Source organism: Triticum aestivum, chromosome 6B (assembly GCF_018294505.1).
Source record: "Triticum aestivum cultivar Chinese Spring chromosome 6B, IWGSC CS RefSeq v2.1, whole genome shotgun sequence".
In the NCBI taxonomy this organism is placed as follows: Eukaryota; Viridiplantae; Streptophyta; class Magnoliopsida; order Poales; family Poaceae; genus Triticum; species Triticum aestivum.
In genome coordinates this window covers 406,712,721-406,784,809 of record NC_057810.1, presented here as the reverse complement: position 1 = coordinate 406,784,809, position 72,089 = coordinate 406,712,721, and the positions used below count along the sequence as shown (strand labels likewise).

General features: G+C 46.7%; 1 protein-coding gene across 3 annotated transcripts; it reads left to right on the top strand.

Moving 5' to 3' along the window:
- Positions 1-24,365: 24,365 nt before the first annotated feature.
- LOC123137287 (ran-binding protein M homolog) lies at positions 24,366-57,355 on the top strand. Of its 3 annotated transcripts, none has more exons than XM_044556984.1 (11): positions 24,366-24,653; positions 24,806-25,197; positions 25,814-25,960; positions 26,337-26,423; positions 27,945-27,990; positions 28,358-28,434; positions 28,784-28,937; positions 56,025-56,093; positions 56,295-56,354; positions 56,486-56,572; positions 56,708-57,355. In XM_044556984.1, exons 2-11 carry the CDS (start codon positions 24,821-24,823, stop codon positions 56,984-56,986), a joined length of 1,383 nt encoding a protein of 460 aa, XP_044412919.1. In that variant the 5' UTR covers positions 24,366-24,653; positions 24,806-24,820; the 3' UTR covers positions 56,987-57,355. The 3 variants fall into 3 exon arrangements, with proteins under 3 accessions (XP_044412919.1, XP_044412920.1, XP_044412918.1); XM_044556983.1 differs by having other exon boundaries at positions 24,438-24,653; positions 24,809-25,197; XM_044556985.1 differs by lacking the exon at positions 56,295-56,354 and having other exon boundaries at positions 24,436-24,653; positions 24,809-25,197.
- The last annotated feature ends 14,734 nt before the right edge of the window (positions 57,356-72,089 follow it).

The following is a 72,089-nucleotide window of genomic DNA, read 5'->3' as shown; positions in this document are numbered from 1 at the left end:
AACGATCCTCTCATCGGGAGAGGGTCAATCTCCATCAACATCTTCACCAGCACCAACTCCTCTCAAACCCCTAGTTCATCTCTTGTATCCAATCTTGTATCAAAACCACAAATTGGTACCTGTGGGTTGCTAGTAGTGTTGATTACTTCTTGTAGTTGATGCTAATTGGTTTACTTGGTGGAAGATCATATGTTCAGATCCTTTATGCATATTATTACTCCTCTGATTATGAACATGAATATGCTTTGTGAGTAGTTACGTTTGTTCCTGAGGACATGGGTGAAGTCTTGCTATTAGTAGTCATGTGAATTTCGTATTCGTTCGATATTTTGATGAGATGTATGTTGTCTTTTCCTCCAGTGGTGTTATGTGAACGTCGACTACATGACACTTCACCATTATTTGGGCTTAGAGGAAGGCATGGGGAAGTAATAAGTAGATGATGGGTTGCTAGAGTGACAGAAGCTTAAACCCTAGTTTATGTGTTGCTTCATTAGGGGCTGATATGGATCCATATGTTTAATGTTGTGGTTAGGTTTACCTTAATACTTCTTTTGTAGTTGCGGACGCTTGCAATAGGGGTTAATGTAGGACCTTCAAGTATGTCTAGAGGGGGGTGATTAGACTACTTGACCAATAAAAACTTAACCTTTTCCCAATTTTAGAGTTTGGCAGATTTTAACTATTTTAGGACAAGTCAAGCAATCATCACACTATTCAAGCAAGCATGCAAAGAGTATATAGGCAGCGGAAAGTAAAGCATGCAACTTGCAAGAAAGTAAAGGGGAGGGTTTGGAGGATTCAAACGCAATTGGAGACACGGATGTTTTTGGCGTGGTTCCGATAGGTGGTGCTATCGTACATCCACGTTGATGGAGACTTCAACCCACGAAGGGTAACGGTTGCGCGAGTCCACGGAGGGCTCCACCCATGAAGGGTCCACAAAGAAGCAACCTTGTCTATCCCACCATGGCCCTCGCCCATGAAGGACTTGCCTCACTAGCGGTAGATCTTCATGAAGTAGGCGATCTCCTTGCCCTTACAAACTCCTTGGTTCAACTCCACAATCTTGTCGGAGGCTCCCAAGTGACACCTAGCCAATCTAGGAGACACCACTCTCCAAGAAGTAACAAATGGTGTGTTGATGATGAACTCCTTACTCTTGTGCTTCAAATGATAGTCTCCCCAACACTCAACTCTCTCTCATAGGTTTTGGATCTGGTGGAAAGAAGATTTGAGTGGAAAGCAACTTGGGAAGGCTAGAGATCAAGATTCATATGGTAGGAATGGAATATCTTGGTCTCAACACATGAGTAGGTGGTTCTCTCTTAGAAATGGTAAGTTGGAAGTGTAGGTTCGTTTTGATGGCTCTCTCCACAAATGAAGAGGAGGTGGAGGGGTATATATAGCCTCCACACAAAATCTAACCATTACATACAATTTACCAAACTCGGTGGGACCGAATTGTTAAACTCGGTCAGACCGATTTAGTAAACCTAGTGACCGTTAGGGTTTTCGGTGGGACTGACATGCATCTCGGTGAGACCGATTCGGTTAGGGTTAGGGCATAACGTAATCTCGGTAAGACCGATTACACAAACTCGGTGAGACCGATTTGGTAATAAGCTTTCCAGAGAGTTGGTCAGGTAAACTCGGTGGGACCGATTTGCTCTTTTCGGTGAGACCGAAATGTTACAAAAAGGAAACAGAGAGTTTACATTGCAATCTCGGTGGGACCGATCGCTCACTTCGGTTAGACCGAAACGTTACGAAGGGAAACAGAGAGATTACAACCCCATCTCGGTGAGACCGAGATCCCTATCGGTAGGACCGATTTGCTTAGGGTTTGTGGCAGTGGCTATGACTTTTAGAATCGGTGGCGCCGGATAGAAAGAATCGGTGTGACCGATTTTAGCTTTGGGTGTAGGTCATTTGTGGATGTGGGAAAGTAGTTGAGGGTTTTGGAGCATATCACTAAGCACATGAAGCAAGAGGCTCATTAAGCAACACCTCATCCCTCCTTGATAGTATTGGCTTTTCCTGTAGACTCAATGTGATCTTGGATCACTAAAATATAAAATGAAGAGTCTTGAGATTTTGAGCTTGAGCCAATCCTTTGTCCTTAGTATTTTGAGGGATCCACTTTCATCATCCATGCCATGTCATTCATTGAGCTTTCCTGAAATAATACTCCTGGAATAGCATTAGCTCAATGAGCTATATGCTGTTATGAATTACCAAAACCACCTAGGGATAGTTGCACTTTCAATCTCCCCCTTTTTGGTAATTGATGACAACATATAGATCAAAGTTTCGACAAATGATAATAAGATTGAATAACATCGTCTCTTTGAGAAGTATGTGATAAGCAAGAGCTCCCCCTAAATTTGTGCATAGTTTAAGATTTGCTTTGGACTGCAAATGCACAATGAATTAGGCTCATGGGTTACTCTTCCATGTCACATACATCTTGGTGGAGCGCTCAAAATAATAAATATTGAATACATGCACTCATCACCAAGCATTGTGAATGATCACATAAGATAGATAAGCATGCATAAGTGTAGCTTATGATCAAACACATGATCATCAATGTCTCACAAGCATAGTATCTCAACCAAAAGCAAACAAAGTTTAAAAAACACCAAATAAAAGCAAGAGAGAACAAAAGCAACACTCTCTCTCAAAGCCCTATGATCTATACATTTTTATCCCCCTTTGGCAACAAGTTACCAAAAAGTTCATAGAAAATGCATAGTGCTAGATCGACTCTCAGGCTTGATCTTCTGGTGGAGGTGTCCTGATGACTCCTTGGACGAAGGCTTCAGTTGAAGTAGAGGGTGCTGGAGTGGATGCTGGAGCTGGTTGCACTGGAACTGAAGGGGCAGTGACTGGTGTTGAAGTTGTTGCTCTAGTGTCTGTCACTGGCACTGCAACGGACCTCTGGGCTCTGGGCACTCTAGCAAAGACATTAGTTGTTGTCTTGCCCTGCTTCTCCGGCAAGTCCTCCTGCAGCTGCTCTACAACCGACTAAATCTCAGTTACTTTGACATCAAGGTCATGGAATTTGAGTTCCATGATTCTCTCAAGGCTCTCCTGATTCTGAGTGAGGGTGGCCAGTCCCTTCTCAATCCTCAGTGTAGATGCTATCAAGTAACCAAGCTGCTCCTGTTTGGTTTTCAAGAAATATTCAGATGCCTCCTCTTGAGTTGGCATCTTGGCAGCCTTCTCCTTCTTTGCCTTCTCCTTCTTCTCCTGAGCTTGAACTGATTGTGGATCATTCTCATTCATGACAACCTCATTGTCCTCAAAGTATGGATAAAGTGGAAAGTGTTCCTTATCCAACTGATATTTCCCTGTGCCCATTTTTGAGTTGATCAATTCCTGAATCTGAGGTGCATATCCACAGCTCCTCTTCTGATCTGCTGCAATCCTCTTAATTGTTTCAATCATCAGGCTCATGACTTTGAACTTTTGTGGCACATCAAACACATGCAACATGTTGATGGCATGCCCTCTGATCATGTTATGGTCACCAGACTTGGGCAACAAGGTATGCCTCAGAATCCAATTAATGGTTGGCAACCCTGACAGCAGAAAGTGAACTGATCCAAACTTATGAGTCTCTACTGCCTTGTCTGAAATTTCCTTGTACATGTGAGCCATGGAATTGTGATCCATCTTCTTCTTTGCATAGATATCTAGGCCATCCTCATTTTCCTTGGGGGCATTTATCAGACTTGCCCATTCTTCAACAGTGGATTGGTACCTTGTACCTTCAGACATCCAAACAATTCTTCCATCTGGGTAGAAGTGTGTTGTGGAGTAGAATTGCATGATAAGTTCATCATTCCAGTGGGTGAACTTCTGTCCAACGAAATTAGCAACTCCACAAGCAACAAAGCTTTCTTGCACTCCAGGATAGTGCTCTTCATTGTCTTTGATGTAGGTCCAGTCGACCCACCTCATGTCACAAACTATAGGCTTCTTGTCCAACAGAATTGTTTCATAGAAGTCCTGCTGTTCCTTTGTGTGGAACATGTAGTCAACAACAGTTCTTCTTCTTGATGCATATGGATCTTCCATCCTCCACAGTCTCAGCCCTGAATCTTTCCTGATCCTCATGTCCTCAGCCACAGGATGGGCATCATTGTGGTCTGGTATCTTGGGCTTGAGCTTTCTTAGGACCTGTCCTTCTTCATCCTCTTCTTCAGCAACATTTGGCACTGGGGCCTTGTTCTTCTTAGCAGCTGGAATACTCCTATTATTCCTCTTTGGAACTTGCTTGGCCTTGGAGGAAGCTTTGGGTGCTTCCTTGGGCTTAGATGTTGCAGCCCCTGATCTGATTGCATCTTCCATAAGCCTTGGTGCCTTAGGTGCTGGTGCAGCAACCTCTTCCTCTTCTTTAGAATCTCTTCTCATGGAGGGCTTTCCAAGGACCTTGGTAGTTGTGGTTCTTGCTCTTTTCTTCTTCTTGTCCTGACCACCTTTATCCTCTGATTCAATTGTGAACTTCATAGTCTCACCAGTGGGAACTTTCTGAGGTTTGGAAGAAGTGACTTTCTTCTCAGGTGCCTCTTTGGGTTCTGTCTGGGCTGGCACTTGAGTGGACTTTCTGGCCTTTGGCATTGGTGTCCTCTTGGCAGGAACTTTCTTCTTCAGACCTGGCTTTGTGCTATGTGCAGAGCCATATTCCTTCTTGAGCACCACTTTCTTGGAAGTGGCCTCATCTTCCTCAGCTTTATAATCTTCATCTTCTGAGTCTGAAGTCCTCTTCCTCCTTTGCCTAGTAGCAGCCTTAGGCAAATTGCTAGGAGTACTTCTGCTCCCATCATCTGTAGTTGAGGGACTAGTGCCCTTACTCAAATCCATCTGCTCTTCTGACCTGTTCTGACTGTCACTCTGGTCTGACATGCTGCAAAAAACTGATTGATGACCCTGTGAAGAGTTATAGATGAGATAGAATAGATGAGCATCACAAAATGCAGAGATTTTTGCAAAAGAATGATTCAAAAGTTCAGTTTTAGTTTTCCACAGAAAGCATTTCAGATCAACCGATTTTCAAACTTGGTGATACCGAAGCAGTTTTTGGAACCTAAACTGATGATCTCGGTTGGACCGAGTCACAGTTCGGTGGCACCGAGACTGCTAGGGTTTCACAGAATTCTCAAATCGGTCGCACCGATTAGTAATTCTCGGTCAGACCGAGAGTCACTAGTGCAATGGCATAAGCCAAATCGGTGAGACCGAGTTTTTCAACTCGGTGGGTCCGAGATGGTTTCGGCGGAAACCTAACCCTAAAAATTTGAATCTCATCTAATCTCCAGACTACTTTGACTGGATAGAAGTGTTTCAATCGTGGCAAGATTCATTAAGAGTACAATGTGCTTGGAATCTGACGTGGATAGCACAAAGATTGAGTCCATACCCTAACTTGGCGGTGGACTCGCTACGACGACAACGGCGGGGGCGAATTCCGTTGACGGTGGCGGAGACCAGCGACAGGAGGCTGCTGGCGATGAGGAGACGATCCGGAGACCTTTGATGGCAGAGCAAGCTATTGCGCGGGCGAAGGGTTTCGGAGAAATTTCCAAAAGTTTTACCCGTGGCTATATATAGCCCGACCCTGTCGGTGTGACCGAGTGGAACAACTCGGTGGCACCGAGATGCATAACTGTGTACAGTTACAACAACTCGGTGTGACCGAAAAGTTCAAATCGGTTGCACCGAGATTGAAAACTCAGATCAACTTAGTGATCTCGGTAGGACCGAAATGGAGGAATCGGTCAGACCGAGAGTCACAAAGAGGTTTTGGAGGTTTAAGTCTATGACGAATCAGAGACTCCGAGTGCTCCTCACACAGAGTGGTTCGAATCTGACTTGATCAAATTTTGTGATGTAGCATGAATAGAGTTTGAGACGAGAAAAGCATAGATAGCTGAAGAAGGTTCTTAGGCATTCTTGTCCATCCACTTGGCAACAAGAAAAGAGAGCAAACAATCAAAACAACAAGTGGATGTTCTTGAATGAGTAAAATATGCACCAACATGCTCACACAATAAGATGGCAAATGAAATATGCGGCAAAGCATGCACAACCAATTCTAGCATCTATCAAACAATTGGCGATGACTAGGTCATCTATATATGAGTATATTGACTTAGGAGTCAAATGAGAACATTTGATCATAGGTCATACTCATCGTTTAAGCTCAAGTGGGGTTACCACTTTTACATAATGCATTGATGTGTTCACACCATTAGAGTTGCTTTGACTCAATTATTAGAGTTAAGCTCCCCCAAGATGTGAGATCCCCCCTTAGAGGGATGAACTAACCTGTAGCGACCCGACCTCAGACGGTCAAGCCTCTGTGTTACTGTGCCATCCCTGGATCAGTATGCTGGCACACACAGTACATCAATGTATATATCAAAGTGCAATCACATGTATAAATAACGTAAAATGATATATACCTCATAATACTCAGCGGAAACAATCAAACGGGTGTGGAGTCCCATCAACGCCATCGGCAGGTTGAGTGTAGACCGTAACCCTGTATCGTAATTCTTACTCGTCGAGGAAATATCTGCAACATGATACGTTGCAGCCGTGTAGGTCAGTACATTGAATGTACCGGCAAGATCACAATAAAAAGAACAGATGATAAAACTATACTATATGCAGTATGGCTTTGTGGCTCTGTATCTGAATTTTGTTTGCGTAAAAAAGCTGATTTGTTTTCCCTACATCAAAGGAATAAATGAGGTCTGTACTATGGAGTTTTCTATCATGACATGGTTCCGCCAACCGATGTCTCATAGCCCAAAATCATCATAAGTTGCCCACAATTAAGTTATCAGTCCGGTGTTGAGAGTTCCGAGATAGATCCAAGTCCAGATGCTCAAATTGTCCGTAACCGGGGACACGGCTAATCGATTAGGTTTAAACCCTCTGCAGAGGTTTGTACACTTTACCCGCAAGATTCGATCCCTCTCTTTACGTTCTCGCACTTCAGGGTGTTTGAGAACAAGATGACCGAAACATGGTCTTCCAAAGAGTTCCTCTGACCACTGTCCGGTACCCATCCGTCCTACCGTAGTTCTACATCTGCTAGTACCGTCCCAGCCAGAGTCACAACTAAGGTCAACCAAGCCAGAGCCCATAATGACTTGCGGTTGCACAGGTAAGCTTCCGGGCGTGAAGTATTCTTCCGTCTCTTTGAGTCTGGGTGAAGCTTTCCGCAAGATGTCATGGCGCTTCTCCATGCATCCCGGCCAACCACTGGGTTCTCCAGGGTGCCCGTCAACCGTCCTTCACCCAGTAGTGTGTATTGAAATCCTGTCTCGAGTCTTGAAGTCTTGAGGTCTTGAAGAGGCAGTCCTTGCAGATTCCATCATGGAGTTGTCGTCATTGACGTAGAATCCTCCCTTCTCACATCACTCCCGAGCACTCATACCAAACCCCGTCTACTATAGCGTAGCATTAAAATAAATAACGTCCCGGGCTTGGTAACAGGGTGATGGGTTCCTACCTCATGCATACTACTCAACTACAAGAATTTCAATAACACTACTGAGGGGTGGTTGCAATGGTGCCACTAAATGCAATAAAACATAGGTAAGAAAAGCATGGTCAAAGTGAACTTGCCTGGTTGACGATCTTCGAAAAAAAACTAGGGTTTCGTAGTAGCAATCTTCGCACTCCGGAAATTCTACCGAGGCAAACAATAACTATAATAAGCACATAGCAATAGGATCACATAACACAACATAACAAAAGTAACATAACACAACAAACAACCAAAACTCAAATCCAAAAGAAAAACTCAAATAAAGGCCACTCAAAGTTTTCCCTACTTCAAACAATAACAAAAATAGTTTTATATAATAAAAATTTCTTAATATAACCTAATCATGGTTTTAGGTTAACTTAATAGAAAAGGTTTCACTAAGCAACTAGGAGCAAAAAGAATTAATTAAAAAGCTATTATAAAACTCATTTTAGGCCTAATCCAATTTCTATTAAAAAAAATAATTTAAAACTTTTATTAGTTATAAATAAAAGTTCATCTACTAGAATGACAGAAACTAACCTAGAATAACTAATCACAAGTTAAAAATAAATTAATTTACTAATTAATTAATTAGGAAAACAGGAACTAGTTAATTAATTAGGATTAATAGGATTCTGTCTAAAACTAATTATTTATTAATCCTAAAATACCCAAGTTAATTTCTAGGGTTTGGCAATGTCAAAATAAAGTGATGACAAAAAGAATCATGCAAAAATAATTTTTTGTTAACTAAAGTTATAGCAGATTTACTATTCTGACTAAAACTAAAATAAAGCAATTTTAATTATTTTTGACATAGCTAAATATATATTTTACAGAAACTACATAAAATTTGCAATCCAACAAAAAAAGAATCACTCAAAAATATTAAACAGAATAAAAGATATACATTTTTGAAAACAGAAACTATTCGGCTAAAACAGAAAATCAAAATAAAAAGAAAAAGGCCTAATGGGCCTATACTGTGCCCTGTGCGTTAGATAGCCTAAACGGGCCCTAGGTTTAAACTAAACGAACCGGGCCTAAAATAAAAACCTAAACAAAAAAAACTAAACCGATCGGAACCGGCCGGTTTTCTAAATAAAACCTAACCCTTCGGGGTTCTAATCCTAGCCCTAGATCTAGGATCGGACGGTGGGGGGGTGATGCCGGTGACTTACCGGACTCCGGCGACGGCGGCGGCGGCGGCGAAAGTGCGTCGGGGCGTCTGGGCGTCGGGGAGCTCCGGCGACTCATCGGGAAGATGCGCACGAGGTCGGGGAGGGGTTCGGTGGTGTTGGGGGGGGTCGGGGTGGACCAGGGGGTCGACGGCGGCAACAATGGCGGCGGGGAGGGCTCGGGTCTCCGGCGACGTCGAGCGGGAGAAAGAGGGGGTGCAGCGAGCTCTCAGGGGGGGAAATGGGGTGCGGGGGCTCGGCTCTTTATAGCCAGGGCCTCGGCTTCGCTTCGGAAGGGCATCGGGGGCGGTCGGGGGATCCCGGATCCTTCGGGATCCGGTCGATCTCCGGCGAGGTCGGTGGCGTGGGCGAGGGGGGAAGGAGAGGGGCGGGGCCCACGGGTCAGCGAGAGGGAGAGAGGGGCGAGGGGGTCGGGTGGCCGATGCCAACGGGTTTCGGCGAGCGGGCGAGGGGGAAAGGCGAGCTGGGCTGGCTCGGCTGGCGCTGGGCTGGCCAGTTGGGCCGGCTCGGCTGGGCCTGGCGCGGGGCTAAGGAGGGGGCGGCGCGGGCTGGGCCTGGGGTGGCCTGGCTGGCGCCCCTGGGGGGTTTTCTTTTATTTATTTGTTTTTGAATTAGGGAGAGGGAAAAATATATTAAATATATATTTTTTATATAGGACATATATATATCAAAATGATCAGGGGAATATTCCCTACAATTTGAACATTTTTCCAAGGGCAAAACTCAAACCTTAAAAAAAACATTTTCTAAAAAAATCCCAAATAAAAATCAAATTTGAATTCAAACTTTTTGGCAAGGTTTTTCATCTGACATTTTTGGAGTGTCATGTTTACTCCTCTCATACTTTTTCTCAAGTATTTGTCAGGCATAGTTTTGAAATAAATTTCAACTGCCAATTTGAATTCAAATTCCCACAATTCAAAAATCTTCTGAAACACTTCAAATGCCACTCAATTTCAAACAATATGCATAGATGCTTAGCTATAATTGTAAAACATTCCAAATGGGAAATTTGGGATGTTACAAACCAACCACACTTAAAATGAATCTCGTCCTCGAGATTCGAAGAGGCTAGAAAGAAAAGGTTAGGGTTTGGAGGCCTTCTAGCGAATCCATTGATTGGTATGGTCTAGTGCGCTACCACACTTAGAAGCATGGTTATGTTCCGACAAACTCATGCACTTCATCCTTAGGGTTGGCGGTGTCGGTCTTCTCATATCTTCGGTATGAATCCTTTACTGATACTCTTCCGGTAGGGGCATAGCCCTTTCCACAATATCATGTGTCATTTCGTCATGGTAAGGTTCTTCCGAGACTGGGTCTTCATATCTGACGGGTCTGTCGCCAATACTAAACAACTATCGAAAACCGCATGGTGGTCGACAATTTATGGTTTCTCCTGCAGAAAACGGGTCTGGGTTGAACCTCACCGTATAACCTACGGTTGGCAAAAGCTGCCTTGTACAAGGGAAAAAATGCTTATACCATTCTAAGGTTCAACAAGGTTTTGATCGTCGTCTCTCTACTATAGGTAAGTCACTCAGATTTACCATCCCATATAGCAAAGCGAATAATAAGAGTAAGTCGGTATGGTGATCAATCCATTCCGCACCCCGATCATTACCCTGTATAAGGTTTAGCGAATCTCGTATTTCTAACACTCGGGCATTCTCGCAAGCGTTGCAGAATTTCTCTTGTCGACGAACCAAGTTCGGAAAATCCATTGATTCTGCAGGCCAAACAAACATCTATCGTTCCTTAACAACTCTCAGGTTTTGCGTAAACTCCTATAGAATCGTCGGTTGATCAAATCGTAGTCTATTCCCAAAATTTCTTTCTCCAGTGGGTACTTGATCCTTATTAATTCTTGGGCCTGTGGGTTATGGCCCACTTCAACACTTGTACCACTTTCACTCATCCTTGGAGTTACAATTGCTCCATTTTCCAACATTACACCACTTTAAATCCAATAACATTTCATTTCTTAATACCATCATATCAAAGATAAAACTTCAACTCATTTTTTTTCCAAACTCCAACCTGTGGGACACATTTCCATTTCCATTGGTCTAGTGTTCTTCATAGGGTACTATCACCCTTAAAATGAAATTCACAAATCCATCCATAGACCATATTTCTCATATCCTCGAAAATGGTCAAAATCCGTGTTCATAGAGTAACAACTCATACAATTAAACATATGAAAACATGTCACCTTAACTTTATTGATTTCATGAATCCATTACAAACTCTGAGCACCCATTACATAACTCAACTTATTGTAATCATGAAAAGAAAAATTGGTTTCTACCACTCTTATTATCCATATCAAAATTCCAACTACTCAACTCCAGCTGCCTTCTTGTAGGAACATTTAGTAGCATAATGTCCTGCTTCCTTGCAATGAAAACACATAACTTTCGATAAGTCTTTGGGCTTCTTGGAGATGGTGCCTGCTCCTTGAGTTCCTTGCTTCCTTTCAAGACAATGATTGGCATAATGCCCGACGTCCTTACATTCAAAACAGGTAATATGACTCTTGTCCCTCTTTGCAAAAATTGGGTTGTTCTGAGGGTGTCTTTGTTTTTTTCTCTACCGGGGTTTCTTCGTTCTGATCAAACCTTTTATTCCCTGTGGATCAAACTCTATTGCTTCCGTCGGGAAGTATCCCAGATACTCTTTTCTTTCCTTGGCGCAATACTGTGAAAAATGTCCTTCTTCTCCACATGAATAGCAGGCATTGGAGTAAAATCTGTTGAGGCCTTCTCCATCAGGGTCTTCAACACATTCCTTCATCACAGGTTCTTTCATAACTTCTCGGAGGGCTTCTTTCGTTCCTTCTTCCTGCTCCTGAATAGTTTGTTGCACCATGGGGTAAATGTGACACTGAGTCGGGTAGTGGGTGGTTCCTTCACACAAGAAACAAGTCACCTGACTAGTTGGGCATTCCTCAGCTGGGTGTTTCTCCTCACAATGAGGGCATCCATCCTTGTGTTCCTCCTGGGTGTGTCCTATTTCTCCGCAAATCTTGCAGGCACAAGGTTTATTTCTTGGTGTATCATGGTGCTTCCGGGTAAGACGTGATCTCAACAGGGTCTTCTTGAATTCCTCCCAAGTTCTTGCTCCATTAAATCCTTGTATGGCTTGATGCATTTTCCACCAGGTTGCAGCACTTTCTGTAAAGCACTGAAGAGCGTATTGAACCTCATACTTCCTTGGAATCAAATTGCTTCCGAAGTGATTTTCCATGTTCTGAATCCATAGCTCTGCCTCCGGCTGAGTCTTCGGTTCAGAGAATATCAGTCCAACTTCATTCATCATCTATGGGGTTCAAGGGTTTTAGGGTGAGATGAGAGAGAGGTGGGGAGGGATATACACACAATACAAACAATAATTTTTGAAGAAACAAGTTTTATTTTGGGGCTGTCGGAAAACATCAAACAAGTGACAGCTCACAAATCATCGCTTCCAACGTAGGTGTATAACAGGGGCTTGGTCTTCTAAAGGTCTAATAATTCTTCAGATCCTTTCAAGTCTTCGGAGTCTTCAACTGTTCTAGCTTCTAATACATGGTGAATTACTCTGAAGAGGTCATCAGTTCTCCGATATCAAATCCTTCTTGGAGCGTCTTCAGTTGATCTTCCGTGTGGTCAAAAGGGAAAGGTGTATATTCTAACTATCTGAGGTCAGAGGGACTATTTGATAAAATCAGAAAAGACGAGAAGTAAAGGATCCTTTTGAAAATAAAGTTTTAGAGATTTCCTGTCCTAGGGCTTTTCCGGTTTCTAGGGTCACGTCCTACAGTCAACATGTGATCTGATACCATCTCTGTAGCGACCCGACCTTAGACGGTCAAGCCTCTGTGTTACTGTGCCATCCCTGGATCAGTATGCTGGCACACACAGTACATCAATGTATATATCAAAGTGCAATCACATGTATAAATAACGTAAAATGATATATACCTCATAATACTCAGCGGAAACAATCAAACGGGTGTGGAGTCCCATCAACGCCATCGGCAGGTTGAGTGTAGACCGTAACCCTGTATCGTAATTCTTACTCGTCGAGGAAATATCTGCAACATGATACGTTGCAGCCGTGTAGGTCAGTACATTGAATGTACCGGCAAGATCACAATAAAAGAACAGATGATAAAAACTATACTATATGCAGTATGGCTTTGTGGCTCTGTATCTGAATTTTGTTTGCGTAAAAAAGCTGATTTGTTTTCCCTACATCAAAGGAATAAATGAGGTCTGTACTATGGAGTTTTCTATCATGACATGGTTCCGCCAACCGATGTCTCATAGCCCAAAATCATCATAAGTTGCCCACAATTAAGTTATCAGTCCGGTGTTGAGAGTTCCGAGATAGATCCAAGTCCAGATGCTCAAATTGTCCGTAACCGGGGACACGGCTAATCGATTAGGTTTAAACCCTCTGCAGAGGTTTGTACACTTTACCCGCAAGATTCGATCCCTCTCTTTACGTTCTCGCACTTCAGGGTGTTTGAGAACAAGATGACCGAAACATGGTCTTCCAAAGAGTTCCTCTGACCACTGTCCGGTACCCATCCGTCCTACCGTAGTTCTACATCTGCTAGTACCGTCCCAGCCAGAGTCACAACTAAGGTCAACCAAGCCAGAGCCCATAATGACTTGCGGTTGCACAGGTAAGCTTCCGGGCGTGAAGTATTCTTCCGTCTCTTTGAGTCTAGGTGAAGCTTTCCGCAAGATGTCATGGCGCTTCTCCATGCATCCCGGCCAACCACTGGGTTCTCCAGGGTGCCCGTCAACCGTCCTTCACCCAGTAGTGTGTATTGAAATCCTGTCTCGAGTCTTGAAGTCTTGAGGTCTTGAAGAGGCAGTCCTTGCAGATTCCATCATGGAGTTGTCGTCATTGACGTAGAATCCTCCCTTCTCACATCACTCCCGAGCACTCATACCAAACCCCGTCTACTATAGCGTAGCATTAAAATAAATAACGTCCCGGGCTTGGTAACAGGGTGATGGGTTCCTAGCTCATGCATACTACTCAACTACAAGAATTTCAATAACACTACTGAAGGGTGGTTGCAATGGTGCCACTAAATGCAATAAAACATAGGTAAGAAAAGCATGGTCAAAGTGAACTTGCCTGGTTGACGATCTTCGAAAAAAAACTAGGGTTTCATAGTAGCAATCTTCGCACTCCGGAAATTCTACCGAGGCAAACAATAACTATAATAAGCACATAGCAATAGGATCACATAACACAACATAACAAAAGTAACATAACACAACAAACAACCAAAACTCAAATCCAAAAGAAAAACTCAAATAAAGGCCACTCAAAGTTTTCCCTACTTCAAACAATAACAAAAATAGTTTTATATAATAAAAATTTCTTAATATAACCTAATCATGGTTTTAGGTTAACTTAACAAAAAAGGTTTCACTAAGCAACTAGGAGCAAAAAGAATTAATTAAAAAGCTATTATAAAACTCATTTTAGGCCTAATCCAATTTCTATTAAAAAAATAATTTAAAACTTTTATTAGTTATAAATAAAAGTTCATCTACTAGAATGACAGAAACTAACCTAGAATAACTAATCACAAGTTAAAAATAAATTAATTTACTAATTAATTAATTAGGAAAACAGGAACTAGTTAATTAATTAGGATTAATAGGATTCTGTCTAAAACTAATTATTTATTAATCCTAAAATACCCAAGTTAATTTCTAGGGTTTGGCAATGTCAAAATAAAGTGATGACAAAAAGAATCATGCAAAAATAATTTTTTGTTAACTAAAGTTATAGCAGATTTACTATTCTGACTAAAACTAAAATAAAGCAATTTTAATTATTTTTGACATAGCTAAATATATATTTTACAGAAACTACATAAAATTTGCAATCCAACAAAAAAAGAATCACTCAAAAATATTAAACAGAATAAAAGATATACATTTTTGAAAACAGAAACTATTCGGCTAAAACAGAAAATCAAAATAAAAAGAAAAAGGCCTAATGGGCCTATACTGTGCCCTGTGCGTTAGATAGCCTAAACGGGCCCTAGGTTTAAACTAAACGAACCGGGCCTAAAATAAAAACCTAAACAAAAAAACTAAACCGATCGGAACCGGCCGGTTTTCTAAATAAAACCTAACCCTTCGGGGTTCTAATCCTAGCCCTAGATCTAGGATCGGACGGTGGGGGGGTGATGCCGGTGACTTACCGGACTCCGGCGACGGCGGCGGCGGCGGCGAAAGTGCGTCGGGGCGTCTGGGCGTCGGGGAGCTCCGGCGACTCATCGGGAAGATGCGCACGAGGTCGGGGAGGGGTTCGGTGGTGTTGGGGGGGGGTCGGGGTGGACCAGGGGGTCGACGGCGGCAACAATGGCGGCGGGGAGGGCTCGGGTCTCCGGCGACGTCGAGCGGGAGAAAGAGGGGGTGCAGCGAGCTCTCAGGGGGGGAAATGGGGTGCGGGGGCTCGGCTCTTTATAGCCAGGGCCTCGGCTTCGCTTCGGAAGGGCATCGGGGGCGGTCGGGGGATCCCGGATCCTTCGGGATCCGGTCGATCTCCGGCGAGGTCGGTGGCGTGGGTGAGGGGGGAAGGAGAGGGGCGGGGCCCACGGGTCAGCGAGAGGGAGAGAGGGGCGAGGGGGTCGGGTGGCCGATGCCAACGGGTTTCGGCGAGCGGGCGAGGGGGAAAGGCGAGCTGGGCTGGCTCGGCTGGCGCTGGGCTGGCCAGTTGGGCCGGCTCGGCTGGGCCTGGCGCGGGGCTGAGGAGGGGGCGGCGCGGGCTGGGCCTGGGGTGGCCTGGCTGGCGCCCCTGGGGGGTTTTCTTTTATTTATTTGTTTTTGAATTAGGGAGAGGGAAAAATATATTAAATATTTTTTTTTTATATAGGACATATATATATCAAAATGATCAGGGGAATATTCCCTACAATTTGAACATTTTTCCAGGGGCAAAACTCAAACCTTAAAAAAAACATTTTCTAAAAAAATCCCAAATAAAAATCAAATTTGAATTCAAACTTTTTGGCAAGGTTTTTCATCTGACATTTTTGGAGTGTCATGTTTACTCCTCTCATACTTTTTCTCAAGTATTTGTCAGGCATAGTTTTGAAATAAATTTCAACTGCCAATTTGAATTCAAATTCCCACAATTCAAAAATCTTCTGAAACACTTCAAATGCCACTCAATTTCAAACAATATGCATAGATGCTTAGCTATAATTGTAAAACATTCCAAATGGGAAATTTGGGATGTTACATAACCTTGGGTTTCGTTGATGATGACTTCATGTAGGTGTTGAAGATGTGGATGCTCAATGTTGGTGTAGATCATTTGGAGCAATCCTTTGGAGTGAGTTGCACTTTCAACTTACCTACATGGGTTAGTCCCACAAGGAACAAACAAGAATATCCATAGACATAGAGTGATGCACACACAAGATGATGTCCATGAACTCATTAGGTTACCTTGTCCCTTGCCTTACCAACATGAGGGTTTGTGACTCTTTGAACTAGTGCAAGATATGGAAGTTGATTGCACTGGTTCTTGCCAAAATGATACTCCCTCCGTTCTAAAATAGATGACCCAACTTTATACTAACTTTAGTACAAAGTTGGGTCATCTATTTTGGAACGGAGGGAGTATGAGTGAAGAATGTTGGCGGAGTCACCCTCAAGAACTCTCTAGTTCTTCTTCTCCGGGATCCACATCATCTTGATGGGAATCCTTGGAGTTGTAGTTGTACTTGATGAAGTAGAACTTGACGTAGTCTTGGGGACCCACTTGAACGAGGCTTTAGGTGCTTCTTCAAATGCATCAATCTCTTCTTGAAGCTTGTCTTTGCCTTTGTTCTTGTGGTCTTGTGGTGGAAGATCACCTTGAGCTTGTGTTCCCTTGAAAGAAGTAGGATCATACTTCTCTTGTTGAGGAACAAACTTCGTCTTGGGGTATTGATCTTATTCCCACTCAACTCCATTGGCATTGAACCTTCGTTCAAAACCAACACCTTGATTCTTCCGGTGCCTTCCTTGCTTGCGTACAATTTCCTCGAATTGCTTACTCCCGGCAAGGCTCTTGTAAACACCTTTCTCTATAATTCCCTTCAATAAGCTATTTTCTTGCTCAAGTGTAACTTGGCTAAGAGAATCATTAGTGAAATCAAGAGAACTACTAGAAGCAACAATATTAGATTTGACATTATTATTGTTACTACTAGAAGAAGTATCTTTCTTGTACTTGTTACTTGACTTGACTTGAGGCATGTAAGTGGATAAGAGTAAATGCTTGGCAATGTAAGAAGAACTTTTCTTGCGAAGATCATCATTGATTGCCTTTAAGAACTCACGCTCTTGCTCAAGATTGAGCTTTTCAAAGCGTAACTTCTCATGAGCCCTTAAAAGTTCTCGATGATCTTCGTAGATAGTTTCATGAGCTAACTTAAGAGTGTTTAGTTCTTTAGTTAGAAGCTCAATCTTCTCCTTATCATTGTCATTCGTTTTATCTTGATTAGCATGATTAATTGACGTTTCATCATAGTATTCATCACTAGAGTTGTCAACAAGTAAATCATCATCCACAAGCAAGTCATCTTCATCACTATTGAAATCAACATACTCAGGGTGTGTTAACTTTGGACCTTTGGCCATGAAGCATCTTCCAACACCTTCATTTGGTGAATCAAATATGTCGTAGGAGTTGGTTGACACAAGTGCTAGACCGGCAACACCTTCATCTTGAGTGTATTCGGAGTCGGAGTGATAGCTTCTCTCGGAGTGATTGTCGGAGTCGGAGCCAGATACCCATTCACCAACATGAGCTTGATGTCTTCGTTTTGTGTAGCTCCTTGATGACTTGTCCTTCCTTTCCGAATCCTTGCTTCTCCGTGAGGGTCTTCGTTCATAACGATCATCTCTACTACTCCTCTCTCTTGGTGGTGATTCTTCTCTTTTGCTCCTTCTTCTTGGAGAATCTTCTCTTCTTTTGTAGGGTGCCGTACACTCATTGGAATAGTGTCCGGGTCTCCCACAATTGTAGCAATTGCGCTCTCGACTAGAAGATCTCTTATCATTGTAAGACCTTGACTTAGAGCTTCTTTCTTTGCTTCTACTCTTGTAGAATTTGTTGAAGTTCTTCACCATTAAGCTCAATTCTTCGTTGAAGGCTTGTTTCTCGCTTGATGATGTGGGGGCTTCACTTGAGGCTTTGTAAGCACCACTTGACTTGTTGTGAAGTTCCTCCTTATCCTTGAGTGACATCTCATGAGCAACAATTCTTCCAATGACTTCCGTTGGCTTGAGATCTTTGTAGTTTGGCATCATTTGAATCAATGTGTAGATGGTATCATACTTTCCATCCAATGCTCTTAAGATCTTCTTGATGATGAATTTGTCGGTCATCTCTTCACTCCCTAAGCCGGCAATCTCATTTGTGATAAGAGCAAGCCTAGAGTACATTTCAGCGACACCTCCACCATCCTTCATTTTGAACTTGTCAAGCTAACTTTCGAGCACATCCAACTTGGATTCTTTGACGGACTCGGTACCTTCATGCATATCAATCAAAGTATCCCAAATTTCCTTTGCATTCTCAAGATGGTTGATTTTGTTGAATTCTTCGGGGCACAATCCGTTGAAGATGATATCACAAGCTTGAGCGTTGTATTGCAGCATCTTCAATTCTTCTGCATTAGCTTCAGGGTTCGGTTCTCTCCCATCAAAGAATTCACCTTGCAAGCCAATAGAAATAATTGCCCAAACGGCGGGGTTATGTCCAGGAATATGCATTTTCATCTTATGCTTCCAACTAGCAAAATTAGTACCATCAAAGTAAGGACCTCTACGGTGATAATTTCCCTCGCTAGACGCCATACTCTCCTAGGTTGTGAAACCAAGGCTAGGACCACCAAAAGCTATGGAAATCAAAGCAAATAAAGACCAAGGCTCTGATACCACTTGTAGGACCTTGAAGTATGTCTAGAGGGGGGGTGATTAGACTACTTGACCAATAAAAACTTAACCTTTTCCCAATTTTAGAGTTTGGCAGATTTTAACTATTTTAGGACAAGTCAAGCAATCATCACACTATTCAAGCAAGCATGCAAAGAGTATATAGGCAGCGGAAAGTAAAACATGCAACTTGCAAGAAAGTAAAGGGGAGGGTTTGGAGGATTCAAACGCAACTGGAGATACGGATGTTTTTGGCGTGGTTCCGATAGGTGGTGCTATCGTACATCCACGTTGATGGAGACTTCAACCCACGAAGGGTAACGGTTGCGCGGGTCCACGGAGGGCTCCACCCACGAAGGGTCCACGAAGAAGCAACCTTGTCTATCCCACCATGGCCATCGCCCACGAAGGACTTGCCTCACTAGCGGTAGATCTTCACGAAGTAGGCAATCTCCTTGCCCTTACAAACTCCTTGGTTCAACTCCACAATCTTGTCGGAGGCTCCCAAGTGACACCTAGCCAATCTAGGAGACGCCACTCTGCAAGAAGTAACAAATGGTGTGTTGATGATGAACTCCTTGCTCTTGTGCTTCAAATGATAGTCTCCCCAACACTCAACTCTCTCTCATAGGTTTTGGATCTGGTGGAAAGAAGATTTGAGTGGAAAGCAACTTGGGAAGGCTAGAGATCAAGATTCATATGGTAGGAATGGAATATCTTGGTCTGAACACATGAGTAGGTGGTTCTCTCTTAGAAATGGTAAGTTGGAAGTGTAGGTTCGTTCTGATGGCTCTCTCCACGAATGAAGAGGAGGTGGAGGGGTATATATAGCCTCCACACAAAATATAACCGTTACACACAATTTACCAAACTCGATGGGACCGAATTGTTAAACTCGGTTAGACCGATTTAGTAAACCTAGTGACCGTTAGGATTTTCGGTGGGACTGACATGCATCTCGGTGAGACCGATTCGGTTAGGGTTAGGGCATAACGTAATCTCGGTAAGACCAATTACACAAACTCGGTGAGACCGATTTGGTAATAAGCTTTCCAGAGAGTTGGTCAGGTAAACTCGGTGGGACCGATTTGCTCTTTTCGGTGAGACCAAAATGTTACAAAAAGGAAACAGAGAGTTTACATTGCAATCTCAGTGGGACCGATCGCTCACTTCGGTTAGACCGAAACGTTACGAAGGGAAACAGAGAGATTACAATCCCATCTCGGTGAGACCGAGATCCCTATCGGTAGGACCGATTTGCTTAGGGTTTGTGGCAGTGGCTATGACTTTTAGAATCGGTGGCGCCGGATAGAAAGAATCGGTGTGACCGATTTTGGCTTTAGGTGTAGGTCATTTGTGGATGTGGGAAAGTATTGAGGGTTTTGGAGCATATCACTAAGCACATGAAGCAAGAGGCTCATTAAGCAACACCTCATCCCTCCTTGATAGTATTGGCTTTTCCTATAGACTCAATGCGATCTTGGATCACTAAAATATAAAATGAAGAGTCTTGAGCTTTTGAGCTTGAGCCAATCCTTTGTCCTTAGTATTTTGAGGGATCCACTTTCATCATCCATGCCATGCCATTCATTGAGCTTTCCTGAAATAATAGTCTTGGAATAGCATTAGCTCAATGAGCTATATGTTGTTATGAATTACCAAAACCACCTAGGGATAGTTGCACTTTCAGTTAATCATAAGTAGGATGCTTGTCCAAGTTAGGGCAGTACCCATGTACCGGTCCACCCACGTATCAAATTATCAAAGTACCGAACGCGAATCATATGAACGTGATGAAAACTAGCTTGACGATAATTCCCAATGTGTCCTCGGGAGCTCCTTTCTCATTATTAGAAATTGTCAAGGCTTATCCTTTGCTACATACAGGATTGGGCCACCTTGCTGCACTTTATTTACTTTATTTACTTGTTACTCGTTACTATTTATCTTATCACAAAACTATCTATCACCTACATTTTCAGTGCTTGCAGAGAAAACCTTACTGAAAACCGCTTATCATTTCCTTCTGCTCCTCGTTGGGTTCGACACTCTTACTTATTGAAAGGACTATGATTGATCCCCTACACTTATGGGTCATCAACCTCACTCTCTGTCTCCCACCCCACCTAACTCTCGCTCTCTCTCCGACCGCACCCCGCCGCCGCTGCCGCCCCGACCCCCCTCCGCCCGCCACCACTAACGCCCCGCCGCTAATTAAGGCCCACCGGCCCCATGCCCCGTCATTCCATCACGCTGCCCTGGCCCGCCTTCGCCGGCACCGCTGTCGTTGTTAGTAAAATTATTGACTGCATTTTCATTCAACATATATTTTACATAATTCAACATAATTTAAACGAAAAATAAAAAAGAAATTAGTCGTCGTCGCTAGCCGCCAGCAGGTCGATCACGACGACGCCTTCGCTATCACCGCCGTCGTCGCTACTGCCGTCATCCCAATCGACGGGGCTGTCGTCCTCCTCCACCATCGCTGTCGGCGCCGCCTCATTGTCCTCTGCCGGTGCCGCCTCCTCGTCCTTCGCCGGCGCCGCCTCCTCATCCTCCGCCGGCGCCATCGCGGCCTCCTCTGCAGCCATGGCCTCGGCAGCTTGGATTGTGGCAGAGCGTCACCCTCTAGTACCAAATTACCCCGTACAAAACAGACAATTGCACCTTCCTAGCTCTCTACACGTTACCACATACTAAGCTTATCTCAGATGATTAGGTTAGGGTATTTCCAAGGGCAACCCGTAAAAAGCCTTCCGCATCCGTCAGCGGATAGGGGGACCAGTCCACGAGCACATATGCGGGAGGTCGACATCCAATTGTAGCCTCATACATCCGGCCTTTCGGATTTATTTCCCAGTCCACACGATCAAGTAGCCGCATGCAAAGGGTAGAGAAGTTCAAATAGTCGCATGCAACACTAGTTCAAATTAAAAAAAATTCAAATGTTTACATTCCAACATTGTTGCCCCCTTTCACCGCCTATTGATGCTTATGAGGACATGACTACCTTGGACACAACCAAAAATATTGCATACATGCATATTTGTGAGGTGATTTCTAATGCAAACTATGCAATAATATATTTATGTTATCCAAGACAAAAATACTTCATAGACTAATTGCAGGTGTATGGGGAATTTGTACAATCCACATACGAAGATAAGGCAAAAAGAGAAGTTCAGGTGTTGTTCAAAAAGTCCTCTCACGTTACTTTTGGGCCAAGAGAAAATAGAGTCCAAGTCCCACACGCTCTAGACTCAGATTTGGACTGCACAGACATACCTGACTCAAAAAAACCAAGATCTCTTTCATCCAGACTCTGAATTGGGTGATTCTTTTTTTGCTGGAAAGTAGATTTCGTGCACTTTCCAACCCAATTGGATTCACCTTTAAATTCGTCCGAAGTCTTGAGATATTGACGAAACAATCTGACATTGTAGCAGAATCCGAGTCAAACTACAAGTCCAAAAGTGTTGCATCACCTCCACTTGGGCCCATGAGCCTTGTACGACCTAAGGTTAATTTCGGTTGCCTTGGGACGTCCTCCCACCTCCTTGGCCGCCACCCCTTGCTCCTATATAAGTAGATCAATCTAGTAGCTTTTTCCTTGCGATTTGTTTAGTTAAAAGTTAGCTATTGCAACTTTGTGTACTTCATTTGTGTCCAACGACCAGATCAAGACCGCTTCCGGATCCCCACTTTATCAATACTTCATATATATTTGCAATATTCAGATTGCATTATCATATTCTTGTTTGTTCTTCGATTGCATGCAGGAATAGACCTTCGTGGTCAGGCTGATCATGCAACCAGCATCTTCAGTAACATGAGGAGATTGGTTTAGTGATTGCTAAGGCACAACGCCATTGCACATTTGTAGTCAGATCGTCAAAGTTGACTCCACCAAATCGATAGCTATCATCTCATCAAAAGATAGGGACACCCTCGCCTCTATGAAATGCTCAATCAAATCTTCCTCGAGCTGCTCGTGAGTTGGTCAATGCCGAATTTGTTGATGCATTTGAATAAACTCCTCAAATATGGCCGGATTCTGGTCCGAAAGTTGGATATGATCACCCATGTTCTCAAGTTCCATAGCTGCAGCAGCATCATCAGCCTCATCCTCAATGATCATGTTGTGCATGATCACACAATATGTCATCACCTCCCACAAGGTCTTTAGATCCCATTGTATCCACGAACAACTTCAAAACGGGCCTGAAGATCTCCAAATGCCCTCTCGACATCCTTTCTAGCTACTTGTATTTGGGCAAAATGAGCCTTTTTTCTAACCAACTGGGTTTGAGATGGTACTGACAAAGGTAGCCCATGGAGGATAGATACCACCAACCAGATAGTAGCACATGTTGTACTCATGTCCATTGACAGTACAGTGGCAAGGAGGAGCTTGTCCTTCAGTTAGCCTCGCAAACAACAACGATCATTGCAGCACATTGATGTCATTGTGAGACTCGGGCATGCCAAAGCAAGTGTGCCAAATCCAAAGATCCTGTGATGCAACTGCTTCAAGAATGATGGTGGGCTTCTTAACATGACCCCGATATTGCCCTTGTAAAGCCTCCGGGCAATTCTTTCATTTCCAATGCATGCAGTCAAGAGATCCAAGCAAACCTGGCCATCCTCTTGCTTCTGAGATTGCCAGGAGCCTCTCGGTGTCTGCCACAGTTGGTTCTCTCAGGTACTGAGGTCCGAACACCTCGACCACAACAGTTAAAAACCTGACCATGGTATCTCCGCATGTGCTCTCAGATATCTGTAGGTACTCGTTCCATGAATTAGTGGTCGTGCCATATGCAAGCATCCAGAGTGCGGCTGAGCACTTCTGGTGTCCTTCTTTAGGATGAAGTAGTTATCGTAGGACCGGGCGCCATGGTACAAACGATCGAAGACAGTCTTGCGCATCCGAAAACGCCGACGAAAATGTTCAGCGAATAGTGCATCGAGGGTAAAGTAGTCGGCCATCAGTGTCATGCATGCGCGCCCTGTTGCGGTTGAGTACTCGATGACCCTTGATCGAACCCTTGAAATTGAGAACAAGCTCCCCCGCACGCTCCGCGTCTTCAAGGACCGCCCGCATCATCGCCGTCTCATCGGAGTACTCCTCCTCGTCCGACGAGCCGTCAAAGGACTCAACATACTGCTTGTATATGTACTCCAAATCGGAATTCATTGCTACAAACAAGAAGGGACAACCGTTTTCAGTTCCGGCGATTCATCGAACAGTTGCCGGGCATGATAGATGATGGTACCTGGCGGGGCGCTCGAAGGACAGGGGGTTGAACGGAGATGGAGGAGAAATGGCGGGGAACCTTGCTGGATCGCCGTAGGTGATGGAGATGCAGATTTCCAGCAGGGGTGTGCTGCGGTGGAGTGGCGGCGAGGGCAAAAGAGAAAAAAAAGAAGAAGAGAAAATGGGGAGGATAGAGTCACGGGGTCCGGGAAGGATTTTGGGTGGGCCTAGGGTGTCGGATTCGTAAGTTTCGCGTGTCCGGACTCTCGCAAACCTCCCCTCACTTTTGTCTCCTTTTTGCGGGAGAAATCGCGTCCGGACCATCCCGCGGACCCATACAAGACCGTGTTGGATGACTTCTGCGGTCGGGACAACGCGGTCCGGACTGTTGTGGGAGATTTACAGGTCCGCATTGACGATGACTTTAAACATGGTGAAACCAGTCTATTAGGGTTTAAGCTCTATACTTGCATTCATGCTCGAATTTTCATGGATCTCCGGATGCGCGTGCGTGCTTGCGTTCACAATGTGTAGTCTGTGAGTGTTGCTAAAAAAGAAAAGTTCTCTATACGCGACCCCACATCCTGGCACGCCTCTCGCCCCGTTCCCCACCCCCGCGCCGCAAACGCGACCTGCCGGTTCATCACTTTCCCCGCCGCCTGCTATCGTAGCGCGGTTCGATCCGCCTCTGGGTAAGCTCCTCCAATTCTTGCTCCCCCAGATTTTCCCGCAATTCTTCTTTTGCGTGCCAGAGATCCTTATTTTATGTTGGAGCAGCCTAGAAATCTTTCTTTCTTCACTAGTACTTGTCTAGACTGTTTTGTTCTGATGATTTATTCGCCAGAAGTTGGATTGGCGAATGGTGGCGCACCAGGAGGCGGAGGCGACGACGACGACGACGACGACGGTGGACCCGATGCGCCTGGCGTCGCGGTGGCGGTCCCCGGCGGAGTGGGTTGCCACCGCAGCGGCACTGGACTCGGAGCCCATGCCATCCGAGCTCAACACCGCCAACAGCTCGGGCCTCTTTGCAGTCGTCTCCGTCGACAAGATGTCCGTCAAGTACCTCGGCGTCAACCACCACGGCCATGACGTCGGAGTCGTGCAGGCCGACTGCCCCGCTCCCATGCACCGAGCCGTCTACTACTTTGAGATGACCGTGAGGAATGCTGGGCTCAAGGGCCAGACCTCCATCGGCTTCACCACCGAGAGCTTCAAGATGCGCCGCCAACCTGGGTGAGCCACCTTTTCTTGGCTCTTGCTGCTATTTTGGTCTCTCCAGCCTGGGTTTAGTGCTCTGCTAGCAATTAGCAATTCCAAACTTGTCTCATTTTGTGAAAATGTACTACTTTGTGGTATTTGTGCTAGCTGCATAACCTGTCTGAGTCTGAGATGATGTGTGGATAGCTGAAATTGCACAATCTGGGCGAGGAAGGCCTAATAACATGTGCTCCCTCGGTCCCATAATGTAAGATGTTTTTTGGCACTACGCTAGTGCCAAAAAACGTCTTACATCATGGGACGGAGGGAGTAGTTTAGTAGTTGTATGCGGCTATTTGTTGTAATTCCTACACCGTTCATGCTAAAAAGAGGTTTGTGAATCTAATGAACTTTCCCACTGTTGTTTGCCATGGTGGGCATGTATTTTTCAGGCAGTCTGTTAGTTGTAGCGTCCTTCCTTGCTATGATCTCTATTTCTATGTAATGCTTCATATATTTTATGGACCTGTCTCCTGTTCATTTGAACTGACTTGAAATTTGACCTGCTATAACATTTTATTTTAGTGGTTGCTACTTGCTACTCAACGACAATTACCTGCTGATTATTCTGTCTGTTCTTTCTTCATTCCAGCTGGGAATCTCAAAGTTGTGGATACCATGGCGATGATGGCTATCTTTACCGGGGTCCAGGGAAAAGTGAGTCTTTTGGTCCCAAATTCACATCAGGCGACATAATTGGCGCTGGAATTAACTACATAGAACAACTTCTTTTCTTCACGTAAGTGTCCAGTTTTTGTTGATTACACTATTTGTTTATTTGATTCGCAGACCATTACTCTTCTATGAGGTTTTGTATTATTACATAACATTACATTTTCAGTTACCATCCTTAATATTTTCGGTTTTCTTCTGAAGATGAATAAATGCATTTGGTTGGTGCTTTTGTCATTTAACTTTAATAAAAAAATGATAGTTTTGGATTTGCACTGCCACCATAACTTTATGAATGGGCATATCTTCCTCTTATGCACTCATGTTGAATGCTGTATGCACCATATGCTTATCTCTTATTCTCTGCATTAAGTCCGTCACCTGTTTAATTTATTTAAAATATTGTGCGGTGTTGTGATCTAACTAGTTGTAGCATCTTGCAGAAAAAATGGATCTCTGATTGGGGCCTTTCCAAAAGATATTAAAGGACCACTATATCCTACTATTGCGGTTCATAGCCAGGGTGAAGAGTAAGCTGTCTCTTTCTATAGTGATTATTATGTTGGTTTTGTACATGCTAAATAGAAACTAAAATTTGCCCCAAATATTTCAACCTTAGTTGCAAAAACATGCGTACTTATTGAAGCGAATTCTCCCTTACATTTATATCAAGCCTTCCCTGTCCTGATTTACTGAATAAATGATGCTATAGGAATTTATTTTTTAAGCCACTCAGTGGCTTAACTCTCTCATGATTATAATAAAGAGACAAGACCAGTGGACATCTTTTAAACCATTCCACAGCTTTAGTGCACTTTGGTCTTGGCAATTGTTGACTAGGCTCCTTCTATAGAATCATCAGCTTTTGTGTTTCTTCGTTAGTTAAGCCACATTTTATAGGAAGGATTGTAGTAATCAGTAATTACAGGCCAAGTGGACCAATCACAAGAGCTCTGACCAAGAAATTAAATGAAATAACCCCTATGCTTATTTAGCAATGAAAACATCTGAGTTGGTATTCAAAGTTAGTTAAAATATTTGCTGAGCACAGTTTTTTTTTTCTGTATCTTTACTTGACAGACCTATGTAAAGCACAATTCACTCGTTTATTTTGTTTCTTTCATTCATAACAGCTTCAAATTGAAGGTGATTTTCCTTTGTGCTTCCAAATCATATACTTTATTAGTAACACTTGGTAATGACTCTTTGTTTAATGCTTATATGTAACTTCTATGCAAAAATTAATTGATTGAATTTTAGATTTGACATTCTGAATATAACATTAGTAAGTATTTTCTCACGGGTAAAATTTATGATTAGTTTAGGATCTATTAAGTGCTACTGAATTGGGGACTTAGTAGTTAGTACCAAGAAAAAAGTCTATAATACCGTACGAGCTTTGATAGACTGCAAAACCAGGTATTATGCCCCTTGCTATTGTAAAACTGCAAATAGTCCCTGAGGTGGTTTTGCCAATGTGACGGATAACATGACGTACAAAAGAAAAATCTTCACCAGGTAAAAGTTATCTCAACCCTCTCCTTATCTGGAGGGCGAGGTTGCCAACCCGTCCCCTGCAACAGTGCAGAGGGGTAGGGTGTCAGTGGAGGAGGACATCCAGCGCCATGGCCACAGCAGGAGCAGCCTGTGGTGCTGTCTGTCATCAGGCGCTGTAGTGGCAGGTCCTCAAAGTTTCCAGTGAGAAAGGACACACAGAGAGCACTATATGAAAGCTGACCTCCTTGGCACGCTACAACCTAAGCTGGAAAAACTGCCTCCACAAAACACATAACGCTGTTGTTTGCTCCAGTTCTAAAAGATCACGAGGCTTAATACCTGTTTTGTAGTTCAAGGTTTAAACAGGCACACCATCAAAGAGTGGGGAGGGGTAATATATATTCATTTACCATTGGTTATTCTATCGATCCCGTCTTCATCTATTTATCAACCACCTAACAGAAGCTATTCTTTGTATTTCATTGCTGCATATACCTGCCGTGATGGCTTTTTTTGTCAGATCTGATTATTTGATATATTTTTTTGCAAACCAGGTTGACAGTAAACTTTGGAAAAGAACAGTTCTGTTTTGATATTGAGGTGAGGCAAGATATTGCTGCTACTTAAAATTGTCCTAATTTTTCTTATCTCATCTGCAATTCCTCTTTCCATGGCCTAACTGTACACCAACAGTATTTTGCGGCACCCATGGAACATGTTTCACTGTATTATGATTATCCATCCCAGTTTGCTGGATTCGCTGCATCTTTAGGTGCAACGATTTTTATGTACTCTGAAAGGAATAATAATAATCACATACACCGTTAATAAAAAATCGGTTGATTTTTTTCTAACATAGTTGATATAGTTGCAAACTAATGATGTGCTTGTGATAGATAAACACATAATGCTGTTGTATACACTCTAGATTTTTTTGTGTTTGATGCAATTCACTCCTGTTTGGCAGGGTTATATTCTTGAGCAGAAAATGACGCGACAATCTATTAGCGACAAACTGTACTTGCAACCAGATATCAGTCATTGGTATGCCTCTATATACTAAATGACAGCCCATTATGTTTAGTGTTGCATCACACGATCTTAGATGTGGATCCAGAATTAAGGTCAACATGGATATGATTTAGCCATTTCACATGCACTAAATGATATGCACTGTTCACTTATTTTGGGTGCTGTTTTGTTGTTCTTGAGGTTTACCATTTGGTACAATCTACTTCGTAGCTTGCCATCTTCTTCCCATCCAACCTTATTTCGAGCTTTGTTTCCACTAAACTGTTTAAACATTGTGTTGCATAGATCATTCCTTTCTTAATATTTAAAATCATTTCTAGGCTGACGCGTCCTATGCGTATGTACCATGCACTTATGGCAGGATTGTTCGTTCATATCTCCTACATTATGGCTACCAAGATACATTGAATTCTTTTGATGCGGCAAGTGAAACTGACCCTCCAGCGAATCATCAAACTGGTTATGGGGAACCTCCTGAAATGTATGGTCTTAGCCACAGAAAAATATTGCGTCAGGTAAGCTGATACATTGCATCACATGTAACTGTGTTTCTGCGATAAGTCTTATTTGTTTATATTTTTTGTCCCCTTAATTAGCAGCTCCAGAGAATCCGATCTCTTGGTTAACCTTTTATGCAATAGTTTAACAGCTAAAGATCAGTTACTAGCCAGATGGATGAACCCTTTGTGCCCATGTGTGTTTTAGTGTAGTTATTGTCTTTGTGTGCCGTGATGGGGTAACCGGACTATTGTTTACGATAATTCAACACATTTTATTCTTTTGAAGTTGTTCATTTTTACATTTGATTGGCCTCTGAAAATGGTATGGTTGCAAGCTTCATGAGAATATCCTTAAATTATGAAACAATTATTGCCCACTCTTCTCAGCTGTTATTTAGATTGCCTTAGGCTTGTCATTTTCCATATTTTTCTGTACAGTACTGTTGTATGTGAAGCCCATCACTATTGACCCATGAGGCCCAGGTCCAGGCCCATTCAGTCAAGTGACTAGCTGACCTAGACAAGGAGAGGCACGATGCTGTCTGCCTCTGAGCACCGCTAGAGCCGTTGCAGCCACCTTGCTACGTCTCCTAGATGCTCCACATGGTATCAGTCGCAGGCGGGGCACTGAAGACGGCGGCAACGGTGGTCTAGTCGTCGGCCGAATGGCTGGTGGCAGGGTCCGGCGAGGAGGCGGCGGCACATCTGGGCATGACTGTGCGCGCGTGTGCGGGTGTGCGGCGCTGTCGGGCTGCGCGAGAGGGGGCTGCAGGACAGCAGGTGCTCTTGCTGGAGATCAGTTGGTGGCGGCAGCAGGTCTGAGCGGAAGCGCGATGGCGTGTCCAGGCACAGGAAGGAGTAAACTCCTGCGCCTCGTTCCTGCTGGTGTGGAGGTAGCTACGGGTGCTGCACGAGCTGGAGGCTTGTGCTGCTCTTGTCTCTGCTGGTGCTGTGTGGCTGTGCTTCTGCTGCTGCTGATTGGAAAGGGAAGAGGAGACAGCATTGAGAGAGCTGCTGGTGCTGAAGCTGAAGACGGCGGCAACGGTGGTCTAGTCGTCGGCCGAATGGCTGGTGGCAGGGTCCGGCGAGGAGGCGGCGGCACATCTGGGCATGACTGTGCGCGCGTGTGCGGGTGTGCGGCGCTGTCGGGCTGCGCGAGAGGGGGCTGCAGGACAGCAGGTGCTCTTGCTGGAGATCAGTTGGTGGCGGCAGCAGGTCTGAGCGGAAGTGCAATGGCGTGTCCAGGCACAGGAAGGAGTAAACTCCTGCGCCTCGTTCCTGCTGGTGTGGAGGTAGCTACGGGTGCTGCACGAGCTGGAGGCTTGTGCTGCTCTTGTCTCTGCTGGTGCTGTGTGGCTGTGCTTCTGCTGCTGCTGATTGGAAAGGGAAGAGGAGACAGCATTGAGAGAGCTGCTGGTGCTGAAGCTGCTTCTTCTGATTCGTGAGGAGGAGGTGGAAGAAGAGGTGCTGGAGGCGGCGACAAGCTGCTGCTGGTGGTGGTGTGCATTGCTGAGGGCTGAACTGCTGCTGCTGTATTGGAGTGTAGAGTAGGAGCTGGTGGTGCCTGTGTTGCTGCTGCTTCTGCTGGAGGTGTTGCTGCTGTGTGCGGCTATTCGAGAGGAGGGCTAGCTGCTGCATGTGGCGCCTGGGAGAAGATGGCAGGTGGTGAGGTTGTGGATAAGTTCAACGACTTGGCGGAGGTGACCGGAGTCATGGATTCCGTGTGGCCGGATGGTGGATGTTTGTGTGACGCAGAGGAAGGAGGAAGACACGTAGGAGATGAAGGCTGGGAGGAGACCATGACCTGAAGAGGACACACATGTTCCAGGCAGGTGTGAGTTGCACGGGGCAGAGGAGGCAAAGGCGAATGTCGTTGGTTTGTTGTCAACATGTGCAACAAGTATGTGGCAGCACGCATGTGCTTTGCGCTTTTCCTCGGCGAAGTGATGCAGGAAGTAGAGGATACGGGTGAGATCGAACAAAAGGATAGCCAGGAGGATGCTAGTCTTCCCAGTTTGGCTCATTTTATCTGTACAAATGGAGGCAGCACTGAAAAGGCCACAATAGCTGCTCACAGAACTGATCCGGAGTGGGTACTAGACTCGGGTGCATCTCAACATGTTGCTGGTGACTTCAGGGAATTTGAGTCACATGATCTAGTCACTCACACTCCGTCACAAAGTAACACTTTATGCACATCTGACAGAACATTGCAGCCTATTAAGGGTATTAGGACAGTTACAATGTACACCTGCTATTAAGTTATCTTTAGTCCTACATGTGTTAGCTTTCCCGGTCAATCTGCTGTCTCTGAGTACTCTTAATGACCAGGTGGACTGTAGGATAACACTTGACGGAGGAATGTGTTTGATTCAGGACATGCCGTTTGGAAGGAGGATGGGGATTGGAATAAGGCATAGGGGAGGCATAGGGGACTGTGGTACATGGAGCGTGAGGGGCTTGATCAGATGGGAAGCTCAGTGATTGCGGCAATTGTGGAAGAAAGAGAGTCCTTGGTGACAAAACATCACTACAGAATGGGGCATGTATCCTTCGATAAAATGTACAAGCTATTTCCTGATGTAATGAATGAAGTAGACAAGAACAAACTGAAATGTGATGTGTGTGAGTTTGGAAAACTTTGCTAAACACAGAAGGACGTCTTGTGTGAGCAAGGGATTTAGAAGTATATCCCCATTCATGCTTATTCACTCGGATGTGTGGACAAGTCATGTGGTGTCGGATAGTGTGCAAAGTATTTTGTGACCTTTATTGATTGTCACTCGCCTATGACATGGGTCTATTTGATCCGTCACAAGGACGAAACTTTCCAATGCTTCAGGAGGTTCTATGCCTGTGTGAGAAACCACTTCACTGTTCAGGTACAAGTGATAAGAAATGATAATGACACCGAGTATGTGAACATAGTGTTTGGGACTTTTTACCAGAGGGGATTTTGCATCAAACCTCATGTCCGGACACTCCTCAGAATGGAGTGGCAGAAAGGAGGGATCGACATATTTTGGAGGTTGCTCAATCATTGGTGTTTACTACTATGAATGTGCCGAAATTCTTGTTGACTGAAGCTGTGATGACCGTGACACACCTGATCAATCGCACATCATCGAGAGTACTAGGGTATGAAATCACCTTCCGAGTTACTTAGGGGAAAGAATGATTTCGTGGTTCCTTCCAAGCTGTTCGGTTGTGTCTTCTTTGTCAGCGATCACATGCCATCCGTGGGAAAATTGGATCCATGGGCCATCAAGTGTATCTTCATTGGACATTCTTCTGGGCAGCGCGGCTACAAGTGTGGGAGTCCTGAATGAAGGACCTTTGCAAGCATGGATGTCACCTCAGGAATCCAAACCATTTTATGGCGAGAAAACTGATCTTAGTGGATTATCTGAAAGTCTTGACCATACTCAATCTACCTTGATAGGTCAAGGGGTTGGTGGTAGTTGTGGTGGTGCTGATTCAATGCTGCAACAACCAATTGAGGGTGACATTATGGTACGGTGAAGCGAGTAGCAGCCCCAGTAACTGATAACACCGCCGAGTGGTGAGTCGAGTGAAGGACCGATTGTGACTGATGGGGCGCCGAGTCAGGCAGACGGTGCTCCCACATGGATCGGTTGTGTACTGATGTGGACGGCAGAGCAAGATGAGTAGCTAAAGACAGGCAGTGCTTCCACCTGGGTCGGTTGTGTATTGAGGTGGATGACAGAGCAATAGTAGCTAAAGGTGTACACGGAAGTGAGGTGATGGTGTTACACCAGCTCAAATTGGTAGTGTGCCGAGGTGGATAGCAGAGCAAGAGGAACAACTAAAGGTGTATTCACAGAAGCGAGATGATGGTATTGCTATCACAGTGAGCAACTAGGCCAGTCACTGAGGGAGCAACAAGGTAGTACTGATGCGATGCCCATCTCCTCTGATGGGGATAAGGGTCGGTTGCTACTGAAGGGTCAATTGATAGGCCAATTGCTTTGAGGAAAACTACTCGAGCAACAACAAGAATACCCCAACGACATTGGAAATTATGTTACCTATGAAGCATTATCTCCAGCCTACAAAGCATTTGGTTCTTCTCTTCGGCCTGTGTCAATTTCGACTGACTTGAAGAAGGCAAAGGAGGGCTCAAAATGGCGCATGGCCATGGTGGAGCTGGAGGATCTATGTAAGAACAAGACATGGGTACTACCACCTTGTAATAGGAAATAAGGCAGCCAACTGCAAGTGGGTATACACTAAGCAGCAGAAGGAAAGATTGAAAGGTACAAAGCAAGGCTTGTGGCGAGGGGATACAGCCAGACCTAGAACATTGACTATTATGAGATATTTGCTCCAGTGGCAAAGATAAACGTTGAGGATTCTGATCTCATGTGCAACAAATTTGGGTGGTCTTTACATCAGTTTGACGTGAAGAATGCTTTCTTGCATGAGAACCTACAGGAGGACTACATGCCTCCTACGTGGAGATCCCACCTGGGTTCTCTACTTCTGAGACTGCTGGCAGGGTATGCACGTTAAAGAAAGCTCTTTATGGTTTAAGATAGTCTATGCCAGCATGGTTCGACAAGTTCAGACATGATGTATGTAATGTGAGGTATGGGCAGTGTAATGGTGATCATACGCTGTTCTACAGAGATGGGAAGGGGAAAATCACTATATTTGCTATATATGTGGATGATATTATTATCAACGAGAAAGCTAAAATCCATGTGGCAGGAATTCTGTGACAGATCCAAACGACGTGCGATCCGTCCGATAATCTCGCGCACCCCCGCAGATAAGACGGGCCGTGCTCCCTACTCCTTTCGCTAAAACCGCTCCAGGTGCGCTCCGTTGGCTCAGCCAGTCAGAGAAAAAGAGAAACTGAAAAAGGAGGTCGTGTGTGTTAGTCCATGTACTCTTTTGTATTTACCCCATTGTATAAGGGGTTTCCTGCATATTTCCTACACCTATACATGTATATATATACTGGCCTATGGCCTCATTGGAATACAAGTTGCATATTCCTATCATGGTATTAGAGCATAGGTTTTTTTTAGCACGCGCAACTCGTGCTTGATCCTCTTCTCGTCACCGCCGCCGCGTTTCCTCTGGTCCGGCTGCAGGTTTCTCTCGCCCCGCCACCAACCCCGCCGCTAGGCCCGCTCGATCCCGCTCCTCCCGCTCGTCACTCGCCCGAGCAAGCCGCGTCCGCTCCCGCTCGCCAGGCCCGCCGTTGCCAGGCCCATCCCGCATCGCCAGATCGCCCGTCGCGCTAGCCCTCCCGCTTGCCAGGTTTGCCCGCTCACGTCGAGACCAACCCCGCCGCCAGTCTTCGCTCGATCCCCAAAGCGCCCGACTCGGCTCTGGTCCTCCTGGCACCTGCGATCTCGCCGGCCTCACCTGCTCGATCTTTGTTTCTTTGATCGTCTGGTTCGTCTTCTTCGCCGGGAGAGCTGTGTCTTTCCAAAAAAAAGAGAAAAAAAACAATGTTTGCTGCGTCGGGCTATGTTGCTGTTCCTCGTTGTCCGGTGATTTTTGATGGCACTAACTACACCGAGTTCATTGGCTTCATGCGCATTCATATGCGTGGCATTCGTCTATGGGGCGTTCTTTCTGGCGAGGTCTGTTGTCCGCCACGTCCGGTTCCTCCTGTGGCTCCCACTCTGCTGACGCCACTGATTCTTCCTACGGATGCTAATCAGGCTGCGAAGGATGCAACTAAGCTTGCTGATGAGGCCGCTATTTGTGCTTATGATGAGCAGGTTTTGACTTATGAGGAGGCTCTTCAGACGTATCATGGTGCTCTGTCTGTTTACACCCAGTGGCTTGATGATGATGCTCGTGCTGCAGCTGTTCTCACTGCTAGTGTTCTGCCTTAGTTTGCCTCTGAGTTTCTGGGCCTTCCTACTGTATTTGAGATGTGGACTCGTCTCCGTCAGCGCTATGAGCCCTCTGGTGATGCCCTATACCTCTCTGTGGTTCGTCAGGAGCATGCTCTTCAGCAGGGTGACTCCACTGTTGATGATTTCTATGCACAGAGTTCTGCTATCTGGCGTCAGCTTGATTCTCTCCGCACTGCTGGTTGTCGCACTTGCCAGTGTTGCCAGGCTATGCGGGCTGATTCGGAGTTTCATCGTGTCTACGAGTTCTTATCTCGGCTCCGTAAGGAGTTTGAGCCTCGGCGTGCTCAGTTGTTTGCTCGTGGCCAGATTTCTCTCATGGAGGCGCTTTCTGAGATCCGTGCTGAGGAGACTCGCTTACGTGGCGCTGGTTTACTCGAGATTTCCTCTGTGCTCGTTGCTCGCACTCCATCTCTGCCGCCTGCTGCACCGACTCCTCCACGCTCCAGTGCTCCACCACTCTTGCCCACTCCTACTGGCGGTCAGGGTCGATCTCGTCCTCGTTGCGGCTACTGCAACCAGGATGGTCATATTGAGTCGCAGTGCTTCTAGAAGAAGCGGCACATGCGTAAGGCACGGACATCATCTTCCGGGACTTCTACTTCGACATCTTCAGCCACCGCCTTAACTAAGCAGGATATTCTGAGACTTAAGCATCTGCTTGTCGCTACAGGTTCTTCTTCGACTGGTACTGCAGGTTCTGTGACTGATGCTTCCCGCATTGAGGAACCACCATCTACATAGTCAGGTACATCCCCGTGGGTTTTGGACTCCGGAGCTTCTTTTCATATGTCGTCTCATTCTTCTAATTTGTCTTCTCTTCGATCACTTGATATTCCTGTTCATGTACTCACTGCTGATGGAACTCCTTTTTCTGTTGCTAGTCGAGGCAATCTCACCACTCCTTATTCTGTCCCTGATGTTGCTCATGTTCCTCGACTTACTATGAATCTGTTTTCTGCTGGTCAACTTACTGATTCTGGTTGTCACGTCATCCTTGATGTTGACTCTTGCTCTGTTCAGGATCGTCGGACGCACACTTTGGTTGGGGCTGGCCCTCGCCGCCATGACTCTCAGGGTCTTTGGGAGCTCGACTGGCTTCATGTTCCTTCCGCTGCCACCACTGTCGCCAGTCCATCCGCTTCTGTCGCTTCAGCTACCGGCTCCTTTCAGCAGTGGCATCACTGACTTGGTCATCTTTGTGGTTCTCGTTTGTCGTCTTTAGTTCGTCGAGGTCTTCTGGGGTCTGTCTCAGGAGACGTGTCTTTAGAGTGTCAGGGTTGTCGGCTTGGCAAACAGATTCAGTTGCCTTATCCTACTAGTGAGTCCGTGTCCCAGCGTCCTTTTGATTTAGTCCATTCTGATGTATGGGGTCCGGCTCCCTTCGCTTCGAAAGGGGGCCATCGATACTATATTATTTTCATAGATGATTTCTCTCGTTACATTTGGCTTTATTTTATGACTTCTCGCAGTGAAGTTCTTGCCATATATAAGCGTTTTGCTGCCATGGTTCATACTCAGTTCTCTTCGTCCATTCAAGTGTTTCGTGCTGACTCTGCTGGCGAGTATATTTCCAAGATATTGCGTGCTGTACTTGCCGAACAGGGGACTCTTCCTCAGTTCTCTTGTCCTGGTGCTCATGCTCAGAATGGTGTGGTTGAGAGAAAGCATCGTCACTTTCTTGAGACGGCTCGTGCATTGATGGTCACCGCCTCACTTCCGCCTCATTTTTGGGCTGAAGCTGTCTCCACCTCCACTTATCTCATCAACCTTCAGCCATCCGCTGCTCTACAGGGTGGTGTTCCTTTTGAGCATCTCTTTGATCGTTCTCCTGATTATTTGACGCTTCGCTTGTTTGGTTGTGTTTGCTATGTTCTTTTTGCCCCTCGCGAACGCACCAAACTGATCGCTCAGTCTGTTGAGTGTGTTTCCTTAGGCTATAGTGATGAGCATAAGGGCTATCGTTGTTGGGATCCTATCGGTCGTCGGATGCGTATTTTTCGGGATGTGACTTTTGATGAGTCTCGTCCCTTCTACCCGCGTCCATCTTCCTCGACCTTTTCAGTGGAGGATATCTCTTTCCTCATTTTTCCCGACGCACCTATCACTCCAGTTGAGCCCTTGTCTATCGTCCTGCTCACTCTACTTCTCCATGCCCACCATCTCCCACGGTTTCCTCCCCTTGCATGTCACCGGATTCCGCACCTTCATCCCCGGTGATCTCTTCGTCTCCACCTCCTGATTCTCCCTCGGCTACTCCTCCTGGCATTGTTCCATCTTTTCCTCAGTATTACACTCGTCGTTCACGTAATGTGGATGTGTCTGCTGTTGTGCCGTCCTCCTCGTCTCAGCCTGCTTATGGCTTGCGTCCTCGTCCGCTTCCGCCTGTTGATCACCTTGTTTTTTCCACCGCTGGTGCTGCTGTTCTTGAGCCGCCTTCTTATCGTGAGGCTGTTGTTCATCCTGAATGGCAGTTTGCGATGGCAAAGGAGATTGCTGCTCTTGAACGCACTGGTACATGAGATCTTGTTTCTCTTCCTCCAGGTGTCCGTCCCATCACTTGTAAGTGGGTCTACAAGGTTAAGACTCGCTTCGATGGTTCTCTTGAGCGTTACAAAGCTTGTCTTGTGGCTCGTGGTTTTCAGCAGGAGCATGGTCGTGATAACGACGAGACTTCTGCTCCTGTGGCCCATATGACCACTATTCGTACACTTCTTGCCGTGGCCTCTGCACGCCACTGGTCTGTGTCTCAGCTTGATATTAAGAATGCTTTTCTTAACGGTGAGCTGCGCGAGGAGGTATACATGCAACCACCACTTGGGTATTCTGTTCCTGATGGCATGGTATGTCGTCTTCGTCCCTCTCTCTATGGCCTTAAGCAAGCCCCCCGCGCCTGGTTTGAGCGTTTTGCCTCTGTGGTGACTGCCGCTGGTTTTTCAGTGAGTGCTCATGATCCAGCCTTGTTTGTCCACATTTCTCCTCGTGGTCGGACTCTTCTTCTCTATGTCGATGACATGATCATCACTGGTGATGACCCCGAGTATATTGCCTTTGTAAAGGCCCGTCTTAGTGAGCAGTTTCTTATGTCTGATCTTGGACCTCTTCGCTACTTTCTTGGGATTGAAGTCTCTTCTACCTCTGATGGCTTTTTTATATCCCAGGAAAAGTATATACAGGATCTTCTTGCTCGTGCTGCTCTTACTGATGAGCGCATTGTTGAGACTCCCATGGAGCTCAATGTTCACCTTCGTGATACTGATGGAGACCCCTTGCCTGACCCGACGCGTTATCGTCATCTTGTTGGGAGTCTCGTCTATCTAGCTGTCACTCATTCGGATATCTCTTATTCAGTTCATATTCTGAGTCAGTTTGTCTCCGCTCCCACTTCGGTTCACTAGTCACCTCCTTCGTGTTCTCCGATATCTTCGGGGCACGATCTCTCATCGCCTGTTCTTTCCTCGCTCCAGTTCCTTATAGCTTCAGGCCTATTCGGATGCTACGTGGGCTAGTGATCCCTTAGATCGCCGTTCACTTTCTGCTTACTGTGTTTTCCTTGGTGGTTCTCTCATTGCCTGGAAGACGGAGAAACAAACTGCAGTTTCCCGTTCGAGTGCAGAGGCTGAGTTGCGAGCTATGGCTCTTTTGACGGCAGAGGTGACTTGGTTACAGTGGTTACTTTAGGATTTTGGTGTTTCTGTCCCTACACCTACTCTGCTATTGTCTGACAGTACAGGTGCTATTAGCATTGCGCGCGACCATGTGAAGCATGAGCTCACCAAGCATATTGGTGTTGATACTTTTTATGTGCGCGCTGGTGTGCAGGATCAGATTATTGCTCTTCAGTATGTGCCTTCTGAGTTACAGTTGGCGGATTTCTTTACGAAGGCTCAGACTAGAGCGCAACATGGCTTCTATCTCTCCAAACTCAGTGTTGTTCATCCACCATGAGTTTGAGGGGGGGGGGGTGGTGTTAGAGTCCATGTAGTCTTTTGTATTTACCCCATTGTATAAGGGGTTTCCTGCATATTTCCTACACCTGTACATGTATATATATACTGGCCTATGGCCTCATTGGAATACAAGTTGCATATTCCTATCAGTGTGCATGATTCGAACCTGCGTCTCTGCCAACACTATCTCAAAGACCTCACGCCATAGCCAACTAGTCCAACCATCATTATTGTACACTATAGCTAGAAGCCATCAATTTTTACCTCAACTACTATAGAAACATGAGATATTTCATAGATTTTTTCATGCGCTTGTATAGTGATCATCATCGTAGTGCATCACCAATCTTGCACTTCATGTGATGGGTACAAGGGCATCTCCAATTTACCACATGTGTCCGGACCGCGCTGTTTGGACCATGGAAGTCATCCAATGCGGTCCGTGGTGTGGTACAGACGTACTTTCTCCCGCAAACAAGACACAAACATGGGGCCTTGCGGGGAGTCTGGACCGCTCACACCCCCGATTCTGACCACCCTGGCCCACCCAAAAAAACCTCCCCCGCTTTCCTTTAGATGCACGCACCGCTTACCGTGCCGCCTTCATGCCGCCCTAGAGCACTAAGCGGCCGACATTGATGTCGCGTGGCGTGGTGCTGACTGACGCGACCTTTCGGCAGCCGTCGCTTCAAGCGGATGCAACTTCCCGAGAGACCAACTCCGGCCGATGCGTTGCATTGAAGCAGGCTAACAGCCCCTTCGCCTTGGCCTTGCCGCGACTATATAAGCCGTGCGCTGGCAACGCACAAAGCCGGATTCCCCTCCCGGAGCACCGGCCCCCTCCCTTCCCTTGTCTCCATGCCCGAGCCCCTCCTCTTCGCCCCCAGCTGAGGTGATGCCGAAGTCGTGGTGCTCCGCGCCGATAGGCGGAGTAGGCGGAAGCTCCTCCGACGGGTCTTGGCGCCACCGGCCACGCTCTCCGGGCCTGTCGTTGTCCACGTCGGCCGGCTCCTTTGCCAAGGAGATCATCATCTGCTCCGGTGGCGAGGAAGACCAGGCGCCGCCGCAGTGGCCACCGATGAGCTGCCCTGAATCCTTAAGGAGGCCGCTTTGACGGACGAAGATTTTGTCCGTCAGATCGAGATAATGACGGATTGATCGCTCCGTTACATGGGCCCATCTCCGCCATCGCTGGCGCACGTGAAGGCGGAGCAGCCGTCACCGCGCCACCGCGTCCTGTGAAGGAGCCGTCCTCGCCTCGGCACAACCGCGGCGTCCAGATTGGACGCCGCATGAAGGAGGAGTCAGCATCGCCCCCACACCACCGCGGCGTCCAGATCGGACGCCGGGTCAAGGAGGAGCTGACGTCCCGACACACAGCCGGTACGGCCACATGGACGCGCCATCATTGTTGTCGCGCCGCCACCGCCTCACCGCCAAGGAGGAGCTGCTGCCCGCGATCAAGAAGGCGCCCCGCGCCTCCTCCACTACCTCGGAGGAGGTGGCGGCGGGGGGAGGGTGGTGATGAAATATACACCGATAACTTTTGTATGAATAGCATGGTAACTCACACATAGTAGATCTGATAACTTATGAACCCCGGTCCTTGTAACTTTAGCGTGGGAGGGGGGCATGGGTGGTTGATGAAATATCCCCTTCTACTTTTATGTGAATAGCATGGTAACTCACATATCGCAGACCTGATAATTTATGTACCTCGGTCCTGATAACTTTGGCATGGGGGGGGGGGGTTGATGAAATATCCCCCCCGTAACTTTTGTGTGACTAGCATGGTAACTCACACATCGCAGACCTGATAGCTTATGTGTCTTGGTCTTGATAACTTTGGCAGGGGGGGGGGGGGTGATAAAACATACCCACGGCAACCTTAATGTTAATAGCACGACAACTCACACATCGCAGACTTGATAACTTATGTACCCTGATCCTGATAACTTTGGAGCCGGGGGGGGGGGGGGGGGCAGGGGCATGGTGACTCACACATCGCAGACCTAATAACTTATGCGCCTTGATCTTGATAACTTTGGTGAAGGGGTTGTTTAAAAACATACCCCTGATAAGTTTCGTGTGAAGTTTGTCAACAAGGGGATATGTGTGAGTTACCAGGAGATCAACTTCAGGCCATGTTTCTGTAGGAGGATATTTAGTGTCTTGGAGAAGCAAGAAACAAGCCATGTCTCAGGGATGAGTTAGTTGTTATGGTCAAGAAATATATTATAAGAGCTAAAGATATCAAAAGACCAGATGCATGAATGTATGGTATGACAACAAATCAACAATTAATATAACAAACAACCCAGTTAAACATGATAGAACCAAGCATATGGAGATAGACATATTCTTTATCGATGAAAAGCTGGATGCTGGGATTATCATGTCATGTGGGGCAGGCATTACCGCCGCCACCGCAGGGTCTAGGGTCCAATCGAACCATCTTCAGGAGATAAATCCTCTTATTAGTGTTTTTTCCAGGTCTTGTTAGTTTGACGGTTTGGATTCTATGTGAGTCGTTCCTTTCTATTTCGCTCTCTCCCTCTTAGTCGCCAACTGTGCTATAAAGCAAAGACAGTCCCCATGTAATAGGTCATCAAACAAAATAAATAGAGAAAAGCAAAGGTTTACCTTTGGAATCAATCTATCCCCCAGCCATCACGACGCCAAGCTTAAACTCCCTGGCCCTCGCCCTCCTACCACCCACAACTACTCCCTCCGTAACCTAGGTCGTGACAACTTGGTATCGGACTTACCGGTCCTCGGCTCTTCCGCACCGCCGACGACCATGGCCTCCCTCACAGAGATTACCAAGCTCTTGACGAGAAGTTTTCTCTGCGGAGGAAGGAACTTGTGGACGAACTGCAGGGCACCATCCTCATGAAATTTGAGGTGGACATTGATGACCTCAAGGAGCAAGCAGCACCCAACTGGCTGGCTATCCAGCGCCTAGAGCAGGGTGGCTTCAGCAAAAGCGATGACAGGACAAGCCCATCGAACGACCATGACGGTGGCATGTCTGATGCTGAACCTGCTGAGTGGAAGCCCAAATTCCACAAACTGGAGTTTCCCACCTTTGACGGCTCTGAAAACACGCTGCTATGGTTCATGCACGTGGAGCTTTTTTTGAAGGGCAAGGAACACTTGAAGGAGGCAAGGTGTGGCTCGCATCATGCCATCTGTCTAGACACGCGTCCTTGTGGTATCAGTCCTGGTGGTATCGGCGTTTCAAGGCGCGCATGGTGCATCCCCATGCGTAGAGTTCACCAAGCTCTTGAATTGGCGTTTTGGGCGTAAAATCTGGAATGAGCTGGCTGCTATCATGCACTTGCGCCAGACGGGCTCCGTCGACGACTATGAGGTGCAATTTTTGACGCTTGCCTGTAGGTGTGACGGGCTCACCAAGGCACACCAAGTGGAGTTGCTTGTGGCGGGTCTCCATAAGTCCATTCGGCCCGACGTCAAGCTCCGGTACCTGGAAACGCCTGGAGGTTGCCATGGATCATGCACGTGCATACGAGGAGCGTGATGCACCAGATGATGGCGACACACCTCCCATGCCTACGGGCAGAACTTGGGGCTGGGGGGGGGGGGGGGGGATGGCCGTCCACTCCAGCACCTGCAGCTCTCCCCAAGGCTGCCTCACCAGCCGCAGTTGTGCTGCCTGGCAAGCGGCTATCACCAGCTGAGATGGATGAGTGGCGTACCAAGGGACTCAGCTACAACTGCGACGAATAATTCACCCCTGGACATCGTTGCAAGCGTATTTTTTGCATGCTACGTGGACGTTTCTGACACGGAGGAGCCTGATACACCTGTTGACTCTCCATGCCCTCATTGGCATCGCGGATCTGGAAACACCATGCAGATTTTGGTGGATGTCACTGGCACACATCTCATAGCTCTTGTAGATTATGGGTCTACTCACAACTTCATCTCCGAGGAGGCTGCATCCTGCTCGGGTTCCTGTAATCAAGTGCGTCAGCATGTGTGTGGCTGTAGCAAATGGTGACCATGTGTCCAACAACGGTGTCTGTCGTGATATGGCTGTCATTTGTACCCAAGAGCGCTTTGTGATCACTTGTCATGCACTCGCTCTCAAGGGGTTTGACGTGGTCCTCGACTTTCAGTGGCTGCACTAGCCTGACCAATTTACTGGGATTTCTCCAGGCTGACCATGACATTTTGGATCGTCGGGTCACATTACATGGCGAGGCACTATTGAAGTCTTGACCGGGGCTGGCTTCTTGCACTGCTCACGAGCTCCTGACTGGGCTGCTTGAGGAGTTCCGGAACCTCTTCAGCAAGCCATGCAGCCTTCCACCTCCTTGACATTGTGATCATTGCATCCACCTGCTCTCAGGATCCGGTCCAATGGTGGTACGCCCATACCGCTACCCAGCAGTGCAGAAAGATGAAATTGAGAGGCAATGCATGGATGTCAGAGCATGGGTTGATCTGGCCAACCAAATCAGAATTCTCCTCGGCGGTGTTGCTTGTAAAGAAGCCCGACAAATCTTGGCGCTTCTGCATTGACTATGGTGCACTTAATACAGTGAAGGACAAGTTCCCGATCCCGGTTGTTGAGGAATTGTTGGACAAACTCCGTGGTGCATGTTTCTTCACTAAATTGGACTTGCGTTTTGGCTACCACCAACTCCGCATGCATGTTGATGACATCCACAAGATAACATTCCGCACTCACGAGGGCCTCTTAGAGTTTGTGGTCATGCCTTTTGGGCTGACTAATGCACCAGCCACCTTCCACCTTCCAGGCACTCATGAATGAAGTCCTCCAGCCCTACTTGCAACTCTTCGTTCTTGTCTCTTTTGATATATTCTTATTTACAGTACCTCGTGGCTTGATCATTTGCGTGTAGTATTCCAATTGTTACAGGAACATCAGCTAAAGCATGCTACGTGCACCTTCGGGGCACCCAAGGTGGCATACTCGGACCATCTCATCTCTGAGGGAAGCATCGCCATGGAACCAGACAAGGTTCAAGCTATGGTGGACTGGCCGATGCCTAAGTCTATTCGCCATGCGGGGCTTTCTTGGTCTTGGAGGTTACTATAGCAAATTAATCCGCAACTTTGGCTCTAGTGCAGCACCCCTTACCTAGCTCCTAAAAAAAGGAAGGGTACCGCTGGACCGACGAGGCAGAAATTGCATTCCAGACACTCAAGGCAGCACTTGCACCGGTGCTACACATGCCTGACTTCAGCAGGGAATTCATCGTCGACTGTGACATATGAATTACAGGGTTTAGGTGGAACAACCTTTGGATCTGAGGGCTATTCCGTGGCCTGGAGGTGCTTGGGGGCCGACGGGTTGTCGACGGTGCGGCGCCGCCGCCGCCGCAGTAGTAGAAGGTAGCAGGGATTAGAGATAGAGAACAGAGATTAGGGAAACTAGACTTTATTGATTATTGCTTGCCTCTAAGCTTACAAGGGTAGGTCCTTTATATAGGACATGGACTAGTACTACCTCGACATACTTCATACTCTAATAGGAATCTGACTCAAATACTACCTTAATAGAATCTGGAGACTACCAAAACAGATGCATCCTTCTAGGACATCAAACTGCCCTTTCTAGCCACAGCCTAACCTGCCCCTGCTGCCTTGCGCCTTCGATAATGAATTCCTCACGTAACATCTCTCCCTTCCTCGACAAGCAGCTTGCCCTTGAGCTGATAATCTGGATACTGCTTGATGAACTCAGCAAGGGGCTCCCAAGTGGCATCCATTTCTGAAGAACCGACCCATTGAACAAGCACATGCTTCACTCTGCGCATGCATGAGCTAATATTTTGGCAGGCTCCGGAATGACGCGGCCATCCTGAATTAATGGCGATGGTGGTGTCACATTCACAGGAGCGACGCCATGGAATTTCTTCAAAAGACTGACATGGAAGACATCATGTAAATGAGAGCCTTCTGGAAGATCCAGCTTGCAGGCAATAGAACCAACGCGCTCCAGAATCTTGTAAGGTCCATAAAAGGGCTGAGCTAACTTGCCACGTGTATGGCCTGGCAATGAAGCAGCTTGCTTGTGGTGAAGGCGCAGCCATGCCCACTCATCAACATCAAAGGACAGATCCCGATGATGGTCATCATCATACTTCTTGCCGCGTTGTTGGGCTCGCGGCAAGAAGTAGACGCTCACGAACCTCCTGTAGAAACTGATCACGTTCTTGCAAAGCTGTCTCTACTGACTCAACTTTGGCTTCGCCCCTGTTGTAAGTTGGTAGAGCAGGAGGGTCACGGCCATAGACCACCTTGAAAGGAGTATCACGAAGCAAAGAATGATATGATGTGTTGTAGCAATATTATGCCCAAGGAAGCTAGTCCAACCACTGCCTAGGTCGATCTCGTCATGCACTGAAGGTACATACAAATCACATCACCACCTCGGTCTGATCCTCGGGCTGAGGGTGAAACGCTGAACTCATATGCAAGCGAACTCCGGAAAGGAGGAAGATGTCACACCAGAAATTGCTGGTAAAGACAGGGTGACAGTCGCTTACGATGGACCATGGAAGCCCATGGAGCCGAACAATACCATCAAAGAAAGCGCGTGCCATCGGGATAGCAGTGTACGGATGTGCCAATGGTATGAAGTGTGCATATTTGGAGAAGCGATCAACAATAGAAACGATCACTGTCTTGCCATGGACATGGGGAAGGGCCTTAATAAAATCCATTGAGATATCTGACCAGACCGATGCGGGTACTATCAGAGGCTGAAGGAGACTAGCAGGATGAAGAGTCTCAGTCTTGGTCCGTTGACAAATCTGGCAGGAACGTACCAATTCTTGCACCAATGCATGGTCACCTGGTATGTGGAAGGTCTCACGCAAGAGATAAAGTGTCTTCTGAATGCCCTCATGAGCTGCACGGGCCTGTTTCAGTAAAGAAGCTACCAGTGGTGATGATGGAAGCACATAAACATGCCGGTCGTGCAAGATCAGATCATCACAACACGACCAAGGGTCATCGAGCTCACGAGACAGAATACGGTCACGCAAATCAGGTATCTCGGTAGATGTTGCAATCTCATTGCGTAAGTCATCGAAAAGAGCAAACTGCGGTGATGAGATGGCATTGTGACAAGGCTATCATCAGAGCCACGTCGAGACAGTGCATCGGCGACGGTGTTAAGGCGCCCACGGCACTCCACTGTGAAGTCATATCCAAATAACTTGCTCAACCGATTGATATTGTGGAATTGTCGAAAGCCGTTGGTCTAAGATGAACTTGAGACTGTAGTGCTCAGTGCGGACAGTGAATGCACGTCCCCACAAGTATGGACGCCAATGCCACACAGCTTGGACTAGGTCGATTAGCTCCCTCTCATAGGCTGCCAACTTAGCATGACCCGGTGCTATGGGCCGACTGTAGAAAGCCGACGGACCATCACCTTGGTGAAGAACCACGCCAAAGCTGGAGCCGGAAGCATCACACTTGATGAAGCGAGTGCTGAAGCCAGGCATCTGAAGTATTGGGGCTGTAATGAGGGCAGCCTTGAGCGCACCAAGTGCGGCTTGAGCTTCTGCACACCAGCAAAATCTTTCCTTCAGCAGCTTCATGAGCGGGGCTGCGATGGTACCAAATCCTTGATGAACTTGCGGTAATAGCCTGCAAGGCCAAGGAAACCTCGTAGCGCACGCATCGACCGTGGGTTTGGCCAATCTACCACAACACGGACCTTGTTGACATCCATTCCATGGCCACACCATCTGCAGAAATCACATGGCCGAGGTATGCCACGAATGCAGTCCCGAAGGTGCACTTATACTGTTTGAGAAAGAGAGTATGCTGCTGCATAACCTGAGACACAAGACGAAGATGGCGGAGGTGCTCCGACCATGATGAGCTATAAATCAAGATATCATCAAAGAAGACGCGCACAAAACGGCGGAGGAAGGGCGAAGGATCTCGGTCATCATGGCCTGGAAAGTTGCCGGGGCAATGGTTAGACCAAAAGGCATGACTAGGAACTCGTAGTGGGCATCATGCGTGTGAAAGGCTGTCTTCGCGATGTCATCTGGATACATGCACACTTGGTGATAACTAGAACGCAAATCAAGCTTGGTGAAGAAGCGTGTGCCTAAAGCTCGTCAAGAAGTTCATCCACCACCGGAATTGGAAACTTATCCTTAATCGTCTGCTCATTGAGAGCATGATGGTCAATACAAAAGCGCCACGAGCCATCTTGCTTCTTAACAAGAAGAATTGGTGAGGAAAAAGTTGAATCACTGATGCGAATAATGCCCTGCTGCAATATTTCTGTGCACTTGCGCTCAATCTTGTCCTTCTGCAGTTGCGGATAGCGGTAGGGCCGTACAGCGACCGCAGACCCATCAGTCCAGAGTCGAATTCGGTGATCATGTGCATGGGCAGGTGGCAAGGGGAGGCTTGGTGAAGATGTCAAATTCCGCGAGCAGTTTAGTCATCCAATCCTCAGGCTCGGGAGCAACCAAAGCACGGAGCCACGGACAACAGCCGGTCGTGGCAAGATAGGACTTGTCCAAGTCATAGGTTGGCCCTCCCAGTGGAATGACACGGTCATGTTGTCGAAGTCCCAGAGGATAGGACCCAAATTACGCAACCAGCCAACAACAAGAACAATATCAAAGCTGCCAATTGGTATGGCAAAACAGTTTGTTGTGAAGTGTTGCTCCCCAATACGCAATGGAAGGCCGCGACAAACTCCACCACTGGCCACTTGGTCGCCATTAGCAACCATCACACGTAGGCCAGGACAAGAACATGGGGTCAAACCAGCGCGGGTCAGAGCGCTCTCATCGATGAAATTGTGGGTCGACCCTGTATCCAGGAGCGCCGTGAAGGGTGAATTACCAATCAGAACCTCTAGCTGCAAGGTGTCGGTCGCCTAGATGCTCCACAAACTGGTCATAGCTTGGATAGACACCTTCACACTGTTCTCTTCCTCGCGCAGTGTCTCAAAATCATCGAAAGATGTATCAACCTCAATCGAAAACAGCCTGGCGCAATGGTAACCGTGCACAAACTGTTCTTCACAATTAAAGAAGAGGCCTTGCTTACGGCGTTCTGCAATCTCTGTGGGAGAGAGACGACGAAAGGTGTGGCCGGTTGGCGTGGTGGCTGCTGCAGTGGTTACCTCGGGTACAGTTGGTCCTCCAAGCCGCTTATTGGTGGCAGGAATCGGCAGAGATGGTCGTGTGAACAAACGGGAAGAGTGAGGAGTGGTTGCTATGGAGGATTGAGTCGGATATGCACGACGTTCATATGCAAGTGCAAGGCTGATGGCATCATCAATGTCCCCGTTATGAGCTAGTTCCACATCTGTGCGCAAGGTCTCAGGCAGGCCCATGGTGAACAATTCCACTAAAGTCTCGACTGGCTGAGGGGGCGCGCGGTGCAGCAGATGAGTGAACCGTTCCTGGTAGTCAGTGATGTTGCCATTGAACGGGCAACGTGCTATAGCTCTAAGCTTATTGGTGTGTGCAGGTGGTCCAAATTTCTTGGCGCACATCTGCTTAAAGAGATCCCGAGATGGGCGGCCCTTTGCTTTGGCATACTTGTGATACCATATGTGAGCATCGCCAGTGAGATGGAACATGGAACGATGGCAGCCAAACCTGACTTGCATTTGGAGTGCACCGACCTTCAAAAAATTGCTTCAAAAATTTGCTCACATCGTATTAACCATGCAAAAGGGTCTTCCTTGCCATCAAATAGTGGAAACTCCAGCTTGGCATACTTCGGTACACGGGGCGAAGCACCTGGGTCAAGCATGTCAATTGTCAGTTTGGGACGGATGGTGATTGGTGGAAGTGGGCAGAGCTATATGGTGGAGGCGGGTAGTTTGGAAGCTGTTGCTTGCTGGGTCTGGAGGGATAGAGATAATTGGTTTGTTGTGCTGGATTGGGTAGGACAGGGGGTACTGGTGGGGTGGAAAGTAGTATGGCGAGTAGGGCTGGTAGGGTGGTTGCAAAGGGGACATGGTAGGCACTAGCGATGGCGGATTGGTGGCGGCGGTGGCTAAAAGTGAGGTGCTGCCGAAGACAGCTGATGCTACACCAGAGGATGCGATTGATTCAGTAACAGAGGTAGGCAGAGGACCCATGATGCCAACGCTGGCAGCCAACGGAACAGTGGCTGGTGGACGAGTCTCGTAGGCCGCCATCCGAGTTGACATATCACAGAGTTGTTCCTGGAGGGTCGCGAGTTGCTCTTGTTGCAGCGCCCATGTTTTGGTGCCAGGAAGCGCGATCTCATGCTCGGTGTTGTCCCCAGGGCCAGGCATGGAATCTGATACCAAATTGGAACAACCTCTGGATCCGAGGGTTATTCTGTGGCCTGGAGGTGCATGGGGGCCGACGGGTTGTTAACCGTGCGGCGCCGTCGCCGCCGCAGTAGTAGAAGGTAGTAGGGATTAGAGATAGAGAACATAGATTAGGGAAACTATACTTTGTTGATTATTGCTTGCCTCTAAGCTTACACGGGTAGGTCCTTTATATAGGACATGGACTAGTACTACTTCAGCATTCTTCTAACTCATAGGAGTCGGACTCAAATACTACCTTAATAGAATCTGGAGACTACCAAAACTGATGCATCCTTCTAGGACGTCAAACTGCCCTTGTCTAGCCACAACCTAATCTGCCCTTGCTGCCTTGCGCCTTCCATAATGAATTCCCCACATAACATTAGGGCACACCAAGGTGACGGTGCTATGGCTTTCTTCGTCCGCCCCATTGCCCAGTGCCATGCCAGACTGGCTGCCTACGAGTGTGGGCTCATTGGCCTCAGGCACGCTATTTGACATTGCAGATCATATCTATGGGGTTGTTCTTTCTTTGTGCGGATAGACCACTATAGTTTCAACGCTTCTCCACTATCCCTCAACGCCACTGGGTCAGCAAGCTCCCCTGTTATGGTTTCTCCATTGAGTTCTCCCGGGCAAGCTAAACATTGTGGCTGATGCCTTGTTTCGTCGGGACTCCCGACAGGGACTACTGATGGCACTGTCCAGCTCGTCCTTCACGCTTTTTTACACCATGCGTGCTTCTATGGCCACATACCCATCACTGGTGTAGTTGCAACAACATCATGCTGTAGGTGACCTCGGGCCTCCTTGGGGCTGCACTTATAGCCTTCTGACATATGGTGGATGCATCTACATCCTGCCATCCTCTCCATTATTTTCCACCATACTTGGCTGTGACGCCCCTGATTCGAACGTACACTAATCATGCATGCAAATGTGTACGATCAAGATCAAGGACTCACGGGAAGATATCACAACACAACTCTAGACACAAATTAAAATAATACAAGCTTCATATTACAAGCCAGGGGCCTTGAGAGCTCGAATACAGATGCTCGAACACAAGTCAGCGGAAGCAACAATATCTGAGAACAGACATAAGTTAAACAAGATTGCCTTAAGAAGGCAAGCACAAAAGCAACAACGATCGAAAAGGCAAGGCCTCCTGCCTGGTCGTCGGCGGTCTCCACGTAGTAGAAGGCACTCTCGGGGTAGTAGTAGTCGTCGATGGTGGCATCTGGCTCCTGGGCTCCATCATCTGATCGCAACATCCAGAAAGGAGAAAGAAGGGGGAAAAAGGGTAGCAAAAGAACCGTGAGTACTCATCCAAAGTACTCGCAAGCATCAGATCTATACTAAGTATGCATTGGTATCAAAGGAAGGGATGTATCTATGGACTATACTGCAGAATGCCAGAATAGAGGGGAAGGCCTAGCCTATCAAAGACTAGCATCTTCAAGCATCTAGTATTAACGTCCAGAGATCCTTCCTCGACTCCCTGCGAGAAAGCAATCCCGGAGCCAACATATCCATCACATGTCTCAAGTATCCATTTTTAGTTGTAATAGATCGGGATCCAACTCTGAGCGTCCGTTACTGTGGACACGGCTATCCGGATAGATAACTTCCTTGCAGGGGTGCACCACATTACCCAACACACTTGATTACTCTGGCCGGACAGACTTTCCTGGGTCATGCCCGGCCTCGGAAGATCAACATGTTGTAGTCCTACCTAGCCTTCGCAGAGGTCCCCGCCGGTCTACATCCTAAGCGCTCCGGGGTCTTGGGCCCATCGCCCTTTGCAATTCGGGTCGTTGCGCGCAGGCGGGTCCAGGCACCACCTCTGCCTAGATGGCGCCGGCCCAGCCGTGCCGCAATGCTGAACTGGATGTCTGATAGAGCTTTCGGAAGAAACGTACGACGCTGAGTGCCCATATCTGTTCCCGTGTGGTGGTTAGTGCGTATAGGCCAGTGGCCAACTCAGATCAAATACCCAAATCCTTAGTGTGTTGGGAGCTCGCGGAGACGAGCAGAGACTCACGATCATGTGACCCCGTCGCCCCGTCTCGAGGAAATACGACAAGGGCCAGGCCCAACCCTCTCTCTAGGGCGGTCTACATGCCCGGCCGTGCCTCGTAATTATTTAGCGGGTACCCTCGAGGTCAACCTAACAAACCAGAGACTGTCGGGAACTCAGGTCCACCTCTACCGGGCTGGTACCGCTTGTCCCTTCAGTCCCGCAGGAACAGTACACGGGGGCTACAGGTAAAGGTAACTGTGTGTTCGTGTCATCAAGGGGGAAATCCGAGGAATCACCCTCGACGGATTCCTTCTCGATGTAACCGTCAAGGTGAACTAGGAGGAATCACCCTCGATGGTTCACACTTGAGGGGTTGCACGACAGAGACGTCATCGGAGTGGTGAAGGAGGAATCACCCTCGATAGACCACGACCGATTAGCTACGTTACAGAGTTATCATCAGGAGTGCGTTACGAGGTATCACCCTCGACACTCGATAGTAGCTTTGCAGAGTCGTACAACTGAAGGGGGGTGAGGTGATGTGTTGGGCTCTGGTCGTCGATCACGTTGATTGAGTCATCAGTGATGAAGCAGAGGCAACTGGGACAAGGTGAGGGTCACTGATGGATCACTAACCAACATATACTAAGCAGTTTAGATAAGCAGGTAAGGTACAATGAGCAGGTTATAAAAGCAGGCTATGCATCAGAATAGGAGCAATCAAGTACAATAGCAAAATCTAATGCAAGCATGAGAGAGAATGGAATGGGCGATATCGGAATGATCAAGGGGGGTTTGCTTGCCTAGAAGCTCTGCTGAAAAGGAAGAAGGGTCGTCGATGACGTAGTCGATCAGGAGCATCGACAACGGTCTTGGGGTCTACCGGATAGAAGAGGGGGAAGAAACAGTAAATATAAAGCACACAGGTGTAACCCAGATGTAAGACATGACAACAGGCAGTGCTAGGGGTGTTCTAACGCGGTACTATATGATGCAGACAGAGGGGGAAAACATCTGGGAATGTTTTCCCAGTGCTAGGCATTTTTCGGTCAGATGAAAGAGAGGGGACGCGCTTCCATGTTCGCTATGCTAGGGGCACGTGACAGATGAACGGAGTGTATTCGGAATTCTCATGTTTTTCTGAGCAACTTTCATATATAAATTATTTTAATCCGACTTACGGTTAACTTTATATGATTTTTCAAAGTTTTAATTATTTTCTGAATTTATTAATAATTAAATTAATTCAAAAAATGAATTAATGCGTCAGCATGAGGTCAGGGTGACATCAGCAGTCAACCAGTCAGCTGACTGGTCAAACTGACATGGGGGACCCACCTGCCATAGACAGTGGGTTTAAACAAAGTTAATTTAAACCTAAATTAGTTAATTAAACTAAAGGGCCCACCTGTCAGTCTCTAACTATTTAACTAATTAAATTAACTTAGTAAAACCTGTTTAATTAGTATTAAGGGGGGGCCATTGTCAGTGTCTGTTAGGACTTAATAACCCTGGGCCCGCATGTTAGTGGCCCAGGGGTTTAGTTGTTTTAGTTAGTAGGTGGGGCCCCGGGGTCAGTGGGTGATTAGTAACTAACCCCGCATGGTTCACTCGTCAGTGGCCCACGGGGTGCCTTCAGCGGCCGGCGCGCGTGGGTGGCCTCTGGTGACCGCCCAGGACGGCAGCGACGGCCGAAACCTCGCCGGAATCGCGTACAGGGCTCGGGGGGGGGGGGGGGGGTTGGGCATGCGGTTGGGCCCGTTCGAATGCCCACGATGTGGCCCGTTGAACCGCGACCTCGGTTTGGCCCGGGAGGGGCGGTAGCGCGCCGACGACGAGGGCCGGTATTGCCGGAGGTCGGACCAGGGCTGGCTGTAGCTAGAGACGATAAGAGGAAGGGGAGGGCGCATCCGGCGTGGCGGTTGGAGGCGGCGCGAGCAGCTGCGAGCGCGGGGAGCGACCGACGCAGGGAGGCGCGTATGGGGACGCGGCGAGCGGAGCCAGCGGCTACGGTCATTGGCACAGACGGTGGCGGGCGACCTAGAGAGGAAACGGGACGGGAGCCTCACCATGGGGCACACGATGGCCGGCGGGAGGTTAATAGCTGCAGCGGCGGAGCGGATCGGGGCGGCGGAGGTCGACGCCGGGGATGAAGAAGACGACGTAGGCGTTGCTGTGCAGCTTCATCGGTCGGCCTTGGGCTTGTGCAGGACGAGGGCGACGCCGAGGAGGCCGTAGGACGGCTCGACGAGGCCTAGTGAGGGTGTTGGCCATGGCCACGATGAATCGACGGCGGCGGCAGCGTTCGTTGGATCTGGAGGAGGGGGTGTAGCGAGAGGGGATGGGGGAGAGGCAGGGGGAAGTGAGCGAGTGGGGGGGGGGAGCCACGGGGTGGCTCCCTTATCCCCTCCACGGTGGGGATGACGAGGCGGTCCGGCAGGGACGACGAGGGGCGTGCGCCCTCGGTCGGTCGAACAGGAAGAAGACGACGAGGGGGGAAGTGGGCTGGGCTGCTGGGCCTGCCACTGTGGCCTAAGGCCCAGGGCAGTGAGGGGGGTTTTTCCTTTTGTTTTTATTCCTTTCTGTTTCTTTTAATTTTTGTTTTCTTTTAGTTTCATTTTATTTTAGTTTTTGTAAAATATATTACTAGCCCCTAAATTAGTATTATTAATTATGCCACTGCCACAATTAGTTTGGCCCCAAAATAAAATAGTTTAATATTTTATAAATTAAATAACATTTAAATAAATGTTTTAGCCATTGTTTTATTGATTTTTGGGCATTTAGATACTTTATAAAATATGGGTTTCAACATGATAAATATCCAAGGATTATTTGCCACACCTTGAACATTTTAGTTTGCATGTTTGACAAATTAAAACTTTTGACTTTAAATTTGGATTTGAATTTGAATTGTGCTTTGGACCAAATGAGGATTAGCAACAGTAATGTGATGAAATGGCACCATTAACAGTGGATTACTGTAGCTTAATTATCGGGGTGTTACATTGGCTTAGCACATGACACGGGCCATGAGGGGATTCAAAAGACGTTGCACTGCCTACGTCGGGACTTCCATGTGCCAAATGCTCGATGTGTTGTGTATGACTTTGCGCTTGCTTGCCCAATCTGCCAACGTAATAAGTCTGAGCATATGCACTCCGGCGGCCTCCTGCAATCCCTACCAGTCCCCTCACAGATCTGGGCAGATATTTCTATGATTTTTGTGAAGGGCCTTCCACGGGTGCACGACAAATCAGTCTTTCTTTTAGTGGTGGATCGATTCTCCAAGATGGCACGCTTCATTGCGCTTGGTCACCCCTACTCGGCAGCAACAGTCGTCCATGCTTTCTTCACCGACATCGTACAGCTTCACGGCCTACCAGAGACGATAGTATCTGATCAAGACTGGGAGAAGCATTTGAGGTAAAGGATCTTGGACCTCTTCGATACTTCCTTTGGATTGAGGAGACCCTGTGTTTACAAATTACAAGTCAGTTCTGGTCAAAACTCTTCCGCCTCTCCGGGGTTCAGCTCCACATGAGCTCTGCCTTCCATCCACAGTCTGATGACCAAACGTAGTTTGTCAATTGTGTAATTGCCATGTATTTGCGATGTATGACCGGCGATCGTCCACGCACTTGGCTCCAGTGGCTACCTTTTGTAGAATTCTGCTACAATACGTCCTTTCATACCGCTCTCAAGACCACTTCATTCAAGGTTGTTTTTGGCTGTGATCCTCCAGCTCTAAGGTCCTATGATACTGGGGCAGCCCACATACAAACAGTTCCTTACTCCCAAGATTGAGATGAGTTTATTGCTGATGTCCGGTTCCGTCTTCTCCAGGCCCAACAAAGTGACAAGAAATATTATGATGCCAAGCACCGTGAAGTCTCCTTCAATGTTGATCAGTGGGTCTGGCTCTGCCTACAGCACCGTCCAGTGGCATCTTTGACTGGCTCTAGCCCTGGCAAGTTAGCGGCACGTTACTATGGTCCTTATAAAATCACAGTGAGAGTGGGTTCAGTGGCTTACAACTTGCAGCTGCCCCCCTCCCGGTCCCGTCTACACAACGTGTTTCATGTTAGCCAGCTCCTCCCAGTCTAGTCTATCGTCTACACAAAGTGTTTCATGTCTACCGTGGCGAACCATTAGCTGCACCTCCTCCGCTGCCAGCACTACATCATGGAAGGGTCATTCCACCACCTCTTCAAGTCCTCAAAGTCCGGCCGGCCTGAGGTATTCATCACCTCCTAGTCCGTTGGGAAGGAGCAGCTGCTTCTGAAGCTTCCCAGGAAGACATGGCAGAATTCAAGTGCAGATATCCCACTTTCAAGCTCGAGGACGAGTTGCTTGTCGGAGGGGGGGAGTGATGTCATGTGGGGCAGGCATTACCGCCGCCACCACAGGGTCCAGCCGAACCACCTTCAGGAGATAAATCCTCAGATTAGTGTTTTCTTGTTCTTCAAGTCTTGTTAGTATTCTGTGTGGGTCATTCCTTGTTTGTCTCTCCCTCTTAGTCGCCAGCTGTGCTATAAAGCAAAGGCAGTCACCGTGTATACACAGAGAAAAGGGGAGGTCTACCTCCAGAACCAATATATCCCCCAGCCATCGAGGCGCCCAAGCTTAAGCTCCCTCGCCCTGGCCCTCCTACCGCCCACAACTACCCCCTCCGTAACCTAGGTCGTGACATATCAAGATAGAGTATGTAGATTCAGGGCAACAAATTGCAGATTGCTTGACTAAAGGACTGGGAACCAGAGAATGTATCTTAGCGTGTGACAAGATGGGAATGATATATATCTATCATCCCTCTTGAGGGGGAGTTTTGTGTGGGAAACCCTTTTTTAGTTTCTGGTGTGGTTCCTGCCTTCTAAAAACACTTTATTTGATTTTATGAAGCTCATCATGAATGGGGATATCGATTCTGCATTCAAAAGGCTTGAAGAGTGGTATCCACAGGTCTTAAAGGTATACTGTACTGTCATTTTCCACACTTTGCTATTGTGGTTGCTCAATTTTTTTCGGGCTGCGACCAAAATTATATATGTGCACTGATCAATGAATTATTGTGGATATATGGTTTATTCCTTAGCACCCTATTTTCAGTTTTCCATAATCAGTATCCTGGAAAAGGTTTCCACTCTAAAAAAGAAACAATTTTTATCGCAGGATGACGTATCAGTTATTTGCTTCTTGCTTCATTCTCAAAGATTCATTGAATACATCAGGGTAATTATCTGAATATTCTGAATTCAGTTGTGGTTAGGTTTGCATGCAAACATTTTGTACTGGGCGTATGAGCAATTAGTATTTATTATATATTGTTTCAAAGTTGATTGTAAGTTTTTCTCATGCATTAGGCTGAGCAACTGGAGGGTGCTGTAAAATATGCCCGCGCTAACCTGGCCAACTTTTTGGCACACAAAGCTTTTGAGGGGTTGCTGAAGGTAAGTAATTCCATGGACTTTTAGATGATTCATTCTTGTTTTGCCTCCTTGGCATTAGCACGTTGCTTTGAATCTTCAACTGTGTTGAGCTATATATTTTGTATTGTTGATTTAAGGAGTATTTTTCTGTTGCAGGAGAGTGTGGCCCTGCTTGCGTATGAGAAGCCTTCAGAATCTTGCATTGGATATTTGCTGGAGTCCCCACAGCGTGAATTTGTAGCGGACGCGGTGAATGCTGCCATCCTGTCGACGAACCCCAAAATGAAGGATCCAGAGAGCTGCCTTTACTCGTGTCTGGAGAAGTTACTGAGGCAGCTCACGGTATGCAGCTCTGAGCTACGTGCGTTCAACAGCGATCAAGGGGATGTCTTCTTACTTCATAAGGAGATCTACGAAAGATCTAGGCGTCCCTAAGGCACGTCGAGCATACATACGAGCAGTCAACTCGCAAAATAAGATCCTCATTCTTCTTGGAAAGAAAGAAACATCACCTGGAATTGTGGACCATGAGGAAACACACACATATTCTCCCCTGAGTGAGGCCTCAAGGTGAATGGAAATTTCGCAGCTTGGGCATGGGACTTCCCAGGAGCTCCTTCCCTGTAATCAGCGAATTTAGATTCACGTTTGATCTCAACCCCTTTGGTGTTTTCATAAACTTGTTGGCTATGTGCAGTTGGACATTGTGAACTTTAAGATAAAGAGCTTGAACAGTACTGTAAATGAAATCAGAATACCATTCTTGTTGACGTGCTATGTCATCAGGTATGTTCGTTCCAGAGATGTAACTGTGCTCTCCTTTTCATTGTCGTAGCATTTGGGTCAATAGCGTATGAGCAGCGGGAAGGATAAAAGCAACGCCAGTTTTTTTCTTGACAATCAAGGTATCTCTTTGTTTATTAGAAAATAAGGTTACATCATTGACTAAAAGAGATACAATTGAGGGAGGAGGACATCTATCCATGTGCTAGAATCATTATACTTAGCAAGCTGGGCAAGTTCATGAGCAATTGTATTTACCTCGGTTCTCATGTTTGAAGGAAACTTCACAAACTCTTAGACATGATGTAGCAATTATTGAAGATCGCTGCTTCATTACCTAGCATGCATGTCACTCTTTACTCATCGAACGAAGCATCAATGTTAACCGTGACAAAGTCTCTGGTAGGAGGGTTCCAAGTCACTTCCCTCACCCTCTGTAAAGCAAAACTAGTTTTTGTTGTTGAGGGAAACAAAAACACATTGGCTTTCTTCCTCGGTTTTCCCTTCCCTCTCGGTTCTCACCGTCGCCGGCCTATTCTTCCACAGATTGGACACGTCTCTGCTGATAAATTTCATCCTTTGCATCCGTTGACGCCTTCACCTCGCATGGAAGCCATCGGATCCAGCATCATTGTTGCACCTCCCCACCCGCTTTCACCGGAGTCGTGCCCTGCCGTCATTGCCTTCATCAAATCCCGCACTATCACCGTTGGGGTTCCGTCACCAACACGCCGGCTGCAACCATTTGCCTTGCCTCATAGGGGAGCAACCGGGCTTCCTGAAACTGAAAAAACACAGTTATGTTTAGCAAATGTGTGCTTCCTGAAAAGTGAAAATCACAATTTTGTGCTTCACGGTGAAGCACAACTGTGTTTCGCGGTTTTTGTTTTTATCCGTTTCTATTTTTTTTCCCGGTTTCCATTTTTTTGGCTTTTTTGGGAAAGAAGTTCGCCCAAACTTATTACATGGGATCTAGTTTTGAAAATCTTGATGTGAAACACCCAATGGTGAAAATAGTTCTTGATTTGAACGCATGATTCAAGAGATAAACATTTAAAAAACAAATCTATGAGAAAACGCAAAACTCTCAGGTTGTGATGAGTGTCGCACATACAATATGTTGCTTGTCACAACTAAAGAAGATGAGAGTGACCTTAGTAAGTGGTAGCCATTTAACTAGTGATTTCGATGATGTATATCAATCAAAGTGACATTTGGATACCCCTTAGAGCATCTCCAACCGCTCAAAAAAAAAAACTCCCCTAACATCCCTAATAAGACTTTTCTGGTTATTGAGGTTGAACGCTCCAGAAGATCCCCAATAACCCACCCCAATAAAGCAAACTGACACGGAACCCACCTATCAACCTCACACTAGGGAACATACACTATTGATGGCAATGGCGGCGACGTGGGGGTGGCAGCACGACAGTGGGCGTTGCTGCACCTGTCGGCCGGCGTTGTCGTGCCGTGGTGGCGTTGGGCATGGCAACTAGCGGTTGTGGGCGGCGGCGCCGTGTGGCAAGGATGGCAGGCAGTAGTGGTGCCCGGCGGCAGAGTTGATGTGCGGGCGGCGCAGTGGCCCAACGACGGCGGGCGGTGGTGCGGCGTGGTCGGATGACGGTTCGGTGTGGCGGGAGCATTAATCCAGCGACATATGGGAGGAGAGAGAAGAGAAAAAACTGACATGGCGCTATCTGGGATGGATTGGGAGAAGGCCAACTCCTCCTTTAAATAGGGGAAGATGATGTATCTTTTTGTGATCATCAATAACTTATGGACCGTGATATTTGACACATGTATGCCACATAGCTAAAACTATTACACATCTTCTTTCTTCTCTTTTATTTACATGCATAATTGCATTAGGATGAATCATTCTTCTTCCACGTGCATTTCTAGCTTAAACCGTCGGTCCGATGCAAAAACCGTTTACACATAAAACATTTGTCGCAACGAGATCTTCAAAACTAGATCCTATGTTGGTATGTTCCACGACTTTTCCCCTGGTCAAAAGTTACCATGCCTTGGCTATATAAGTTACCATGCCTGTGGTATGCAACTTACCATGCTATTTCCACATAAGTTATCAGGGGCATAAACATGGTTCTTCCACCTTCTCGACGCGCACATGTATGCACTAAAGAATAAAAAGCGGATGTCATCCTAGGTTCTCCTTATTCCAAAAATTTCAAAATGTTTTGTACCTCAAATCATCGGTCCGATGCAAAAACCGTTATCACATAAAAGATTCGTTGCAACGAGATCTTCAAAATCCGATCCCATATTGATATGTTCGGATGACTTTTTGGGGGTCAAAATTTACTATGCCTCGGCTACATAAGTTACCACACATGTGGTATGCCAGTTATTGTGCTATTTCCACATAAGTTGTTGGGATATATTTTTCAGCAACTTTTTCCCCTTGGTCAAAAGTTACTGCAGTGTTTGTATTTAAGTTATCAGGTACGTGATTCGTACATTACCATGCTATTTTCACATAAGTTATTGAGGAATATTTTTCAACATCTTTTCCCCTTGTCAAAAGTTACCGTGATATTTGCATGTAAGTTATCATGTATGCGGTTCATATATTACCGTGCTATTTCACATAAGTTACCGGGGTATGTTTTCAACACTCGTTTTTCCCGGTCAAAAAAGTTACCGTGGTGTTTCTAGTAAGTTGTCGGGTGTTCACATATTACTGTGCTATTTCCACATAAGTTATCGCAAAAAAGGGAGTATGTTTTCAACAACTTTATTTGCCTTTGGTCAAAATTACCGCGGTGTTTATACGTAAGTTATCGGGCATGCGGTTCGTGTATTACCGTGTTATTTTCACATAAGTTATCGAGCTATGTTTTCAATAACATTTTTCTCCTGGTGTAAAAAGTTACCGCAGTGTTTGTACTAAGTTATCATGTATGGATCTGTATATTGACGTGCTATTTTCACATAAGTTACCGAGGTTATATTATTCGACAACTTTTTCTTCCGGTCAAAAAAGTTACCGCGGTGTTTGTACCTAATTTATCGAGTGTGCGTTTTGTATATGTGACGCCCCGAGACCGACGCTCCAGAAGACTTTCAGCTATTCCGAGCTTTGCCATGTGTTTCTTTTTTGCTTGCTCTTTTATTTTTGCATTGCATCATGTCATCATGCCATCATGCCATTTATTTTTTATAACTCTTCTAAATAAATTGTATGGATTTTTCGATCCATTTAAATCGAGGGATTTCACTTGTGATTTCTCTTTATAACATATTAAAGCCTCTCAATATTATTAGGGAGCTATATTAAAATATTCCATTATTTGAAATTGACCATAACACACTTGCAAATAATTCCCCATGCCGTTGTTATCTCACTTCTTGACCTCAAACGTTGTCCAATAAATTCTTTCATCATTTTCCGGAGCTCTACCAAAAATCTGAACATTTTTGGACCTTCCCAAACCCTCACTTCCTATTCAAATCATTTGAATTTAATTCAAATGAATTTGAATTTAAATCTTTCAATTGTGGCCTTTCTATTTTTCTTGGAACGAGCATATTTTTGCGAGTCCGGGAAAATAATCCCCTTGCCCAAAATTCTATTTCTACCTTCCTTTCTTCTCCTTTTCTTCCTTGAGTTATTTTCTATTTTCAGAAAATAAAAGAGAGGGAGAAGAAGCCCTGCAGCCAGGCTAGCCTTCCTAACCTCCTAAAGCCCAGCCGGCCGGCCTCTAAGGCCCAGCCCACCTAGCCCCTCCTAACCCTAGCTAACCTAGCCCGACCCGGCATCCCTCCTCGTCCTTCCTTAGCGCCGCACCCGATCCCCTCGCACGTCGCGCGCACACACGCACGTCGCCAGGGAGAGGATCCCACGATCCTCCCGCATCTTCCATCGATCCCCATCTCCTCCCTCGCGCAGCCCTCGATCCCCTTCCTCTCCTCGCATCACCGCACCACCGCATCGGCCTCCTCGCCGCCGTAGCGCCCTCCTTCATCAGTCCCGCGCCCGGCCTCCGCGACCCCATCAGCGCGGCCAACTCCGGCGGCCCTCAGGCCATGGCGCCGCCTTGTGCCCCTCCCGCGCCCTTCCTCCTCTCTCCTCCACTCCCTCACGCGCAGCTTTCCTCCCGCCTCCTTCATCTCCTGCGCGCCCACACCGTGTGCTTCGCCGCCTTGCTGCCTCCTCCCCGCCGTTGCCTCGCCAGGACGCCACGCCTCAGCCGTCCCCGAGCGCCACCGCCTTGCTCCGTCGCCCTGCTCCCTTCTACGTGTGTTGCTCTGCCCCTGCTGGCGTTGCTCAACTCCGGCGGCCTCGTCGCCTCTGCGCGCGAGCACCGCGCGCCCAACCGCCTCGTCCCGTCCCTGCGGCCTCCTCCTTGTCTGCTCCCTCTCCGGCGCCCGTTTCCAGCCCCGGCCGCCCTCTGCCTTGGGCTCAGGTAGCAGCCATGCCCATGCTGCTGCCTTGCCTTGCTCGCGCCAGCCCCCTTTTGCGCTGCGTTGCTGCTGTCAACCGAAGCCTTTTTTTGTGATGTTCTGTCTTGGATCCCGTCAAGACCGCCTCGAGTTCGACTACGACGTGTATGACTACATCCGAGGTGGATTTCGTCAAGTACCCCTTCGGATCGCCAAGGACATCTACGAAAACGTGTACCATCTACCGTCGCTCGAAGACCCGTGTACGACTACTTCCACGACGTCCCGTGAACGCCTACTTCCTCTACACCGCTCCGAACTCGTTCCGCCCGGAAACGCTCGCTTCAAAGGTATAACCCGAGACGACCGCGATGAGATGCCCTTGCATGTATGAGATGTACGATATGTTTGCATCGTGCCCGTTTGTTTCGTGCACGTTCCTCGTTTGCCATGCCGTCGACCCGTGGGAACCCGGAATCTGGGATCACCCCACCATCTTGCATGACTCGCTCACGCCCACTTCCTTTGCACCGGTATCTCCGTGAGCTATCGGAACCGATATGTTGCCGTGACATCATTTTCGGATATGTTACCGTGGCATCATTTTTGGATATGTTGCCGTGGCACCATTTTTCGTTTCGCCGCCGTGGCACCCTTTTCCTTACGCCATGGCGACAAATGCTCCTTATCATCTTCATGTCAACTTTTTCATAAAAATTGCATAAAACTTGTATATGTCATCCGCATCATGTTAACAACATTTAAATGCTTAAAATTGTTGTTGCATTAAACTACTAAATGACATGTGGGGATTTTTCCGGAATTGTTATTTGTTGTTTCCGGCCTCATTTAAACTTGCCTAAATAGGTGGTTTGCTTATGCCTCACCTCTTGCCATGTTTAACAACATTTAATATTGTTGGTTAGCATAACCGAGAGAGAACTAAATATTTGAATGTGGTGTTTCGTCAATATGCAACTCGTTGCATATTGAGCTCCATTTAATTTGTAGTATTGTTTGTGCACTTTGCCATGCCATGCCTCTTTAAACCGTACATGCATCATACTTGATTGTGCATCATGCCATGATTATGCTTGTGTGTTTACCATGTTGTTTGCTTCTTTCCGGTTTGCTTCTCTCGTTAGCTTCGGTTTCGTTCCGGAGTTGTGAGGATTCGTTCGACTACGTCTGTTTGTCTTCTTCATGGACTCGTTCTTCTTCCTTGCGAAATCTCAGGCAAGATGACCTTTACCCTCGATATCACTTCTATCTTTGCTTGCTAGTTGCTTCGTTCTATCGCTATGTTGCGCTACCTATCACTTGTTTACCATGCCTCCCAAGTTGCCATGTCAGCCTCTAACCTTTTCACCCTACCTAGCAAACCATTGCTTGGCTATGTTACCGCTTTGCTCAGCCCCTCTTATAGCATTGTTAGTTGCAGGTGAAGTTGAAGATTGCTCCATGATGGACAGGTTTATGATTGGGATATCACAATATCTCTTATATTATTAATGCATCTATATATTTGGTAAAGGGTGGAAGACTCGGCCTTATGCCTGGTGTTTTGTTCCACTCTTGCCGCCCTAGTTTCCATCATACCGGTGTTATGTTCCCGGATTTTGCGTTCCTTACGCGGTTGGGTGATTTATGGGACCCCCTTGACAGTTCGCTTTGAATAAAACTCCTCCAGCAAGGCCCAACCTTGGTTTTACCATTTGCCACCTAAGCCTTTTTCCCTTGGGTTCTGCAGACTCAAGGGTCATCTTTATTTTAACCCCCCCGGCCAGTGCTCCTTCGAGTGTTGGTCTGAAATGAGCAGCCTGCGGGGCCACCTCGGGGCAACTTGAGGGCTGGTTTTACTCGTAGCTTGACTTATCCGGTGTGCCCTGAGAACGAGGTACGTGCGACTCCTATCGGGATTTGTCGGCACATCGGGCGGCTTTGCTGGTCTTGTTTTACCATTGTCGAAATGTCTTGTAAACCGGGATTCCGAGTCTGATCGGGTCTTCCTGGGAGAAGGTCTATTCCTTCGTTGATCGCGAGAGCTTATCATGGGCTAAGTTGGGACACCCCTGCAGGGTATAATCTTTTGAAAGCCGTGCCTGCGGTTATAGGCAGATGGGAATTTGTTAATGTCCGGTTGTAGATAACTTGACACCAGATACGAATTAAAACGCATCAACAGCGTGTGTAGCCGTGATGGTCTCTTCTCGGCGGAGTCCGGGAAGTGAACACGATTTTGGGTTATGTTTGACGTAAGTAGGAGTTCAGGATCACTTCTTGATCATTGCTAGCTTCACGACCGTTCCGCTTGCTCTCTTCTCGCTCCTATTTGCGTATGTTAGCCACCATATATGCTTAGTCGCTGCTGCAGCCTCACCACTTTACCACTTCCTACCCATAAGCTTAAATAGTCTTGATCTCGCGGGTTTTGAGATTGCTGAGTCCTCGTGACTCACCAGATACTATCACAACAGTTGCAGGTGCCGATGATACCAGTGCAGATGATGCAACCGAGCTCACATGGGAGCTCAACGAAGACCTTGGTCATTACTATGTTTCATTTCATGTTGATCAGTAGTGGAGCCCAGTTGGGACGATCGGGGATCTAACAGTTGGGTTATCTTCTTTTCTTTTGGCTTCGTCCATAGTCGGACTATGTCTGTACTCTGAATGATGTATGATTATTTATGATCATTGTGTGAAGTGGCGATTGTAAGCCAACTCTTTATCCCATTCTTATTCATTACATGGGATTGTGTGAAGATGACCCTTCTTGCGACAAAACCACCATGTGGTTATGCCTCTAAGTCGTGCTTCGACACGTGGGAGATATAGCCGCATCGTGGGTGTTACAGTATATTACTGTGTTTCTTTCTACATCCTCTCTATATTTTACAACAACTTTTTTCTCTCGTTCAAAGTTACCATAGTGTTTGTACATAAGTTATCAGATATGCGGTTTGTATATTACCGTCCTATTTTCACATAAGTTGCCGGGGGGTATATTTTTCAAAAACTCTTGTCAAAGTTACCGCCGTGTTTGTACGGAACTTATTGGGTATACGGTTCGTAAGTGTTTGTTCATAAGTTATCATGTTTGCCGTTCGTATATTACCATACTATTTTTACATAAGTTAACCCCAGGTATTTTCTTCAATAACCTTTTCCCTTTTATTGAGTATGCAGTATGTATATTCTATTTCCACATAAATTACAAGGTATGTTTCAACTACTTTTTCTTGGTATGTGTTTGTCTGTGAGTTATCGAGTCTGCGGTGCGTGTATTGCCATTCAATTTACACAGAAGTTACTAGGGTTTGTTTTCAAACATTTTTCCCTCGGGGGATAAAAAGTTATCAAGGTGTTCGTGTGCAAGTTATCGTATATGTGGTGTGCATACTTTCAACGTATTTACATAGAAGTTACCGGGCGTATGTTTTTAAACAACTTTTTTCCTGGGCCAAAAGTTAGCACGCCTACGCTAAGTAAGTTACCACGCCTACGGTGTGTACATTGTCATGCTATTTAAATGAAAGTTAGCGGTTTATATTTTCAATATATTTTTCCCTCTGTGTCAAAAGGTTAGCAAGGTGTTCATGTGCAAGTTATCATATCTGTGGTGTGCATATTATCAAAGGTATTAACACAAAATTTACCGGGGTGGGGGGGGGTTGTTTTTAAACAACTTTTTAGGGCCAATAGTTATCACGCGTAGGCTAAGCAAGTTACCGCGTGTACAATTTGTACATTACCATGCTATTTACACATACGTTACTGGGGATATATTTTTGACCTTTTTTTTCTGTGCAAGTTATCATATTTGTAGTGTACATATTATCAAGGTATTTACATAGAAGTTACAAGGGGAACTTTTTGAACAACATTTTTCCCGTGCAAAAGATTATCATGATGTTTGCGTGTGATTTATTAGCTCTGTAGTCGTACATTACAGTTCTATTTACATATAAGTTACACGGTGGTATATTTTCATGAACTAGGTGTGGTACTGGAGCTGCAAGCCATGTCATGCATGAACAGAAAACAACAACGATTCATCATCATGGATCAAAAAAGATGCATGTTGCATATCCATATGAGCGTTATGATTTTGTCTTTGCTACTAATATCAAGAGGAACACTTTGCATAACTCTAATATTCAGATTTTTCATGTGCTCCCTACTGATCTTCTTTAGCATTGACAGAATTAGGTAAATGTAACATGGTACACTCATCCATCTACATATTAGGATATGCCATTTCAGTATTAGGCACAACAGACAAATAGTTCAGACTTTGGTAGATTCAATGATAGAGGTGAGGGTCTCGATCTTTCAATGAGATGATAGCTATTGATTTGGCAGAGACGTCTTTGACGATCTGACTACAAATGTGCAACAACGTTTGATGCGGAGCATCCCATGGACCTATCCACACCCCCACGACACCACTTGGACCAATGACAAGAGCTCGTGCGAGAGCTATCGAAAACGAGGTTAACTCTCTCTTTGTTGAACTCCCCTTTGACCCACTTGAGACATAGATACTACCTCAAATGGAGATGCTTTGTGTGATTAGATACCAAGGAACCAACCTAGGAGAAGCTACAGTGCAAGATGGACATCAAGAGCATGAAGAGGACCTGCCCAGGCCGGAGCGGGCGGTACTACCGCCAAACCAAGGGGTACTACTGCTAAGACCATCCAAGCGGTACTATCGCCCAACATCCGCCCTACTACCGCTCAACCTGACAAACTCCAGTGATCGAGCGGTACAAGTCCGGTACTACCGGCCCCCACAAGCGGTACTACCGCCCGAGGGTCCGGTACTACCGCCCTGGCTATGCACAGTTTCGGGCCCGAGGCCCATGTACCCGTTCACTTCGCCCCCATTTGCACTATGATTATAAATAGGACACCCCCTCCTCCTAGCTAGGGTTAGCATTGTGATAGCCCATATTAGAGATAGAACTTTGCTCATCCACTTGGTTACTTCTCCATTGGAGTCCATGACCTCTTCAGAGAAGATCCCCCAAGCGGATTCAAGAATCCTCACGGGAAGACCCCCCTCAAGGCCTCCTCACGGAGATGAACTAGTACTACTTGTATCGTCCTTTGTTGGATTCGGATCGTGCATCTCTTTTGTGTTTCGAGGATCTAGCATATGTGTGACCGAATCTTGTTGGTTTGAGAGTTTCTCTTGTGTTTCCCCTTGTGTTCCCCTCGTTTCCCCCTCGTGTTCATCGTGTTCCTCATAGCGATCCGCTCCAATCGTGAAAAACTGGCCTCCAGGGTTCTACCCTACATCATCTTGGTATCATGAGCCAAGGTCGATCACGAATTTGGAGCCTCTACCCTTGTTTTCTAGCCTAATTTAATTGTGTTCTTCCCCAATTTCGAAAATCCCCACCAAAAATAGCCCCCAATTTTTTTTGTGATTTGTTGGTGTGATGAAGTTTGTTGGATTTTATCCGTGGATTTGTTGTGTTGCAAGTAAATCTAGCTTCCCCACAAGTTTCACCACTTCCCATCCACGAAATCCATCCAATTTTGCCCCTGAAATCATCCATTTCTGCCCCCCGATCCTGATCTCAGAATTTTCCTAACACAAGCGGTACTACCGCCCACTCCAAGCGGTACTACCGCCCTTCCAAGCGGCACTACCGCCCCCTACGAGTTTCAGCCTTAGCTGATCGATAGTTTTGCATAGGTCCTCCACCATATCATCCACATTGCTACCACCATTTCTGCATTGCCAACTTCGGTTCGACCATTTGACTTGTTTTTGAGAATTTGAGTTGTGGTTCATCGTTTCCTAACGTGTTTCGGCTACTTAGGGATGGTTTGACCATGACATCACCACCGCTCATATTCGTCATCGACATCGACCACTTCACCATTTTCACACCTCACCATACGCAAGAATGGTAACCTCCATATCATCTTCTTGCAGTTGCGTTGTTAACCCCTAGCCCATTTTGCGTCACTTGCCTATCGAGACTAGCCATTTGAGTATTGCCGGCAACGTTACTTGTGCACATTAGTGATCATACTTCCCATAGCATACATACCATATCACCATGGTGCATATCTTGATATCATCTTTTGTGTCACAAAGTTGTCGTCGCATACACAATTGCTATCTTGGTTCATGAAGTTTTGCATAAGAAAAGAGCTCAAAAGAGAGAAAGAGCCAACCAAGCTTTTAAGAAAAAAAGGAAAGATAAGCAAAGAGCTTTTAAGCAAGAACCATAGCATCATACAACATTAAGATTGTCACACTCAATCATCTTAGATCATATCATAGCAATACCATACAAGTAGCATAGTTGGGGTAGAAGTCGTTGCATTTTTTTGCTTAGTAGGTTGTGCACAAGTTTCTTATCCGCTTATTGTGCAATCGTGTTAGCGTCTCTCTAGTGTTGTGCAACACAAGAATTTTCGTGGATTCCACAGTTTGGCTCATTCCTTGGTTGCACGACCCCATTTATCTATTTGCGTGTGTGTTCCTGCGTACCATATCTTGCTATTGGTCTACTTGTTGCATTTGCAAACTAGACCATGATGGCGCGCTTTGCCGCGCCCGTGCATGTTTGATGAAATTATCTCTTTTTTCTAAACATTTTGGTACAATGAGGACCGAATATAGGATTATATCATTGGATATGGTTAAGTCGGTTGTTGTGTAAAAAATAAGATGTTGTGGAAAAAATAAGTTATGTTTGCATGTGTATACGTCTTTTATCCTTTTCCTTTGAGATGAACACGTCCAGTTAAATGTGGCACCATTTTTATCCTTTATTGAGGGAAATTATACGTATTGCTTTTCAGACAACAACCTGTGTATACATCTTTTTTACTTATTTTTCTTTTCAGAAGAATATCTCTAGCTAATGGCACAATTTCCGTCAAAGCTGTTTCCCCGTCAAAGCTGGAAACATGTCAGTTTAACGCACACATCCAGACTTCTCAGGCCGGCATGAAAATCAATCGGGCCAAAACGTGTAGGCCTAGTTGACATCTCCTAGGGCCCGATTAACCATCAGCCGCCTAGGTCTATCTCCGGAGCAGCAGCCCAGAAGGATGAGCTAAAAACAAATAGGCATTGAATGAACCGGAGGAGGGCGTTTGCATGGACGACCGGCAAATCCAGGTCGTTGGCTAGCTGGATCGAACGGCTTAGGACCCAAATTATTCTGATTGCTTCTAGCTCGCTCCATCTTACTGTTTAGTAATTCGCGAATCTTTTGCAACATTATTGAAGCTCACTAACAATTGCATCACATTTTGTGCCACCATCCTAACCAAGCTCCACCACAAGCTTTTACTTATGTAGGTGTGAGAACTGACAAGAATTGGTACCAATTGTGCTATTTCCTTGTTACATATTTGAGTGATCATTGATACATCTTCAATATCGGTCAAGGTACATTTGGTATAAGTTCTTCTCTTTCTCCCACTCACATATTTGCTTGGAATGACGGATAGGACAAGTTCTTCTACCAACCCACTCTTCATTGAGAAACATGACGACATGTCATCCTACGTCACCAAGAGCCACCTCTTTGGTGCACAACGAGCTTTACATCAAGAACAACAAGCAATGAGCGACCGCATCGACAATCTCGCCACCAACTTGCGACTCTCCGAGCAAAAAACAATAGACTACTTCAACAACAAGCTCGATGCACACAAACAAGGGAACGATGCAAGAATGGACAAGATTCGTGCCTTGTTGGTAAACCGCTCTTCTACCACTTCGTCCTACTTAAGACGGAGCCACTCGAGTTGACACTCCGAGGACACCCTCTTCAGCTCAAGTACACCGACATCAAACACTCTACATCGAGCCGCGCGCCAAGACCATCAAGCTAACCGCAATCTCTTCATGGAGCCATTTCTCAAGAGCAACTCCTAGCGCAAGAAAATTGACACCGTCAAAATCAAGCTACCTTTGCACAAACACAAGAAAGGCAACACCAATGACAACAAGAAGAGTAAAAGCGAGCGCGGCTACACCAAGACGTACTAGATGCCGAGGCACAACGTCAAGAGCAACTACAACGTGAAGCACAAACACTTGAGGCGCAATGTGCCCTCCGAGACTCAAGTCGAGCTGTAGCCACACGCAACCGGCATAATCATGAGCAACAAGAAGCGCATCGCGAAGAAGTCCAAGAGAGGAACTATCAAGCAAGAGTACATCGACATGTCCCACAAGCTCGATAAGAACATCAAGTTCGCCAAGACCAAGATGAAATTGACAATCCTCCACACCAAGAGTGTCGGTGTTCCGGGAACGGGGGTCCCCAGACTTGCCTGCCTACGGCCTGTGGCGTGGCTCAAGTGGTGGCCCAGTACGGCCCATCTTCATCGACTCAAGCTCAAGACCCTCACGAGGGGCCAAGCCTCGCGGGGCGGACGACGCAAGGCTTTCTCAGGAACGGCCTCACCAGGCAGGCTCGCGAGGAGGCAGAGAGATCAAGGCAGGGGTATCTCGCGAGGTGCCCATGACGCAAGCCATGACGATCGAGACCAGGCGGGCGCCAGGCGGGCACCGTCCTGCGCAGTGTCCTTGTTTCCTCTTTGGTGCAAAGGGGGCAAGCGTAGGCGTGGAGTACCGAGGCATCAAGCAAAGGCTACCATTTCAGTGCAACAAGACCAAGACCAGCAGAGCGGCAGGACGGAGGTCACCGTGGAGCCCAAGACGGCGTCATCATCAGTGCCTTTGGCAGCCGAAGACCAACTTTAGTCAGGATAACTTGTACTAGATGTCCCCCTTCAAAATGGCCGTTGTTGGCGCCCTTCCCGCTCAATATTTGGAAAGAGGACCAGGGCCTCTATATATAGAGATATCCGCCACAGTAGAGGGCATCTCATCGAGTTCTTGTCAGATCCAGAAGCGATCAAACTCACCCAAGTAGTTCACCGCACCAGCCCAAGAATACCTCTCGCGAGGCTGTTCTTCCTTTGTACTATTCATCATCAGCCCCAGAGGAATCCACCACACCACACACTGGATTAGGGTATTACACCACAACAGTGGCCCGAACCAGTATAAACCCTGTGTCCCTTGTGCTGTTCATCGCTTAGCTTAGATTCTGAGCGAGGCGTTGGGACGTGGGTCGGTAGGGGGAAGATCTTCGCGCGCACCCCAGAGTTTGAACCTTAAGGGTTTTGCCGGAACCCGATATCCGACAAAGAGCAACACGAGGTTGACAATCATCCACGTCAAGGGCATCATCATCATCCCCGACCCCAACACAATGAAGAGCAACGCTACGGCAAGCTCAAGTTCACCATGCCCAAGTTCACCGGAAGCAATGATCCCGAAGAGTACCTTTCATGGGCATTGAAGGTTAACAAGATCTTTCGTTTGCACAACTATGAGGAAGAGAAGAAGATCGCTATGGCATCCCTTGGGTTCCAAGACTACGTCCTCATTTGGTGGGAACAAGTCATTGAGCGCCGAGAGGCAAGAGGTGAAACACCCATCATGACTTGGGCGCAAATGAAGGATGTCATGACAACACGTTTCGTGCCAACCTACTACAATAGCGACCTCTTCAAGAAACTCCAACTACTCAAGCAAGGAAGAAAGAGCGTTGAAGAGTACTACAAGGACATGGAGATTGCCATGATAAGAGCCAACGTCATGGAAGATGATGAGCAAACTATGACACGTTTCTTGAATGGACTCAATCATCCTATCAAGAAGATCGCTGACTTCCAGCCATACTCGAACCTCATCGAGCTAGTACACCAAGCTACCAAAGCGGAACGTCAAGTGCAAGATGACTTTAAGTACGCCAAGTACTCGTCCAAGAGCTACAACTTCTCCAACACCCAAGCTTCAATGACTCCGACAACTTCTACCTTAACCAAGCCATCTTCAAGCAACAACGACAAGTCAAGTTACAAGAAAACTTCGACGACCTCAAGTCGTCCTCCTACTACAAGCAACTTCAAGCTGGGAGCTTCATCATCTACAACTCCAACCGATGAGACCGTCAAGACAAGTTCCATCAAGTGTTTCACATGCGGTAGCCGAGGCCACAACTCCTTTGAGTGTACCAACAAGCACACCATGATCCTCAACGACGACGGGACATATGACTCCATGAGTGAAGAGGAGATGGAAGCCCTTGAACAAGTGGCCATGCACCGGCGCCTGAACGAAGATGAAGATGATCAAGTCTTTTGTGATGAGGATTCGAGCCCTGCTCTCGTCGTCTCCAAGGTCTTGATTCTTCAACATCAACACGGTGAAGACCAAAGATGCCATATCTTCCACACCAAGGCCGGCATCAATGGAAGGTCCATGAAGGTCATCATCGATGGAGGTAGT

Bases quoted from the DNA above. Each gene is read 5' to 3' on its own strand.
- LOC123137287 (XM_044556984.1), top strand. From the start codon at position 24,821: ATGGTGGCGCACCAGGAGGCGGAGGCGACGACGACGACGACGACGACG. The intron at 27,991-28,357 runs GTGAGGCAAGAT...CCTGTTTGGCAG, and splicing joins AGTTCTGTTTTGATATTGAG to GGTTATATTCTTGAGCAGAA. The intron at 56,094-56,294 runs GTATACTGTACT...TTTTTATCGCAG, and splicing joins GGTATCCACAGGTCTTAAAG to GATGACGTATCAGTTATTTG.